Source organism: Suncus etruscus, chromosome 5 (assembly GCF_024139225.1).
Source record: "Suncus etruscus isolate mSunEtr1 chromosome 5, mSunEtr1.pri.cur, whole genome shotgun sequence".
In the NCBI taxonomy this organism is placed as follows: domain Eukaryota; kingdom Metazoa; phylum Chordata; class Mammalia; order Eulipotyphla; family Soricidae; genus Suncus; species Suncus etruscus.
Genome location: NC_064852.1, coordinates 3369455 through 3441543, shown reverse-complemented (window position 1 = coordinate 3441543; position 72089 = coordinate 3369455).

Sequence of the window (72089 nt, the reverse complement as noted above, 5' to 3'; positions counted from 1 at the left end):
AAACCAACCCTTAGTCCCAGAGGTCAATTCAAATACAAAAGCAACAATCCAGTGAGTTTTTACATCTCAAAGGAAGAGGTTAGGGAAAAAGGAAGTTGGGGAAAAAAAGCCTTTTGTTTAGCTTTTACCTAAATTCATCTACAGTTATTACTAAAGATTATCATTTTGGTTTTTTCAGTGTTTTGGCTCCTTGTCTCAGCCAGTTTTGTTTTATTGCTTCATTAGTACAGTTGTCACTTTACCTATATTCCAACTCCTTCATCACACTTGCTTGGCAAAAATCACAACCTTAGCATAATATGGCTTCTTCATTCACACTTACACCCACACAATTAAATATGGCATGAGAAAAACATGCCACCAGTCAATGATACTTTCTCACTTTAAATTCATGGCTATTAACCTTAAGTACACTTTGGACCACTGGGCATTCCCAGTACATTTTTCTAATAGAATTACTACTCCACTTTTCAGATACATTTATTTCACGAATTTGCTTATTATCAAAACACTAACACATTTCCTTTTCCCAGTTTCAGGTCACATCCTATTTCAGTGAGAAACAGTAAGAGGATATTCTACTTTCTTCATGAACTTTTCTCCTAATTTTTGCACCTAAGCATAATGTCTATGCTCCTTCTTTCTACCAGGGATTAACTTCTTTCTGCCCCACATAAAACATGGACTCCTCTAGACTCTAAAGTTCTCAAGGATGTCACTTTACCAAGGGTCCACATTTTCTTTCCCGCATTATTAAGTTATCCAACTTTTCTGTATTTTTCCATTAAAATATTAGCATGGCATAGCTTTTCTTTTAGGCTTTCTATATCCAACATTTCAGTAAAATAGTTCTTCTTAAGGTGAGTAATGATTTCTATGTTGTTATACCCAATGTCAATGCTCAAAACTTGTATTGCTTAAACAATTTTTCTCCACCTCATGATTACTTTTATTTCAACTTTTTTTTAAAAAAAACTTTATTAATTGATTGGTTGGGGGTCACACTCAGCTGTGGCTCAGGGTTATACTCCTGACTCTGCACTCAGAAAGTCACCCCGCAGGCTGGGGGAACCATATAGGATGCTGGGAATCAAAATGGGTCCCTCCCAGTTGGCACATGCAAGGGCAAATGCCATACCACTCTACTATCTCTCTAGTCCCTATGTCAACTTTTTATATATTAAATTTATAAATCATTTGATGTTTTTGAACCAAAGTGTACCCAGATTATTCTGGATGTTGTCTGAGAAATTTTCTGCTAGGGATGGAATCAGTAGACGAGTGATGTTTATATGTCAACTTGATGTTTTGAAGCATAGTGTACCCAAGTATTCTAGATATGTCTAAGAGAATTTTTCTGCTGAAACTGAATCAGTGGACTGAGTAAAAATTATATTCTCTAATGTAAGTGGGCTGCCATCTAAGAAGTTGAATAAATGAGCAAAGAGGCCAACTAAAGGAAAACTTCTTCAGCTTGACGACCATTCATCTGGACCATCGGTTTTGTTTCCCTGCTTACCAAATGCATGCTTAAATACTGAATCTTGTGCTTGCTTCAGAAGCACAGATATTAAATACTGGTTCTTCATGTGTCACAACTCTGCTTGGCCTTTGGTTAGAATTTAACACAGTGCTCATTATGAGACTCTGACTGGAAAACTATAGAACCTGAAACTTGTAAGCATCTGAAGCTATATAAAACAATTTATTAAAAAAAGATTTATTTCTCCAGATTTATACATCCTATTCATCTCTGTTTAGCAATCCCTTTAGCAATGATAATAAATAATTAATTAATTTCTCTTTTAGCAATATCCCTTGTTGAAATCAAGAAAACTATTACAATTAGTCTTAAGTAGTATTTTAATCTTATTTTATAACACTTTGGGGGTCCACCCTTGTTACTATTCAGAGATTACTAATAGCTCTACACTCAGGAATTACTCCCAGCAAGGGACCATATAGGATGCTGGGAATCAAGCCTGGGTTGGTGGTCTTTCAGGCAAGTACCATGCCTACTGTATTCTCTCTCTAGTCTCTCCTCTCAATTTCTTTTATCAAATATTTTACCCTCTTGACTTCTTAACCTTAGATAATTCCAGTATTCCCCAGATCTGTTTAACATTCTGATTTTCCACAGGGCTCTCATCAAGATACATGACTACATGACTATCTTTATCACTATTGATGTGGTATATGTACACACAATGGAATACTACACAGCTTCAAGAAATGATGAGATCATGCAATGGAACTGAAATATATCATGTTAAATGAAGTAAGCTAGAAGAAGAATAAACATGGGATCTCACTTATATGTGGCAAAGAGAATAAATGGGATGAGGGGAAAGCAATAGTTTTTAAAAGGGTTTTGTAGATCATCCTTGGCCCCAAAGTACAGAAAGAAAAAGAAAATAAATAGAATAAAAAAGAAGGGGGATAAGGTGGTAGAAGAGATGCAATGGGGATGGGGGTTTAAGGACAAGGATCAAGGGGATTCAGTTACATTGTAGTGTTAAGGAATGATACAACTAAATACCCAAATCATAGAGTTTCCAACACTGAAATCACGAGAACCCAACTTTAACAACCAAGCCTAAAAAGGTACATATCACCTTGGCAGGCTGTAGTGAGGGGAGAATTTTAATGTGATGGAACCTGGAAACATTTGGTGGAAGGAAGTTGACACTTGTAGAAGGATTAGAACTGTGACATTGTATATCTAAAACTCCAAATATGACTAACTTTTAATCATTGTGGCTTTAATTTAAAAAATTATCCAGTAAGTTCATGGTTGGCTGGGTAACTTGTATGAATGGAGCCTCTGTCTATATAGTTTTTCACTCTTTAACCAGGTTACTTGGTGTATGTTCTAATGATCAAGTAGGTAAATAAACATGTAAGGGACCATCATGCAACTTAGGCTCAGAACAGGCAGACAATTTTACTCCTTTTCTTTCTTCTTGGTCAAAACAAGACCAGATTCAAAGGTCAGAGAAACTAATTTCACCTATTGATAGACCAGCCTTTAAAGTCTGGGATACAGAAAGGGGAAAAAAAAAAACACTTTAAAAATAACCTATAACAGATCTTCAAATCAATAGAATACACTTGAATATCCTGAGACTGAACCCCAGGTATATGATCAATTAATCTTTGATAAAGGGGCAAGAAATACAAAGCAAAATAAGTAAATCCTCTCCAACAAATGGTTTTGAGAAAACTGGTCAACTATATGCAAATACAGTGAACTCAGAATTCTCTTTAACACCATGCACAAAAATCAAAATCAAAATGTATAAAAGACCTTGATCCTTGATTATAGGCCTGAAACCATAAGGTACACAGAGGAAAACATAGGTAGACCTCTTCATGACATTGAAGCTAAAGGTATCTTCAAGGACAACACACCACTGACCAAAACAAGTGGAAGCAAAGATAAACAAATGAAAACTACATTAAACTAAAAAACTTCTCCACCTCAAAGAAAATGGAGACTATTCCCATGGAATAGAGAAATTATTCACCCCATACTCATAAGTGGTTAACATTAAAGATAAATATGGCACTGCTAGATATTAAAAATGAAAAAAATAAATCTAACCCCAATAAAAATCGGAAGAAGAGATAGATGAACAGAAACTTCCTTAAAGAATAAATACAGAAGACCAAACGACAAATGAATAATGTTCCACATTTTAATCATCAGGCAGATGCAAATCAAAACAATAATGAGATATAATGTGACACCACAGAGAATGGAACATATTAAAAAGAAAAAACAAAAAAGAACAATCAGAGATGGTGTGAATGCAAAAACAGGATACTCTCATTCACTACTGGTAGGAATGTTGACTGGTTCAGCTTTTTTGGAAAACAACATAGATATTCTTCTAAAACCTAGAAATTGAGCTTTCAAATAGTAGCAATTCCAATTTCATCAATACCAGTCCTAGGAATATATCCTAGGCACACAAAACCAAAATCCAGAAAAAGCCTTTGTTCTCCCACTTTCATTGCAGCACAATCATGATAGCCAGAGACTTGTAAATAATCCAGAATGCCCAAGAACAGATTGAGTGAAAACAATGGTACATCTACACAATGGAATACTAGATATGTTAGAAAAAAAATGTAAGTCATGAAATTTGCTTAAATAGAGATGGGATATGGAGAGTAGTAAGCTGAATAAAATGAGTCGAGAGCAGGAAAGACGTGGAACAAGATCTCAGTGCTAAAAAGAGATAAAGTGATGCATAATATCCCATTCAGTAACAATATTGCCAACCTAGGTGACTAAAAGAAAAAAGGAAGAGAGAAAGAGGGAGGGGGAGGGAGGGAAGAAGAGAGGGAAGGAAAGATATTTGATCTTATAATTTTTTTTTCTGTGTGTGTGTGTGTGGTTTTTGGGTCACACCCAGCAGTGTTCAGGGGTTATTCCTGGCTCCCAGGCTCAGAAATTGGCTCCTGGCAGGCACGAGGACCATATGGGATTCGAACCGATGACCTCCTGCATGAAAGGCAAACGCCTTACCTCCATGCTATCTCAGTTCGTGGCCCCTGATCTTATAATATTTTTACTTTTGATTGAAGGATGGGGTAAACCTATGGCTATTTAAATTATTTATCATATGAAGAATTTAACGTCTAGATTTCAAGAGTTGAATTTCAAGATTGCTCCACTCACTTAAGCATCTCAAGAAGAAGCTAGTCTGAACTTGGAAAGGAGGAGAGCTGAACAACTGTTGAGAGAGAGAGAGAGAGAGAGAGAGAGAGAGAGAGAGAGAGAGAGAGAGAGAGAGAGAATTGTCTGCCACAGAGGCAGGCATGGAAGAGGGATAGGGGAGGGTAGGCTGGAAACTGGGGACATTGGTGGCAGTAAATGTGCACTGGTGAAGAGTATTTACATTGTTTTACTAAGACTCAATTATGAACAACTTATAATAGTACATGTCATGGTGATTCAATTAAAGAATATATAAAAATAAAATAAAACATCAAAGGGAAAAGTATGTCTATAACTCTTTGCAGAAACCACTGTTTACAATAAGTCACTGAAAATAGCCTCCTTTTCAGAAAGTAAATTAGACAATATAGATAACTTTTAATTAGAACTTTATATGGTTGATCTTCATTAGCAAAAACATGTTGTCCCCATGGCAAATAACTTCTTTCATTTGGAGGAACTTATTTTAAAACAAAATGACCATATTCCCATTTTAAGCTCTTACTCCTCCCAGAGGAAAAGCTCATCTGTGAGTTTGGAAGTCATGACTGGTGAGTCAGAGTTGACGAACTGACCTGTGGAAACTGTGTGCCCAATCTGTCTTTCCATTGAAGACAAACATGCCTATAAAAAGTCTTTTATTGGAAATTTTTTTAGTCACAAAAAAATGTTATAATATAATATAAACCGTCTCATATCATAAAATCTTATTGGACCACTGAAAGAGAAAGAAAAAGAAAGAAAGGAAGAAAGGAAGAAGGAAGGAAGGAAGGAAGGAAGGAAGGAAGGAAGGAAGGAAGGAAGGAAGGAAGGAAGGAAGGAAGGAAGGAAGGAAGGAAGGAAGGAAGGAAGGAAGGAAGAAGGAAGGAAGGAAGGAAGAAGAAAGAGAAAGAAAGAAAGAAAGAAAGAAAGAAAGAAAGAAAGAAAGAAAGAAAAGAAAGAAAGAAAGAAAGAAAGAAAGAAAGAAAAAAGAAAGAAAGAAAGAAAGAAAGAAAAGAAAGAAAGAAAGGAAAGAAAGAAAGAAAAGAAAGAAGAGGAAAGAAAAGAAAGAAAGAAAGAAAGAAAGAAAGAAAGAAAGAAAGAAAGAAAGAAAGAAAGAAAGAAAGAAAGAAAGAAAGAAAGAAAGAAAGAAAGAAAGAAAGAAAGAAAGAAAGAAAGATTGATTGAACCCCGTCTGCATTTCTCAGAAGCTATTTATCTTTTATTCTTTGAAACCACAGAGGGCCACAGATCTTAATAGAAATTCAGTTTGGATCTTCCCTACCTGTACGAACCCTTAGCACACCCATGCTACAAGTCTCCATCTTATCTTGTATAAAATGGCACCAATACTACAAGTCTCATTGGAAAGGATATACAGTCCTCAAGGTAAAGATTGTGAGATGGAGCAAGTGAAATCACCTTATAAAGGATAGACTAATATTCCCGAGAGATTTTCTTTTTCAGGCCATATAAGATAAATGTCTACCACAAATGTAGGAAAAACAAATTAGGAAATAGCCATAGATTTAATAAATCTTTTGCAAATGTGTCTGTCTCAAAGAAAACATAAGGTCTAGCTTCATTTCAGCTGACTTTCTAGTCTAACGACCTAGAATTTACTGCTATGCTTTTATTCTCCTCCCAATATGTGACAGCCCACATGAAAATGTCTGATAAAATGGGAGCTTCTTTTGATGCATAAAAAAGAAAATGTTTTCTATGTCTTTTCTGAATATTTTTATTTATATTCTTCTGGGAGATTGATCTTATATGAGTTTGCTTTTTATTGAAGGATGGGGGGTAAACCTATGGGCTATTTCAATTATTTATCATAGAAGACATTTAAGGACTAGTTTTGAAGTTGAGTTCAAGATTTCTCCACTCACTTAAGCATCTCTAGAAGCTAGTCTGACCTTGTAGAGGGAGAGCTCAACTAAGGTTGAAAAATATGTATGAGTGACACATAGGACTTCAGACTTTCTGACCCAAGTCTCTGCCTCTAAGCTCAGAGCAAAGCTTCAGTGTGATAGAAGAAGCTACAGGAAAAGTCTTGCAACCACTTGATTCTTGTTTCCATTTTTCTACCTCTACTATTTTTCTACTATAAAAGATGAATTTGTACCAAGATTTTTAAAACATTAGACTTGTATTCAATTCAATGGATACTATGGATAGTACTTTGCCATGTATGGTGGTGTGAGCTCAAGAATGAAAGTCATTTTCCAGGGGAAAGGCATTCAAGAGTGATCAGGACAGAGAGCACATGGATTCAAATCTGAGTTTCAACACTTATTGAATGTCACTTAATGGTCATATTTTTCACATGTCTGAGCCTGGATATTTTCACCTGTAAAATGTCGGTGGTAAGAGCACCAAAAATAATATTACCAATATTAGTCACACAACTTTTTTAATTTACATGCAGCACAAAACACAGAACCTGGCCATCATATCCATTAATGTGATGAGGCTGAGAATGGTGTTTGAGATTCAAGTAATCAAAATAAATGTAGTTATATCTTCATCCTTTACTAATGTGGGGAGACAATATTAGAATAGTTACAACAAGCTACAGGAAATCATATAAAATGTGAAAGTTTCTCTGTCACATCTACCCCAATGTTTCCCAAATTTAGTTTACCTACCATCCCTTCTTCAAAAAAAAAATTACTTCACATGGCAATCTGGAGATCTAGAGTTGGTAGCTTTTAGGGGTATTGGAGCAAAGAGATAATGCACTGAGACTTCTAGTACTCCTTGGGGGCAATATCTTTATCTTTGAGAAACACTAATTATCCCAAACTTCTCACATGATATAATCCTGTGCAATCAGGTGCTTAGAGAACTTATACCAACTATTCATTTTAACACATTCTAAATAGTTCAATGCAACCTGTGTGCTTCGCATTCTAGTATCATTATCCTTGACACAGAAGTGGTCATGTGACCTAAATCAATGTGATCAAAGAAAAGCCTAGGACTTTTATCATACGAAAGTGAACCTCTCAGTCTGCCATTTTGTAGAACAGGGAACATGATTGCCCCAATAGCAGTTAGAAGCCATGTTTTAGTCAGTAAAGAACCAAGACTTAGAAGGATAGCAATAAAATATTGGAGGAGGGCAGATATCTTATAAATAAAATAAGATTTTGAAATATTGAACCATTGACTCTAGCTCACCCAAAGTCCATGATATATTTTAAGTTTGTTTGAATATTTTACAGTTTCAGACAAATAATCTTCAATAGTAAAAAAAGAAAAATAGCTAATTTATTAAGGATCTAAAAAGACTTTTTTTTTCAAAGAGCTCAGATATATAACAAATTACTATTAAGAACAAGAAATGATGCTCAGTATCATTAGTCATCAGGGAAACGCAAATCAAAGCCACAGTGATCTGTCACTCCATGCCCACTCAGAAAAGTAGAAACAAAGCCATGTAATTGCAACTGTTGGTGAGGACTTAGAGAAATCACAACCCTTACACACTGTTGGTGGGAATGTAAAGCAGTAGTTACTTTATGAAGAGTCTGGCTGTTTTTCAGTTGTTTAAATATAGAGTTCCCATATGTCCTCACAAGTGTATGCTCTGATATATGCCCAAGAGAAATAAAATATCTGTCCCATGACTTGTATGTGAATGTTTAGAGTAGCATTATTCATAATATTCCAGAGATGGAAACAGGACCTTCTATTTGCTGCTCTACCACTCCAGATGAGGCTTAATTTCAGCTGATATCACTTGTCAAATCTGGAACAGTGGCAGAGCATCTCTCGCCTGGATAAGTCCTAGTAGTTTCCACATCTGACTTGAGCCACATAAACTAACCTATATCACAGATCCTGCAGACAGATCTACTCAACAAATTACATGAGACTCAGCTATTCTTTCTGTCACTTGGTGAAGGTGGGCAGAGAAAAAAGTGAACAACTCCAACATAATATCTCTGCATCCTCCAGAAGATCTAATTACAAATACTTATTTCCAGCACAGCAAGAACACGACAAAAAATCTATGAAGAAAACCACACAGAAGCCTACCAAGCTTCTTGAAGGAAAAGACCAAATACATAAACAACCCAACTTTCTTTTTTTTTTTTTTTTTGGTTTTTGGGCCACACCCGGTAACGCTCAGGGGTTACTCCTGGCTATGTGCTCAGAAGTCGCTCCTGGCTTGGGGGACCATATGGGACACCGGGGGATCGAACCGCGGTCCGTCCAAGGCTAGCGCAGGCAAGGCAGGCACCTTACCTCTTGCGCCACCGCCCGGCCCCACAACCCAACTTTCTTTAGTAGTGACACAATGACAAGGTTGTTCAGATGGTTCAGAGAAATGATAGCACAGGCAGTCATCAAAGCACAAGAGCATAAAAGTTGAAACAGAAAACTTACTACAGTCAGAAATGACAGAAATTAAGAACATGGTAGGTGCTATAAAAAACATAATAGAAGTTTTGAACAGCATAATAACAAGCTGACTAAAAGGCCAATGATCTGGAAGATAAGGAAGAGGAAAATAATATGACAAGCAAAAGGTGGAAATAATATAAAAAGAAATTAACAACATACCAGAGAATTATGGGATGAATTCGAGAGAAACAATAGAAGATTCACTGGAGTCCCAAAGTATAGGAAGAAAAATGTAATAAAGAAGCAATAGTTTCTTCACTAATAAGAATTTTCTCAGAGTTAAAGATTACAGGCATCAATATCCAAAGGATCCAAAGAGTTCCAATGAAAATAGACTCAACTAGGAAAACTCCAAAATACATTGTGCAAAATGACAAAAGTCCAGACAAAGAGACAGAATACTGAAAGCAAATCAGTAAAAATAATTTATGTACAAAGGAAATCTCATAAGATGTGTAGCAGACCTATCAAAAGAAACTTTATGAGCCAGACGAGTATGAATAGAAACAGTACAAAATAAACACTTTGCCAAGAACACTCTCCCCATGAGGCCGGAGCAGTCCTGCAGCAGTAGAGTGTTTGCCTTGCACGTGACTGCCCTAGAATGGACTGCGGTTCGATCCCCTGGCGTCCCATATGGTCCCCCAAGCCAGGAGCGATTTTTGAGCACAGAGCCATGAGGAACTCTTGAGCATCAACAGGTGTGCCCCCCAAAAAAGAATACTCATTTAGATTATCTTTCATATTTGAAGGAGTGATACAGAGCTTCATGGACAGGCATCTGCTTAGGGAGTTCATAGCTTTGAACCAGTTTTGCAAGACAAATTAAAAGAGAATCCCCCCTGATTTTATGTAAATATGTACCTAAAATGTTATTGTCAACAATATGTAAGACACTATGATCAAAATAAAAATTATATTAAAAAAAAGGAGAAAAGAAAAAAAAGAGCTACTCTAAAGTATATAGTAAACTTCTCAACATGTGGCATTGAGTATGAACTCATAAATGGTGCATATGGTTGGCCTCTACTAGATTAAGAAAGGTATGTTTACTCCTAGTTTGTTAAGGGATTTTCTACAGTTTCAATAATGAATTAAAGTTATATGTATTGGTCAAATCACTTAGCAACCAATCATTGCAAATTAACTTCTGTTGATTTATTTTCTGATAATTCCATTTGCCATTCCTTTGTTTTATTAGAGCAAATAATATGAAATTAATTTCTAGGCAGAAGACTAGGAGTTGAAAGAAAACCTGGAGACATTAGTGGAAGGAAAGGGATACTGGTTATGGTATTAAATGATAGTACATGCCTGAGCAACTCTGTAAATCAGTGTCTTAATAAAACAAAAATAAATAAAATAAATGAATAAAAGTACAAGGCAAAGCAAATGCTCACCAAGTAGAGAAAGAGAATAGAAACACCTCAATCATCCATCAATTGCTGCATAGATAAACAAAAGGTGATTTATTGTACAATGGAATATTATTCAACCATAAAACAAATGGCAAACTTCAAAAACATTAGACTCAGGAAAAGAAGTAAATCACAAAAGGCAACATAGGATATGATTCTATTCATATGAAGTTTCCAGACAAGAAACTCTGAGGAGAAAAAAAGAGAAAATTATAATTTATTTAGGACAGAGAGAGGAGAGAGGGCAGTGCCTAGGAGTCTGCAAGGTGGCCTGATGAATGCTTGGTTTCACAGATTACAGTGACGCTGGACTTCATTGTATTAGTAAATATCTTCTTTTTCTTAGATTTATTAGTACAAAGCTTATTTTCCTTCTTTCCCTTCCACCAAGCTCTAAATCCCCAAGAACAACTTCCAAGTCTAACATGTTCACCATGTGCTCAACAAAGGTCAAGAGGGTGGAATATCTACACACCCAGTAACTCCCCCAAGTCTGGATCCTCATTTACACCTATCCTGCTTTTATTTCTGCCATAGCAAGGGAAACTCTTTACATTTCCAGTGAAAACAGACAAGATCAAGGCAGCAGACCACCTCCTTCCAGACACCCTCTTCTGCCTTGGGACTTTTACAATGGCTTCATTCATTTAATCTGTAGTTAATTCAGTGGTATCCAAGCCAGGCTCAGATGTATCAAATGATCAAGATAAATGGCAAGAGTATTTTTATGGGCAAAATCTCTCCAGATTTCAGTACATAAATCATTTGTTGCAAAACTGCTCGTTGTCTTTAGGCAAGGCTCTCACATGAGGGAAAATTCTATTTATGAATCAAAAGTCAGGGGATTAGGAACAGATTGAAGGAAAGAGACCACAATATAAAAATAAGATTTATCTCTTAATATCCTTTTTACATATATCCCTCCACCCTTTTCCTTTGCTTATTTTTCAGTATGGAATAGGAATTCAATTAGGTATTTGTTCCAGGGAACCTCAAGAGGAAGTCCCAATTCTTAAAAGGCAGGATTTAGACAATACTCTAAACTCCATAACAATTCAATTGATTCTTTTGGGGGAGTCTCAGCTTAAAAATCTTTTCCTCAGAGAAGTCTTTCTTGATGATATAAGCTAAATTAGATCTTTCCCATTAGTTAGTCTTATAGGAGCCAGTATTATTAATTTTAGTGTTTGGACCACAGTTTTAATCACATATTTATTTGCTTGCCTAATGTCTATGCCCCCAGTAGACTGTAAATTAGTATAGATAGGTATTATGGTCTTATTGGCTTTTGTATCTCCCATGCCGACCAAGGTGTGCCTGGCATAAAGCAGCACCGAACATCTGTTTTAAATAAATACATAGTGAAAATCTCTCCTCCCTGGCTCTTTTGAATCTACGAAGTCTGCCCCAGAAAATAAAGAATTCTTTAAGTGAGTGTTTTAAATTTTATTGGCTAAAAATAAAATCATAATTTTTATGAAGTAAATGTTTACTCTATGCAAACCGCTGCATATGTTTTATCATTTAATAGTCTCCATAAAGTAGGATTTGGTAAAATGGGTGTTATTTCCCATTCTAGGACAAGCAGTTTGTAGCTTGGGAAGTCACAATGAGTTGCCAAATGTGTGCCAATTAATGATGGTGAAGGCAGGATTGGATCTCCAGTACTCACACTCCTAAGATTTTGCTATTCTTGCTCACCTGAAAATCACAAAAATACAGAAGGCTTCTAAAGGGAACATTTTTCTCTCTTCTGGCTCTCCAACACTGGAAGGAACAAAGAAGGGAGAGAAGCTGAAGACAAAAGAGAGGATTATGTTTTCGATTTTTCTGTAAAACTTGCAGAAAATAAGCAGACATCGCTTGGACTTGGCCAAAGTTTTGTTAATCTGTGTTGGCATCTGCCTGCAAAAGGGTTTTTCAAAAATCCTTGCAGAAAAATCTCTTGGGACTAGAGTCTGCTCTATGTGAGATTCACTTCTGGTACCTGGATCCAAAATGCAAGGCTTCCCTGCCAGCAAACACTGATAACGGCACAGAAACATGTCCATACCTACACACACACACACATACATAGACCTTTGAATCTTAAAAACAATGCTCTCAAATTCCTAAATGTACGCATTCATATGCTTATATGCTTTCATAAACACACATACACTCTCTACCTCTCTTCCTCTCTCTTCGTGTGTGTGTGTGTGTGTGTGTGTGTTATACAGACACATACACAAGGCCCTCTCTGGGCCCTTTCACCATGTGCAAGTACTAAATCAGATGAATGCACTAATTCACACATGTCTACACACAAATATGTCTTCATAATAAGTTAATAACAAATCTATATGAAGACACTGATTTATATCATACTTACTACTTCCTGCCCGTTTTCCCACTTGACTTCCATAATAATTATGTAAATCTCAATCAAAAAGACATGCTAACTCTTGAGTCTATCAATTATATCAATCTGTAGTCTATCAATTATGTGAATCTCAATCAAAAAAAACATGCTAATTTTGTAGCATATCAGAGACTTACTACAGTGCTTGCCTTGTACACAGCCAACCTGGGTTGAGTCTCATCATACCATATACTCCCTCAAGCCCTGCCAAGAGTCATCCCACAGCACAGACTCAGTATTAAGTCTGAGCACTGCTGGGTGTGACCCCCAAACAAAAACATGCTAACCAATGGTTTAAAAAGAATCTTTAAATGAGTTGTATAGAATCTGCCTGCCCTAGAAAGAGATGTTATCTATATTTCTTCCCTAGATGTTAGGATCCACCAATTTTATACCTAAACTCCTTTTTCGACAAAGCAATTTGGGACCACAAAGTTGTGGGAATGATCTCACTAATCTAAAACTAAAAATAACAGTCAGTATCAAGAATACCAAGTGACTTTTCTTCCACTTCCTCACTTATTCTGCAACCCTGCGGAATTAGCCTTGCAAATAATGACTTTTTGATAGATGATGACACAGAACACAGACATCTCGAAGCTCGGATCCCTAACACCCACTCATTTTTTCCTATCTGCCACTCACCTGAGAAAGAACAGATAGAGAAAGTGACATCTGAGCCCATTCCCTTTTGATAAAGAATTCCACACATCTGAGCTTACAGACAATCTATTCCTGTGAAACTCTACTTAAGCAAAAAAAAAAAAGGTGACCATTGTGATCAAAATGTTAGTTCCTGGATCCACACCAAATCAAAATAATATAGAGAGCAGACAGAGAATAAATATTCCCTAAGAGATCATTTGGCCCATCTTTAACTGTTCTATAAACAGATATATGGCTCATGAACTCATTTCCTTCAGAACTCTTTCAAGTGGCATATTATGATTGATATTATAATATCTCCCCTGAACACACAATAAAATACAAACCACCATATTTCCACGTATACCATAATGATCTAGCACTTGTTTGTTTGTTTTTTTGTCTATTTAATGCTCACCATTCTCCAATATCATAGATATTTATTCAGGTCAGTGTTTATTTCTCCTTCGTGGGAAAGAATGCAAACTCCATTGGTGGGAACTCTCTCCATTAAATTCATAATCTCAAAACCTAGAAATAAACATCAAAAAATAGCATCACTAGTAGAATCTTAGCAGAAGAACTATTAAGGTATCCGTAACGTTTCCAAAGAAGAAAAGTAACTTAACCAAGTCACACTAACATTAAATACCTTCAGGCTCAAGCCATATTCAAACTCCTGCACTGTACTTCTGCTCCATCATTTCTGCCACCCTAAAGTGTCTTTCATAACATCTCTTTTTTGGCTCACTTCCCAGAGGCAAGAGTGAGAACTCTACCTGTATTGGAAAATGTAAAAAAAAAAATCTCTAGTTCTTCAAATAGTAGGGAAATGTCTTGGCTAATGAGGGTGAGAAGTATAGTTATGGCAGCCACTTGGGTTGGTTGCAATGGAGCTCAGCATAGTTATGCCAAATATAACTGTGGTCCAATTCTGAACTTCATTCTGTGATGTTGACCTTATTTCCAAGCTGGATGTCAATCAAGAGGGCAAACACTAGATATGCTACACTTTAATAGAAAACTTTATTTACATAATCTTGTACTTACAGAATTATATATTTTATAAAATAGTGCAGAAATTCCTTTCCCACTTCTTCATTTTTCAAATGGGAAACTGAGTTTTTCGATGGTGTACTATTCTAAGCATTTATTTTTTTTAATTTGGATATTTATTTGTTTTTAAAAGTAGTCTACTGACATTGACACAGCCTACTAAAATTCTGATCTTCCGGTACCTTTGTGTGTACATGTGATGAATTCTAGACTTTATTATTTTACATAGTAGGGATTCCTCTTATATCCTCTTACTACTTTGTTAATTTCTTTTGCTTATAAGATGATATAAAACTGTGGTTTTAATCTTTCCTACTGATCAGTTAAGTTAAATACCTTTTTCATATCTGTCTCCATTAGTATGTACTCTTCAGAAAAAAATTCTATTCAGTTTCCCTGCTCATTTTTATATCAGATTTCTTCTTTTAATTGTAGTCTTTACAGTTATTTATGTTCTTTAAGTCTTAATCTCTGATCATATATACAGTTACAAGCATATTCTCTTTTTCTTTAGGTGATCTTTTCTTTTTTTTTTTTTTTTGTTTCTTTGACATGAAAAGAAAGTTGAGCTTGATTTAGCCCCATATATTCAATTTAACTATCAGAATGGAAACTTTACATTTAAAGTGACAACATAAAATGTTGGCAAGGATTCATAAAAACTGGACCACTAAAATGTGTGATCCAACATGTCTCAGAATAAATGAAAATATAGGCTCACATGAAAATTTTTCCATACTAGTCATAGTCATCCCCCAAAATTCATAATTACCAAAACCTGAAAACAATCTCAAAATTTCTTTTGACAGCTAAATAATAGAAGATCCTATGCTACACTCAAGAACATGATTCATAATGCCAAAGTTATTGAGGAAATTATTCTAAGGAATACCAATTGATGGGCTGGGAAATAGCACAGAAGTTAGGATACATGCCTACCATGCAGGTACCCCCTGCACTGCAGGGCCTGAGAAATACTAATCTAGACCCTTGAACTGAATTGTGGGTCCAGTTGGCCTGGATCTCCTGATCATGGCTTGGGAGCCCTTCCTAGACCAACCCATGAACATCCTGCACAAGGAAAGCCAATTCAAAATTGCTAGACACTGAATGATGCCATTTAGATGACATTTTATAATCAGAAATTAGAATATTTTATAAATTGAGAAGACAAGTTTGTTATCAGAGACAAGGGTTGTTGGAGTGCCATATTATGAAAATGTGTAATAGTTATCCTTAAAGTCTTAGAAACGGTCACTATCTTGACTGACATTTTAAGAAATACCCATTGCCTGCCATCAACCTAGTTGTTTATTCTAGTAATAATAACTGAGTGACCACTGGTTTCCAGGGTCTATATTGGACAAAGAAGAAAATGCCAGGCCCATGGGTTTGATATATGGCAACAACAACAACAACAAAATAAGATTAAACATTGTTTCAGTGTGATCAGCATCACAATATTAGCTAACGGGTGAATTTGACTTATCTGATGGAGACTGTCATTCCTGTTGGATGATTGAGAAGCCTTTCAACCTAGGGTGGTGACATTTAAATCCAGCTATAGTTGTTTTATTTTGTTTTGATTTGTATGTATGTATGTATGTATGTATGTGTATATGTATGTATGTATGTGTATATGTATGTATGTGTGCCGTTTTTGTTTGGGTCCACAGCCAGCTGTACTCAGGGGTCACTCCTAGTAGTATTTGGGACCCCATATACAGTATACCAAATATCCATCCAGGTTGACCACAAACAAAGCAAGCACCTAACTCCTGTACCATCTTTCTGGCCCAAAACCCAGCTACAGTTGACTAGACAAGGAGATGCAAGGAAAAGGTTCTGAAAATAGTGATTAACATTGGTGAATCCAAATAAAGACAAGCCTTAACAATTAAGAAATTTAAATTTAAGGAAGGTACTTAAATTCCTTAATAGACTAAAGGTTGAGAACAAGGATAATGGTGAAATGAACTAAAATAAATTTAATCCAAAAGGGACAACATGAGTCTTGACTAAGCACTAGACCAAACTTTCCATCTTCTTGTGTTTATACAGTTACTAGTTCTTGATTGTCAATCACTGTAAGGGCAAATAGAGCCCTTAAAATTCCAAGACTATGGCAAGTCACACTATAGGATCTGTCTTATTCTTTGATGAAACTTGTATCCTCACCAATCTTTGAGCTGAGAGACAGTGACATCCTTATCTCTTTCTCATACTGCTTCCCAAATTACTACCCACTTGTCCCTGATATAAACAGACCTTTTTTAACTCCTCCCTTGATTTATTTTATGATACCACACTCCTAATGAGAGCTGGTAAATGTCTAGTAGATAATTAAGTAATGAAATAGAAAACGACATCATCCAAATAACAGGCTCTGTTCGAGATAAACATCAAACATGTGTTCCCAAGGATCCAGTTTTTAGATATGTCACATCTGTAGCAGAAATGTTCAGTCCCAAGTCCTTTCCAGAAAGAGGACCTGAGCATTGAAAGTGGTCATAAGCAACAGTTAGAGACAAATACTCACCAACCAGTGATCTCAGTGGATACTAATCAGACATTAGGACATTAGACATTAGGCTATCTCACTGCTAAAGTTCATTCATGTCATTGGCACTTCCCAGATCAGGCCCCAAAGAAAATCCCCAGTTGTCACAAGGCCTCACCCCATTATCAGTTGTCAAACCAGCACTTCCCAACAGTGACAGCTGTTGGCAGTTGTGGACAGTCGGGTCCAGGATATGTTTTCCTTGCTCTGAATCTTCTTGTTATCCCCATCCCCCAATCTTCCTGTGTAACCTTACCTGATGGTAAGACCAGCCCATTTCTGGGAGGGTCCTAGGTAGGTAACAAAAGATTGCCTCAGGGGCAGAAAAAGGATGGATTCAAGAATTGAGAGAGATTCAGCAAGGGAGAAGGAGGAGTGCTGGCAGGATGGAGGGGGAAGAAACATGTTAAGACAACAGGGCAGCTGGAATAGGCTGCTTAAAGGGTTAGCCTAGGTGGCTAGGGCCTTGAATCTTTAAAGCTTCATGTCTCCTGAAACCTGACTGCCTGTAGATGATTTCCTCACAACTATCCTGAACCCTAAGACCTGCTGGCTGGAAGGAAGCCATCCATCTCACCATCATCCAGCCCCATCCAGGACTGTTTTTCTACATCTTGTCATTCCTAGCCCCAGTGGATCAGGGTCAGGTGAATGTCACCCACAGCTTATATCAATATGAAAATAGGTTCCAGGACTGTGAAAGAGATGAATAGAATAGATTTGCTTCCCGAGATTAATTCATAACCCATGCACTAGAAAGGTTTGCTACTATAAGCATTTACTTTTTAATGCATAGTACAGATAAAAATAAAACTCACATGTTGATAGTGCTTATTGTTGGAATGTGGGTAAAATTAAGTCTTTAGGGCTGGTACAGGGTTTGGGTATATGCATTACATGTACCTGAGTGTGTTGTGTTTCTAGGACCATATGGCGTCCTGAGCATGACCAGGTACAACCCTGAAAGCCCTAGAATATTACTGAATGAGGTCCTGAGATTCCCCAAGGACCACTGAGGTAGCCCCTCTGGCCCCCAAGACTTAGTGCCTACTTAATAACATCAAATCTTCAGTCCCTAGCACTGAGCCACCAATCCAGTTGACTGTTTCACCATAGTGGTCCTCAGCCCCTTAAACACCCTATGGCAGTATAGATCTCATAATACCAAAAGTGAACCTTTGTGAATTAGAAGGTACAGATTTGATGTAAATACTAACATTGACTTTGTGACTAGTCACTCTTTGCTCTCTGACCTTTACTTCTGTTTATACCAGGCCAAGGAGGAAGAAAGGAATAGTGTCCCTGGTCACTCTGCTTTAATAGTTAAGGGTTTTCCATTGCAGACTCAACAGAAAGCACTGACTTTGGTTCCAGTGCTTGATGTTATTGATTCCTACTTTACAGGAATACATCATCTACCATTCCCAGTATTCTTTCTTTTCATTTGGGTGTTGGGTTTTGAGCTACACCCAGCAGTGCTCAGGATTTATTCCTGTTCTGTACTTAGGGGTCACTCCATGCAGTGCTACAGGGACTATAGCTACATGAGACTATAGGGACTATATACAGGTACCAGGGATCAAACTTGAATTAGCCCTTAGCCATATTCTTATATTTCTGACTATAATATTTCAGGAAACGTGAAAGACAATGATGATAATTGGGGTAGGGGGGCATAGAGTAATTTTTCTGAATTCATGTAGATATAAAACGACACACTGGGGGCTGGAGCAGTGGCACAAGCGTTAAGGACTCTGCCTTGCATGTGCTAGCGTAGGACAGACCATGGTTCGATCCCCCATCATCCCATATGGTCCCCCAAGCCAGGAGCGATTTCTGAGTACAGAGTCAGGAGTAACCCCTGAGCGTCACCGGGTGTGACCCAAAAACCAAATAAATAAATAAAGGTAACACTGGTATTAAAACTGGTTGACTTGACTTCTGCAGCCTTGATCTTAAAAATATCTCCATGTTCATAGGAAAATATACCTGCCTTTATCAAAATCCATAACTTTCCCTTGCGTTTATCATTTGCAGAGAAAAAAAAGGAATTAAACTACAAACTTAGAGATTGAAATTTGGAGTGAAGAGGATGACTAGAAAGTATTTAGATACCAAAACAGAAACAGAAATGCTTCATTTTTTAAAGACATATATGACCATTAACTTGGGATATTTAATTGTGTCTCACCTAAACTAAACACCCAACAGAGATTTAAAGATTTGGCAGTCTCTTTTCATATCTGAAAAAGTAAGGCTTGGAAGTGAAACTCACAGAATGAGAATCAGAATGACTCATAATGGTCTTGGTTGGTTTTTTTTAAGAATTTCTAGATAAATGAGAAAAAACACTATGCTTTCATTTTAGATAGCATGCTTTAAGAAGCTATTTTATTACTCTGATTCACATAATTTTCCAAAAAATCACTTCTATTAGATTGAAATATTATTAAACATTTATATGAAAGAAACTCAGGCCAAGCAAGGAGAAATGAAATAGACAATTTTCTCCGGATTCCTAATTTACATTCTCTCAGACATGGCAGAGATTGCCAGCCAGTTGACGACTGCCCAAAAGTCATGTTCTCTTTTATCTTAGTTACAGAGTCTAATTTTATTTGAAGCAACAAGACAACAAGCAAGAAGATTGCATTTCCACATCTCTTGTCAATGAGAGTTGGCCATGTCACAAGACTTGGACAGATAATGAGTAGTATTGGGGAGAACAATTCCAAGAACAATTGAGGAAACTGAATTGATGAGAGAAAATCCTGCATGCTGCTCCCCATTTTTCTTTCCCAATCCCAGTCATTAAAAGGGGCAAAATCAAAAGTTGGGCATTAGAATAAAAAATCTAAAATGATGGGAGGTGGTTAATATCTCAAATTCTGATACGACCTTTTCTGTAGTCCTTATCTGTGATAAAGAAAGAAATTATTTTTGTAAGATACTATCATTTGGGGGTTTCCATTATATGTAGTTAATCCTATTGCAACAAGGCATCTTAATTAGAGCAGTGATATAGGAAAGGGACTTTCCACGGGAAGACTGGTTTCCTTTGCAAGGTTCCTAAAGATCACAAGAAGTTAAAAAATAATGGGCATTGTAAAATTCATCAAATTCCATATTTCATCAATTGCATGACATACTATCATTTTAGTGTCACCCACAAAGAATAAATGTTGCAAATAAAACTATAGCATCTTGTTGAATATAAGCTGAAAAATTATTTTAGAAATGTTAAAATGTGAGAGAAAAATGCATAAAATGTGGCATACTGGTAACTTAGGGATACACAGCTTATACCTCAACTCTTCCTTCTTCTATTTTAAAGAAAACTGAAGAGCTAGAGAATATAGAAAGTAAATTCCTGTACCTTGCATGCAGTTGACCCCAGTTCAATCTCAGACAACACATATAGTATCCAGAGCACTTCTGAGGTCCTTCCTGAGCAGAGAACTAGGAGTAGCCCTTAATGTCCACCAGTATGACCCAATCAATACCCAGATTTCACAAGGGAAGCAAGATTAAAATCTTGATTGCAAATCAAGAGCTCTTTAGTAGGTTCCAACAGGTAGAATATTTTTTTCTTGTGTTACATTGACCACTAGTATCTACCTATTTCTTTTTTTTTCTGTACATGTGACACTGAATAGACAGAAACAAATACTTTTATTCAGTTCATACACAGTTGGACTTAGAAATCCTGGGGAAAGATGGGTGAAGTTTCAAAGTAAAAGCATGCTCACACTATGGAGCTATGGATCCATGTCCATGAAAGAGTTAACAAATACTGCTGGTACCAAGAAATATATAGGAAGTTGGACATTGAGGTTGCATAGCAACAGATACTGGAAGAGAACCAATGGGAGCTCAGTTTGAATATCTGCTCTCCCTCCGACACAGCAAAGTGATGTTCTGCTGAATGGTGTCCACTAGATATACCAACAAGGTAAACTCAGAGGTTATCAGAGATAGAAAAGGCCTGTTGCATCCCGTATCACACTAGTCTGTACAAAGTTAAAGATAGTTCTCACCAATTACATTTTTTACTCAGACTGCAAAGACCACATTGGTGCCAGGTAGTTGATTCGAGATCCAAAATCTATAAGACAGAGACAACTTCAACTCTCCAGACAAAGGCTACCAGGGTCCTGAACTAACAGACTGAAATTGGAAATGATAGAAGAATTGATTGAAGCAAATGTCAATGAAGCTTTTAAAACATCAAGGTCTTAAAAAGTTTTTCCTATTTTTGGTACCATGCCATCACCTGTGTCCTCCTCACTCTCGACAACCCTTGCAGAAATCCATCCTTCTTTAAGACTATGCATAAATACGGTATGAATGACTGATAACAGATAGTTGATGACAGATACATTTTTAGAAGAAATCCAGATAGAGCTAAGTGGTACAGTCATACTGGCAAAGTTGTGAGCATCAACTTAAGGATGAAGAGATACCTCAGCTGTGCGGTTTCCCAATAAAAAGTACTTTTCTCAGTCTTTCCTGCACTGAATTTATGCATATAAAAATAAGCATCCATTTTTATCATTTTATAGCAAAATTCACTAAATCAATACATGTGTATTTGTTTAGATGTAGGAAAATAAAACAGTAAAAACTTTGCACAATGAAGCAATGTAAAGACCTATCCAATAATGTGGATTGAATTCATATAGAAAATAACAGAAATGCATAGAGAGGAATGCCTTCGTGAAAACATAAGATGGTTTTGTAGTTCGCAGAAACCTTAACAGTGTGTCTCTCTTTGGTACTAAGATCAAATAAAATCAGAATAAGGTCTTAAAGATGAAAACACATTACAGATATATTTTAACACTGCATAATTATTTAAAATGGATTTGTTCTTCGAGTGTCCTGATTATTTGCAATCGAGCTCTTCCAAAAATTGGAGCTAGAATTAGCTTTAGAATAAGAAAAAAATAGCAAAAAGTAACTAACCCAAAGCAGCACCCAACTAATACTGTAGTTATCTCCCAAGGCAGATAATGTGGAGGGGAGGGTTGATAAACATTATATTCCAAAACTCAAATTCAGGGCTGAAAATTTAGAACAGCAGGTAAGGCATTTGCCTTGCACAGAGCTGTTATGGGTGTGATCCCTGCCTCTATATGTGATCCCTCAAGAACTGCCAGAAGTGATCTTTATGCATGGAGCCTAACATAACCTTGAACACTACTATGTATAAGCCCTTCAAACAAACAAACAAAAAACACCATTTTTGTCATTGACTCAAAGGAAAGATATATAGAAGTTTCAATTGTCCAGGGAATGTTTTAAGCATTATCTCGTAAGATTGCCCAAAGTAAATGAAAAAAATTTTATATTTCACTATGCTGATGAAAATAGTAAGCTCCAAAGAGGCAAGGAATCTAGTCCAGAAGATACCTGGACCAGATCTCAGGTACAAATATGATAAACACAAAGAACAGACTTTCCAATTCAATTTTCCATTCCTATAGTCATGAATTTGGTTTGTTTGGAATAATAAGGCCTCCTAGTTCCACTGGTAGATGCAGACCTAAGGTGGCTTTAATTTGGATGAGTATTGCCTCTCCAGAATTCAGTTATGCAGTCAGCAAATGGTCTCATCTCTCTAAACCTGCATTTCACCATATGAATAGATAATGGGGAGTTTGAAACATTAAAACAGTATTTTCTCTACAAATTCTGGACCTTTAGAAAAATCAGAACTTACCTTGCTTGACAAAAGGAGTTCTGGTAAGCATTCATTTCAAAGCATAAAGAAAAAAATAAGAGAAATGGTCCCCTGGGAAGAGTAGGGATGCGAAAGTATTAGTCTGCTTGAGTCAAGAATGGGTTGAGATCACACACAATTGGAATAAAGTTTAATAATTTAATCTATCTGCCAACAAGACCTCACACTAGCCAGCCAGGGCCACCTCCCAAAGGAGGTCACGAGGAAGATTACATAGGGAAAGGATATAGGGAGGTTCCAACTTTCTGATGATCTTTTAAATGATTGACTGTTGTCTAGGGGTACCTTTCTACTGCTCCCTTGTCCTTCCCTGATCAGCTATCTGGTATGGCCAGGTAGATTGGGGCAGTGATATGAAAATAGGCTTGTGAAGACCTACACCATGTGGTTCTTAAGAAAATGAGTTTATCCAAGCTCAGAACATGAGAGGAAATAGGTTTGTAAAGACCTAGCATGTGGTTTACACCATGTGGTTCTTAATTTAGAACAAAATATGGTCATTTTAATAATTGTATACATACACAGTATTAAAAATAAGTTATGGGCCTTAAAAAAATGGCATCTCTTCCTGCTCAGAACCTGAGAAGAAGTCTGCCATGTGGCGTTTACAAATTGGCGTCCTCCTTGTTCAGAACTCAGGTCCCAACAAGTCAAAAGGAAAAAAAAAAAATAAGGTCAAGAAGGTCAGAGAGGGGCCGGAGAGATAGCATGGAGGTAAGGCGTTTGCCTTTCATGCAGGAGGTCATCGGTTCGAATCCCGGCGCCCCATATGGTCCCCTGTGCCTGCCAGGAGCAATTTCTGAGCCTGGAGCCAGGAATAACCCCTGAGCACTGCCAGGTGTGACCCAAAAACCAAAAAAAAAAAAAAAAAAAAAAAAAAAAGAAGGTCAGAGAGATAGTCTAGCAGGTCCAGTGCATGTCTTGCAGTTGGTGACCTGAATTCAGTTCCTGGCTCCCCAACTGGCTTCTCAAGCACTGTCAGGAGTGCTAAGCCTTAGCTTAGAGTCAGAAGTAAGCCCTGAGCACCCTTGGGTGTGTTTTCCCCCCACCTGCCTGCCCACTCCCAACAGAGAAAAGATATATAAGTTCAAAAGGTGAGAACAAAGGAGATGAGGGTGGAAGATGAAGATGGAGGCAGGAAGAGGAGCAAGTCCTGTGGTGAGCATTAGGTACAAGATGCCTGGGAAATGCAGGGATTGGTTTAGATCCCAACAGAGCAGCTGATCCTAAGCTTCTAGACAAGGAACTGGAGTTAGCACTTCTCTTTGGCAGAAAGGCAGCTGGAAGATGAAGATAAAAGAGCGACCACTAGCTTTCCCCCCACTCCCAGCTCCCATCACATGATGCACTTTGAAAGCCTCCCAAAGTAGAGGAGGGAAAGGATGCCAAACCGAAAACAGGGGTGGGCTGGAAAGAGGAAGCGAGCCTCCTGAAAGCTGATCAAAAACACTTTCAAGTTAAGATTAAACTCTGCAGATTGCAGGAGGCCAATTTAATGGGAAATGTTCCCTGTTCTCCCTGTCCCCTTCTCTGGCTTCCCATGGGAAGGGGACCAGGCTGTGATGTTTCTCATCAGAGAAACCCCTGGGTCTCAGATCTTATCCAAATGATCAATGAGCAGCTGTGAAAGACTAAAATGATAAACCGGGGTTGGGGGTTCGGGGAAGAGGGGAGCAGTTTACAGTGTTGAAAGGTGAATGATGGGAAAGGAAGATTTGAATGATCTTGTATCCTTCCTGTGGAGGAGCAGGACACACAGAAACTGTAATGAAAGGCCATAAGAAAGAACTGAAAGACAAAAACTGGTGGAGAGACGCATGCACACTGGGTAGGAAAACGGGATTTCTGGGTTCCAACTCTAGCCCTACTCATTTCTTCAGGCCTCAGTTTCCCCATATGGAAAGTGGAAAAGGCTGGGTGCTGCTGAGAGAGTGCTTTTCTGAGCCAGCATGAGTAGAAAAATCTCACTATTCTATCCCCTCACCCTGGGAATTATTTTCAATGGGACCAAGCTTTAGGAATGTGAGATGAAGGGGTTCTGGAGATCTGCTGTACATGTTCTCCCAAACATCTACTAGGGAGGTGGTTCTTATATGGAGGAATCTTCCCACAACATTAAATCTCCAAGTTGACTCACTTCCTTCCTCTCCATCTGTAAACTGTGTGATACTGCAAAGGCTGGATAAATAATACAGTGGGTAGGTTATTTGTCTTTCTCACTTCCACCCTAGATTGGGTTTCCAACACTTCATATATCCCCGGAGACTTTCCAGGAGTAAGCTCTAAGAATAGCCCAGTGTGGCCCCCAAATCATAAAAGCAATGAACAAGCAAACAAACAAAACCCAAATGCTATTAGTTCACTGAACCTCTGTATCCCTTCTATGAAACCGCAGAGGTCCATTCCTCCCTGGGAGGATTATGGTGAGGCATAAGTGAGTTATGTGTGAAATGCATAAAGTTTAGGTGACCCAGAGCATCCATGAAAAATATAAGATACTCTATGACTACATGGTTCAGAGCTGTCCTTCTCAAAAGGAGCAGAGAAGCCATTCCTAAAGTTATGAATTTGAGATAAAACCCTGAAAATCACTTAAGTTTCTCTCCTTGTCTTAGCTTTTTCATCTAAAGAAGGCATGTAGATATAAACTAAGGAGTGTGACTACCAAATATTGTGCAAACATAAGGTCAAAAGCTGAGGTTTTTACCTAGGGTCAGCGTAAATGAAAAATTGTGTGTGTGTGGGGGGGGGTGTCTATGTGTTTGTGGTAGGAGTACTCTCAAGCAGTGGACAGGCGATCCTAAGGCACTTCCTGATGATACTTATCTTTTCAGTAGTTCAGTAGTGGAGTCTGAAGGTGCTGTACTATTCAGGCCTATGATCTAGAGTTGACCAAGCCAACCCAGCAGTGTTCAGGATCCACTAGGGCCATGTCCAATGATGCTCAGGAAGTCATGGTGCAAGCAGTTGATATAAACCCTATTCACTATTCTATCCCCTAGCCCTGGGAATTATTTTCAATGGGAGATTAAGCTTTGGGAATGTAAGGTGAAGGAGTTCTGGAGATTTGCTGTAAATATGTTCTCCCAGACATGGGGAAGTAATTCTTATGTTGAGGAGTCTTCCCCCAAATAATAAAACCAACCAACATGCACAAAGACAACTTTGGAAAGATGCATATGGCTGTGCTGATCATAGTTTTTATGTAGCCAAAGCCACTTTATAGTCCCTGTTACAAATATGCACACTGGGTTCTATGAACTAGATCTCAATATCATTGCTTTAAGAAGCTATTATTCGAATTTAATTTTATGTTACAAATGAACAATGATTTAGAGGAAAAACGTCACAAGTCCCATCCCTCTTTCATGAGCCCAACTTGGGTTTTGTGGGGCACTCAAGAATATGGCACTGCATTTAAATGAATTGTTAGGGGGATTTTTAGATCCTGAGACCCTAAACCTATAGCCAGCCACAATAAGCATGTAGAAGCTTGTAATGTGAGAATAATCAGTTGTCAAATTCTCTTTTTGAAAAAGGGGCTAGCACAGGATGTTCTCACCAAGAAGGATCCAAGATGTGGACTAGTGCCCCTCAGGAACACCGAGGGAAGAATGTTCCCACCATATGACTAGAAATGGCAAAAATAATTAAATAATAAGAGGTTAAGGTCATGGTGTAGGTTCCGAAAAAACTACAAAGTGTGCTTAGAATAGATACCAGGTGGCTGCTTGAAATGTTAAGTGAATGTTATGATTGTAACCATATATATACTGCTAGAATATTTTATTTAGGGTCTATGTCAAAGGTCTACTGCTTTGGACAGGCATGGATCCCATTTAGCTGGAAATTAAACCTCCCTTTTGCTTTTACATTATCAAGGCTGGTTTCTGAGTTCCACACCGTGGAGGAAGCTTGATTCTGAACTTAACAGAATGGCTGAATATGCATTTATTTACAAGCATATAAAATAAACAAAACAGTACATAGATAAACAGATAGTAAACAGATAAATAAAAGTAAATAGATAAATAGAACTTCTATTCTCTCTAGAAGACCTCCTACACTCTTCACCTTTTAGGGTTCTGTGTATACATACTGCTAATCAATCAACAAGGTCCTCTGTGTGATTCTCTGCCACTCCATAGTGTACCTTGGAGGAGGGTAGAAAAGCTCCAGCTAAAAAGTCATGAACTTGGAGAAAGAAGCAGAATTGCTGATTAGATGATCTCTAGAGCCTCGGCGGCAGGCAATATCCACCTGCCAGGAAGTCTAAGCACCGTTGAGGGTCCCAAATGCCAGGGAGTTCTTAGGCTCTCTTCTTCCTTCCAGGGGGTAGGACACATGTCTGAAGTTGGAGAATGATTTTCAACTATTCTAAACCATTAGCTGCATTTCCAAAGAGGTTTTGTCCATCAATTTTTTCTTCTAAACTGCAGACATCCATGGCCCTTCTCAGCTTAAGAAGAACAAATCCCCTTACTCTGATTCATACGCATCACTCACTATATGTAAAAAAATAGAACATATGGAGGAAAGACAAGGAATGGTAATTTTCTGTCTCCAACTCTGACACTTTTCCTCATTTCTGAGAGACTTTTTTTCCCGTAAGGAATTGGAAATAATGATTTCTAAATTATTTGAAATATGGACTGTTCTATGTCTATAGTTTCAGCCCAATAGAATAAAATGCAAACCACATATATGATTTCTGATTATGTAATAGCAGTTAAAGAGTGAAAAGACAGAACTGATTCTAGTAACATTTGATTTAATCAATTGTTAAGTAAAAAATATTATTGCAAATTATGGTACCAGCTACATTTCAAGTGTTCTGGAGTTTCATGGGCAGGTGACTATGTAGGTAATACAAGGTTCCATGGGCACATGCCCAGATTTAACTGGTCCCTAGATGAGATGTTTTCAAAAAATTAAGTATCTGATCTTATTTAATTAAGTATCAAAAAATTAAGTATCTGGATAGGCCAGCCACATTTTTTTCGATAGGCAATTTGAATTCAGAAATTTAAAGACTACCAGCTTGTTTTAGGAGTTGCAACTAAAAGGTGAGGTGGGAAACTTTATAGTCCACGAAGTTTTAGTGGAAATTTCTATATGGAATATAGAGTTTAGAAAAAGGCTGAGAAAAGTCAATGAAATTATGAAAAGTCATAATAATATAGCAATTAAAATGTAGATCTCTAAAAGCTGATTAAGAGCAGGTTATATTTGGGGCTAGAAGAAGACAACAGGTAGGGTACTTGCTTTGCAAGAGACCCAGGTTTCATCCTCAGCATCCCATAGGGTCCCTCAAGTACTGCCAGGCATAATTTCTGAGTATAGCAACTCATACGGCTAATCAATAAGGTTCAGTGGAGCCACACAGTAACCTCTATGCTGGGTGGGTTCCCCAAACAAAACAAGCTTCTATTACAGCCAGTTATCTCTGAGAATCTAGCTGAGAGAAACCCCTAAACACTGTTGGGTGTGGCACACCCACTAAAAGAGACTGCTGTTGGAACCAAGAAGGGGTCCTTCTTTCATTCATTCACATTATGGAGAATTCCCCATATAGAAAACTCTATGCCAGGCAGCATAGGGAACAACACATAGCAAAAGATCCACAGTCCTTGCCACTGAGGAATTGATCATCTAATTGGAAATGGCATATTAAGAACAAATAGTCACACTAGTAAATACGTATTTACACTATAAGGATGCTTATGAGCTATTTAAACTGTGTATATGCTGGGGCAGCAATTCAATACCATGCTGACTGATAGCCTCAACTCCTAAAAAACTAGCAGGGGTTTCCCTGACCAAAGGAGATGAGTTTCTAGGCAGCAGGAAGGAAATCAGGCAAGAGAGAGCCGGGTACACTGGGGTGCAACAGGAACTGGGGAACGAGGCAGGAGCAAAGTCTAATTAGGGACTGCATAAAAAGAATCTGGAGAAACAGGCAATGGGGGAATTTGGGGTCCAAGTGTATGAACTTCGAAGTTCACACAAGGGGAGCTCCCAACCCCAGCATAAGCTTTGAGAAATCTCTTTCTATCCAGAACCACCACCTCACTCAAGACTCTTGCTATTTGGCCTCAATTCATGAGTCCTGGTTCTTTGAGAATTTCTGGGATATGCTCATTTAACTTCAGGTCTAATTTAACTCCAGGTCTAATGATTCTTTCAATAATTTTCCTTCTCTCCCTCTTTCCCTTTATAATTAAGTTCATTTCTATCTCTTGTCAGCAAATAATGTCATAATAACGGAAAGTAATATCCACTTAGTGCCTGGCCTTATGTATTATTGTATTTTGCAATAATGATTAATTTAGTAGGTACAATCGGGATGGTGCTAATGTTGGAACCTGGATTCTGAACAAGGAGGGATGCCATTTTGTAAAGGCCGCATGGTGAAGGTCTCCATTTCCATAGACACAGCCCCAAGCTACCTGGCCATACCAGGCAGTCTATCAGGGGAGGACAAGAGAGCAATAAGAAGGTTCCACTAGACAATTGCCATTCGTTTTAAAAATCATTAGAAAACTGGGGTTCTTCCTTATCCCCTCCCTATATAATCTTCCTTGTGATCTTGAGCGGGGTTCATCTTCTGGAGATGTTCCTGGCTGGGCAGATAAATTAAAGTATTAAACTTTAGTGGTCTTATGGAATGCATGCTGGAACGGGGAGGAGGGAGGACAGCTTTGGTGGTGGGAATTCCCCTGATTCAATATCAATATGGACCTAATATTACTGTGAAAGATTTATAATCCACTTTGGTCAAAACAAAAATTATTATTCTAATAAAATAAAAAAGAAAATTAAAAAAAACTTCAGTGGTCTTGTCCTTCAAGTCTAGACTCTAGCAGCTGATATGGAGTCCTTTATAGTATCTGGGGGCCTCGGCACATCATTCAACCCACCTCTGCTCTATACATTCAGGCTAACCCTTCAGAAAAAGACTTGATCACCTCTGCTCTCAGGAGAGTGATGGAGCTGAGCATCCCTCAGCCAACAGTAAGATCTGTCCTTGAGGAACTGGTGAGTTTCTTGGGAAAGAGGGGTGTTGCTGGTTGATTTCACAGTCCTGGACTCCTGTATGGCTGAGTAGGAAGGAGAAAATAAATCACTATTAACAGGGGGATACCCCCTGTTCTGAATGCTTCACCAACATCAGCTCATATGATTTTTTTCACTGCACACAGGGAATAAGGAATGGATACATATTTTATAGAATAGGAAACTAGAGAATGAGGAGGTAAAACATGCACCCAACCCATGGCTGATTCTCAGTGCCACATGATTTCCCCAAGCACTGGCAGGCTCAGTTCTGCCACATTAACCCAACTCAGGTTAATCTGCAAACACAGGGCCTGAGTAGCACAGGATTCCTTTGTCCTCCAGGTCCAGTAGAATAAGAGTTGCTGGTGGGACCACAAGTTCTTGAGCATCATATTGGGAAGCAACTCTCCCCCAAGCAATAAACTGGGTTTATTGTAAAAAATGAGTAAAAAAAATGCAGGTCTACATTGGTCTTCCAATAAAGACATGGGTATGAGACCCAAGTTGAGTTTATTTACAAAACGCCATCTTCTTTTCAGATTTTCAGGTTGAGACAATTAAAGAAAAGACCAACTCTGTTTCTTGTGTTCTGTGAGGTATCTTGAGAAACACCCCCAACCAACATAATGGTGTCTGGGAAATCCTAAAAGTTGAGCCCCCTCAGTCACACAGTACAGGTATTTTATGAAGCAGTTGCTCAATAAAAATAAATAATTAAAATGGCACAGTAGTTATAGCTGTCCACATGTAATTTCTCTCCTGGCTTCTTTCCCCCGAGTCTTAAAAAATTCTCAGATTGACTCAGGGTTCAAGTCAAGCCCAAAGATACTCTATCCATTTAATGTGAACTGGGTATTTTAGGGTGCCAGTATATTTCTACCTCTTCTTGGCCCTTGAGAAAGGGTAAATAACTCGATGTCACAGGCAGAACTTTGTTAAGGACTAATTGGTACAGAAAGAAATGGGAATAATTCTTCAGCTAACTTCTCCTAATTAGCCTGATGGTCACATGAGACAGAGTTTGGTCACGGCTGGAAAAAAATAAAAAGTTTTCAGTACAAGAAAAGGGAAGTTAAAAAAAAGGGAAGTTAATTTAAATAAATATAAATAAATACAAGCTCCTGTTGGTGTGTGTGTGTGTGTGTGTGTATGTGTGTGTGTGTGCGTGTATGTGTATATATGTATGTTTGGTCTCAGTTCTTGACACTGAGGACCTGATACTAATGTGGCTATTAATGCATCAGTGTTAAAATAAATGAATGGGTAGATAAATTGATGAAAAAGTGAATGAATGATGATTTTGGAGAGAAGCATAGGACCAGAGATGCATCCCAGCTCTGTCAAAGTAGAAACTTTTTCTCTGATCTTAAGAGAAAAATCAATCCTTCTTGACTCCAGATCCAGTCAGAGAGCTGAGAATGCCCTAGGACAGATTTGCAGGCACCCAGTAAACTTACTATGCAATGACTAACAAACCAGTGCATTCCTTTTCCTCAATAATACAGCAAGAAATACTAAAATGCCGACCTCAGACAAGCCTAAGACCTTATTTCAATCCAATGATAAAATTACATAACAGTCCTCCTTGTCCTGACCTAAATACTTAGGTTAGGTATTCTTAACAATACCTACATTAGTATTCATGGACAATGCAAACGGGGGCCTTTTGTCAGCAAACTGCAGAACTAGCAAATCTTCCATAGTTATTCTGGAGTTCCTATCCAATCAGTATACAAGCATACATACACATATACAAGCAAACACACAGAAATAAATGCTCGTGATGGAGCACAATGAAATTCTTTGGGGCCTGTCGCCACACAACCCAGGTCTAGGTCATTCTTGCTCTCTTTCTTCTGAAAAGTATTTACTGAGTGTCAATTAGGCATCAGACACAGTCAGAAGCAGTGGCAAAATATGATTATCTAAAGAAACTCGCTCTCTGTTGTCTCTCTCTTTCTAAATAAGGACTACTCACTGTGGCTCTGCGGCTGAGTATATAGTCCCAGAATTAAATATATAGCCTTACACATGACGGGCATATACGGTAGCTCTTGAACTATCTTCCAGTTCCTAGCCTCTGTTCTCCTAAGGTCAAAGCTTCTTGGAGGGTTCAGACAAAATCAGAGAGATGTTCCCACAGGAGAGATGCAATATATAGCAGGTGAAGAGAAGGAAGGTCATCCAGTGACCCTCATTTAACTGGAGTGAGAAAATGCAGAGCCTCTGTCTTCCTGTTCTACATATTCTAAATACTGCTTTTCCTCACTTAGAAGAGACAACTGTCCTAAGCACTTATTCCAATTTCTTCTGTCAATTTTTCTAAGTCTTCATCACACTTTATCAAAATGTGTATCAGCGTGAGAAAGTGCCCGTCTGCCACCCCTCCCCGCAGGCAACAGCAAAAGTGAAATCATGGGAAGACAACAGCTGTGAGATGAGACTAACTAACAGCCCTAAACAAAGGTGTTCCCCCAACTTCCTTTTTCCCTAACCTCTTCTTTTGGTATGGAAAAGCCCATTTGGATGACAGGACCTTCCCCCACCCTGGTGAATTTGGTTCTGGCTAATAAAGAGAGGACAGTTCTGGCTTTTGGCAGAGGGGAGCAAATGGCAGAAAGGCCATGTAGCAAAAAGCAAGCTGACTTCAATGAAAATCTTTTCTGACTGGCTTGGTATTATTTCTCTGCCACTACCCTGCTTCTTCAGACCCATCTGCCTAAGGGGATAGAAACATGACATGTGGTACAGTCTTGCCACTCTTGGATTTTTATTTTACAAGCAGCATGTTTCCTAATTTAATTATTTGCGTACTTTCCATGCTTGTTCTCTGGTGTTTTTGATGATTCTGAGCATTCCTTCCAAAAAGTCCCCCCAGTTCCTCTTTGGATAGAAAATACTCATCTCAAAAAAAAGAAAGAAGAAATAAAGAAAGAAAGAAAAGAAAGAAAGAAAGAAAGAAAGAAAGAAAGAAAGAAAGAAAGAAAGAAAGAAAGAAAGGAAGGAAGGAAGGAAGGAAGGAAGGAAGGAAGGAAGGAAGGAAGGAAGGAAGGAAGGAAGGAAGGAAGAAAGAAAGGAAGAAAGAAAGAAAGAAAGAAAGAAAGAAAGAAAGAAAGAAAGAAAGAAAGAAAGAAAGAAAGAAAGAAAGAAAGAAAGAAAGAAAGAAAGAAAGAAAGAAAGAAAGAAAGAAAGCAAGAAAGCAAGAAAGCAAGAAAGCAAGCAAGAAAGCAAGAAAGCAAGAAAGCAAGAAAGAAAGAAAGAAAGAAAGAAAGAAAGAAAGAAAGAAAGAAAGAAAGAAAGAAAGAAAGAAAGAAAGAAAGAAAGAAAGAAAGAAAGAAAGAAAGAAAGAAAGAAAGAAAGAGAAAGAAAGAAAGAAAAAGAAAATACTCATCTCTATCATTGGAACAAAGTTATTGGAGTGTATCAAGATATCAGATACAGAAACTATGAGAAAGAGTTTGCACTCTGAAAAATTCATGGTAAAAGCAGGGTGAACAAAAAAACTAGTTCCAATTTAGGACTATTGTACAGTACAATGAATATAGCAAAGAGTTTGGACTCAGGTTGGACTAGTCACTTAGCTGGTGACCTCAAGTCTGCCATGTTTTTTCTGTGGCAGAGCCTGTCCCTACTGCTTTGCAAGGCTTTTCTCAGACAGCACCTCAAACAGTTATTGCATAGGACCTGCTATTACCCTATTTTTAATTTTTGTGGAAAAATGCTTTGCCCAGAGGCTCTAGGGCTCAGAGGCAGAGATGGCTGTAAGCCTTGGCCATTTGTCCTCAGGTTCCCCACTTTTATGACATTCAACCTTCTGAGTACAGTAAAATGTGATTCATCTGTGAACTATTGGAAGCCATGTGGTATAGCAGAACTAATCCTCTGCCTAATTCTTTGGTGACAGAGCTAGGGTTTGAACTGAGGTGATCTGGGGGCAAAGTCCTGTTCTCTTCCTACCTATGAGGCTATATTTGAAGAAGAGTCTGGCCTGGGTCCCCATCAGTGGCCATTGTCTCTGGGATTAATGAGGGATAAAACAAGTAAGATCGATGTCTTCCCCAGAATGAAGAAGACAATTGTCAAGCGAACAAAAATCTGGCAGTTTGTTGCACTTATGCTGTTAAATCCAGCTAACTGGCCTGGTCCCAGAATGGGGTCCAGGGACTGAAGATCCCTCGATTCAGGGAGGAGTCCCAGGGGTCGGGGATGGCCAGGGATCCCAGGAAGAAAACACCGGCCACTGAATGAGGAGCCACAAACCTTGAGGATGCAATCACATGCAGGTTTATTTTATTTCCAAAATTCTGGGGTATCACAGCAAGCCAGAAATTCGGTCTGCCGTGAGACCCCGAGCATCCAAATTTACGAAATTTGAGGGAATTCATATGATAATGAGCATACAGTGCAAAGTATTTCACAGGTTTATACAGTTTGAATCATCCAATATTTTTTTACAGAAAAGGTTCATTTTCCGTCTTTTCAGTCCCTTCATGACATCATTTACCCCCAACTCCTAGACTGATGTATGCAGTTGAACCCTTCAGGTGGTCCCCTAATCTACAGGTGGAGAACCCGTCTGGTTCTGGAATGTATGATGATCTCACAAGATCCTAGAAAATCAAAAGTTACATGCCAAAATCCAAAGTTAAAAGGTTACACCCCAAAATCAAAGTTCACCTCTTTTCCAGACTCAACAGAGAGAACAAAACTCTGACAGTTTATTGCAGTTAGGCACTAAAGGACAAGAAAGGCTCTGAGAATTGAAAGGAGCCATAATGATAGAGGAACTTGTTCAGAGTGTGGTTTCAAGTAGGACCTCAGCAGATACAAAACCCCTATAGAAAGTCTTCTCCTAGCCACTGTTAAAACGCCTTCAAGAGGCCAACCATATGATATGGTATTGGGGGACTTATCTTGCATGCTGCCATCCTTGGTTCAATCCTGGAAACAGATGATTCCTTGAGTATCTCCAAGCATGACCCCTGAGCAAAGAGCCAGGAATATAAGAACCACCAGGCATGGTCCACCATAAAAAACAATGTAAAGAGTGTAAAGACCAATCTCTACTCACTGAGAGTAGTCCCTATCTTTAAAAAAACAATGTTTTTAAGGACAAGGAAATTACTACTTAAAATAAGGAATGAATATATTCTAAGTCCATGAAAACGCTGAGGTTGGAAAAGGATTTGCGTTTATTAACCTCTAAAAAATGGAAGGAAATTACCTTCCCATCAGAGTTTTTATGAGGGTTAATTAAGTTAGTCCACAAAAGCTTTTCCTGAAATGCTTAACCCATTGTGGGCGATTGATAAAAAGTTAGTTATTACAATTGAATTTATTGTTATGTGTTGCCTAAAGAGAAAACTTCTAGGGAAAACTAGTTTGAGTTTCAACCACACTGTCATTTATCAGCTGTATGACCAAGAATAAATTCTTGACTTCAGTTTCTCTGTTAGCAAAATGCATCTAATGATAATGACTATCTCAGAAATGAAAGGTTTTGCACCCAATCTTCTCAGCTGTGTGCCTGACCCTTTACCTGTGCTCAACTAAGAGAGGTTATTATTATTATTATTATTATTATTATTTTTGTTTTTGGGCCACACCCGGTAACGCTCAGGGGTTACTCCTGGTATGCGCTCAGAAGTTGCTCCTGACTTGGGGGACCCTATGGGACACCGGGGAATCGAACCGCGGTGCGTCCAAGGCTAGCGCAGGCAAGGCAGGCACCTTACCTTTAGCGCCACCGCCCGGCCCCCGAGGTTATTATTATTTAGGGAAAAAAGCGGCTAGAGTGGTCTATGGTGGAGGAAGTAGATGAGCTAAGCCTCCACTCATCCTAAGAGAGAGGGATTAGAGGTACCAAATGGAAAGCTAATTTTTTTTTGAATTACAAGTCTTCCAAAGTTGTATTTCAGGTGCATAGTGACAGTGAATTAGGTCCATTCCCACCACCAGTGTTGACCTCCCTCTGGCCCTGTTCCAAACATGCATTCCATACCGCACCTTTTGCCCCCTGAACAACTAGTGTAATAGGTCCCCTTTGTATATAACTTGTTGTAAATTTTGATTCTATTGCTGTTGCCTTTGGGTTTGGTATTTAGGCCTGATCATTATTTCCACTCAATGTTCATGTGACTGTTTGTTTCTGGTACCATCCATTTTTCCCCCCTCGATTTATGAAGCAGAACAAGATGATTCAAGTTCTGTGTTTCTGTTGGGGGTAAAAAGGCTGTGAAGAGTCCATCTAGGAGCTATCAATATCAATTTAAAATAAGGAAGGGAGGAAAATAGAAAAAAAATGAACAAGCAGAAATGACAAAATACACAACAGCTAAAATAAACAAGTAAACACAACAAAGAAAAGAAAAGAGAGAAGGAGGACTGGTGTGGTGAGATTTTGTGGGGTTTTTTTGTTTTGTTTTGTTTTGTTTTTGTTTTTGCATAGGCACAGTATGTATTGGGGAAATTTAAAAGGGAATTTCCTTGGCCTAAGAGATACATGGTTTCTCTGCTCTTGAAGCATACTGTCATGGAAACAACTACAAGGCTTCGAACATGCTCTTTATCGAACCCCAAGGTCTTTATAAGGTGCCAGAAAACATTCTGCTCAGTTGTGGCTGACAAAACCAGTCCTCAGTTATTAGAGATCTTGGTATTTGTGCAGGTTATAGGACAAAGTCTAGGATAGAATCTTTCTTATGGTTCTAGAATTTCTGCTCAGGTACGGTTGTTGTAGTCAGTCTTCTGTAATTAGTGATCTTGATTTTTGCACATATTTTAGGATGAAGGCTAAGATATAGTCTTGGAAAGCTAATATTCTGGGGGCTTGGCAAGAAGCCATTACTTTCTACCACCAGTCTACCCAGCTTCTTTTGTTATAACATCCAACTCCTTGGAAGAAAGGAGTCATTTTTATGGACAGCTAGAACCTGCCACAGGGGGAACTGGTGGTCCTAGGAGGAAGGAGAGCATTTTATCAAGGAAGTATTCAAGCTAAAACACCTGAATAGAGAGAGATGTCCCAGAAAGTTTGGTATGTTTGAAACAGTTTGGCTTTGTTCCTCAGAGTCCTCTCCTTCTGTGGGATTTCTAGACATGCCCTTCAAATGATGGATCACGTACTTCTCTATTATCTCAGATTTTATGGGAAAATATATTCTTTATGTGTTAGGGCCTCCATAGATAAACAGACCTAACTAAGAACACTGAATCTCCATTTGCTTTCCTGATGATCCAAAATGAAAAACATCCAGAGCCTTACAATGCAATAGACTTGTCTGATGATAGGAAAACTAGTAATTTGGGGGGAATGATAGAACAAGAGTTACGGTTCATGTCTGCACTAGTCATACTCTGGTATGGCTAATAACATGTCCATTAAGATGAGCTAAGACAGACTGTGAAGTTCAAATAGCTGCTAATAATATGGAGAAAACATACAAGAAAGCAGGAAAGCAGAGCAGGAGGAACTGAAGACACTTCTCAGTCAGGTTTCAGGAGAAACACGGGGATCTGGCAAGCATGTGTTAGAGAGAGAACACCAAAGCAATAGATGAACCTGAATGGGGACTAGGGACACCTCATGGGACCAGGAATATATCATTAGGGCCCATTAAAGCCAAATACCTTCCTGCCAATTCCATGTCGATAAAAACCTGAATCATTGGAAGTGAATTCACCCCTTCCATTGGGAAAAACTAAGAAGAAAAGAGGAGAAATTTCTTCTCATTGAAATCTCAAATTGATCACATTTGAATCTGAAAATAGTAAGTTATTTTTAAAAAAAACGATTAAATTTTTGGTCCAAAGCAGACAGTGAGTCTCATGAGTTAAAGACAGTTGCAAAGAAATAATGAATGTTTCATCTAAGCTTGGTTTATAGGTGATTATGAGTATAAACTTTAAGCCTCCTATTTAATATGTGAATGCTTCTGTCAAATTGTAATCAGTTTTTTTTTTGTTTTGTTTTGTTTTGCAGGTATCCTTATTGCTTTTCATCAGAGGATCAATTACATTGCTAATGGAAGCTTTTTAAAGGTTGTGTCAAAACCTTATGCTAAGGAGGGAAGCACCTCCTTGCTCGAGACTCAAGCACTGACCCTGCTGGCTCCCTTGACTTCTCTCCTCTTCCTTAAACTTGCACAAACACTATCAACTACTTTCTTTGCTTTAACTAATGTGAAGGGAGTCTCGTTGTCTAGCCTTCTCCAGGGGAAGTTTTAACTTGTGACTCTCTGCATTGATGAGGCTGCCTTTCCATTTTGCTCTGTGTATCTGGGAGGGATTGAGAGGAGGGGGATGAGACCAGATTGGAGCCAGACTGTCCTCATTTGACTTAGCAGTATTTGGAAGGCATGTACATTTTTCTCTTTTCTCTTGGACTGAGAGTAAAATCTAAAATTTCTAGCTGTCTCTAAATTCCAACTGACTAAGCTTAAAGATTCCCAAAATAAACAGCTTAGTATTCTGGAAAGTTCCCAGAGACCCAAAGGTTTAAGTAAATTCAGGATATACCTCTTGACCTCCTCACTGGATGTTTGTTTGCACAAGCAGCTATTGCATTGGAAGCAACTACCTTTTTATTTTGAAAAAAGTCAACAATAATGATTTTCTAACACTTTTACTTGAGATGCAAGAGCCTCAAAATGGCATGTTATGTTGACAATATGGAATTTGGGTTCAGCTAGGTTAGACTGTTCTCTCCATTTTACATGTTCTTCTAGTCTCCCTAAAGGACGGAATAAAATGTTATACTTTATACATATAATCACCCTCTTCTAACACATTAGCCTATATTTATTCACATTATCCTATCCTATTCATCCTGTTCTTCAGCAACATTAGTTCCAGAATTTCCTAACACATAGCATAGATACCATCAATTCATTTCCTGCCCTCTGCAGACATTACTAATTGATCATAACACATCCACCAAGTAATTGACTATAGTACATGCAACCTCATATGGCATCTCAGTGCTTTAGGCAGCCAGTACTGATCAATGAGAACTGGCACAGATAGTGAAACAGCTTTGTAGTACACCAGTTAGATTCTATTTTGAATCTTGGGGAATAGAGAATAAAGATAAGTGTATTAATAACTCATTTATTGGGAAAGTACTGAGCCAAATGCTTTTCAAATATCTCATTTATTCCTTTCACATTATTACAAATTAAGTAGCCTGCTTTTCCACTTTACATATAAAAAACTGGGGTTCCGAGAGGCCAATTAACTTCCACAAGTAATGGAAATGAAGTGATAGAAGTTTTTTAGTATATGTTGAGGTCCATCAGGGCTTCAATTCCTTCATGAATCTACTCTGCCTTATAGCACTTTTCCTTCCTTATATTTATTTCATACAATTTCAGACTCAGATGGTCAGATTCACCCTTTTCTTCAGGAAACTCCTCGTCCCTTCCTGTTGGTAGAAACTTCCTCTTCATAGATTCAGGAATTGCATCCTCAAAAAAGGCCTTCCTGATCCAGATATTAGAAGCCCCTTCTATCTTTGTTTGTACCCCACCCCTATGTTGTAACACTTTACTCCATTCTGACCTTTCAAGCTCCCTTTGGGAAGGAGAGAGTAAGTACTACTGATTCTTCTGTATTGACAGAGTATTGCTATAGTATTGACTCAACAAAGGAAGAAAGGAATGCATTCAAATCCAAGGCCTGAATCCCTCCCGGGGATTGTCTGTTTAGTACCCTATTGTGTAAATGGAGTTTGCTAAGCTCTCAGAAAATTGTTTTCCCATCCTCCAACACAGGAGGATCCAGAGATCAGTTCAAACACAAAAATGAGCCCAGCTCATTCAAGCACCCTCAGGACCTGAGGTCAGCAGGGCTGTAGTCTTATTGGGGAAACACTGTGTCAAGTGACAGATCCAAGAAAAGATCAGAGAAGACACTAATGGAAAGGGAGGGGTCTTCTCTCGGGGTTCCATCTCCATCCACCTGCATCTCACTTTCCCTCTAAACTGGGCTTATATCTTTCTCCCATTGCCAACCCCAAATACACACACACACACACACACACACACACACACACACACACACACACACACACACATTTATGGATCTCCAATAATCCTAATGAAATTGTCCAAATGTGGTACAGAATTTACTCTTATCAAAGACCTATTGTTCCCTCTGAATTTTCCTTCTATCTCTCACCAATCTACCTTGGACATTTCAGTGACATAGATATCTTAAATCTTTCTAGTAGTCTTTGATATCTTATTCCCAAGCTTTTACTCATGTGATTCTCTCTTCCTGAAATGCATCCCTTCTCTCCTTCCATATTAGATGACTCCTTATTCTCTGTTACCCACCCAATCATTGCCTTCCCCTGTTCCCCAACCAACTCTAGGGTCTCCCCATGTGCCCACGATACCTCTCTCAACCACAAAGGTGCACCCATTCAGTACACCTGTGAGACTCGTCCCCAGCACTATGACTGGGGTGTGACTGTCCAGGTATATGGGTGAACAAGAGATTAGAAGGTAGAAACACTTTTACAACAAAAAATATTTTAGTTGTCTCTTTCTCTGTCTATGGGTTTCTCATCCCCACTTCCCTCTAAATATCTGATACTCTAATTTGAATTTTGTGTGTGTGTGTGTGTGTGTGTGTGTGTGTGTGTGTGTGTGTTTTGAGTGAATGCATAGCAACATCCAGTTATTCTCAGGGCTACTATAGAAATGACTGAGGAAACACATGTGATGCCAGGAATTAAACCAAAGTCAGCTGCAAAAAAGGGGGGGGGCTATTTTTTAACCCCTATCCTTTCTCTCTGGCTCATGAACTGTTCCAAATTGAGACACTTAGTTTCTCTACTCTGATACTCTTGGATGATTATTTTGAAACTTGCCAAAACCTTTCTTCCTTATTTTTATTTCCTTTTCTGCTATCATGCTTGATTTAATTTGCTGGTCTATATCTACCTCTTTCTAACTTCTAGAACTCAACCATTTCTCTTCTATTTTGACACTATGACAAATAGATAAGAACCAAAATCAATAATTATGACATTATGGAGCAATTCTAGTGAGGGAGGCTCCTATTTGTTTGGTTGGTTTTTGTTTATTTAGGGAGGGAAATTGGGCCGCATTTGGTAATGTTCCACTCTTAATCCTGGCTCTTAAAGGAACACTCATGGCAGACTCTGGGGACCATATTTCCAGTCAGGAATTGAACCTGATTTAACCACATGCAAGACCAATGTCTTATCCACTACATTCTCACTCTACCCCAGCTCCTCCTTTATGTGCTTAGCTATATTTGATCCTTAGAACATTTTTCTGATGCTCAGAGATTCAAAGACAAGATTCTGTTATCACACAGCACATAGATTTAATTACCAATTTATCAACCTGGTTTTCTCTGGCTCCGAAAGTCTCTGAAATTCCTCCTTTTACTCTCCAAAAATCTTCCTCTTCAGAGGGGAGCGTCTCTCCCTCTCCCTGCCATTCAGAAGGAACTTGCAGTAGACAAAGAAAAGCCAGCTCTAATAGGTTCTCTCTAGCCTGCTCTTTTCTCCCTTTCTCAATAAATCCATTTAAGAGTAAAGTGTTTGATGGACAGTTTAATAGAGCTCTCCTTAAACCAGGCCACATTAATGATTTCTGGCTGGCTAAATGTCAACTTCCCAGCTCAATCGCTATTCTCCTTCCTTAACAATCAGTGTTGCACTCGGGGTTCTTTATTTGGTGGCCAGCATCCAGCACTGAAGGGGTCAGCCCTGGGTCCGTGGACCTGAGATTGAAACTGGACTCAAAGCGTGACCTTGAGCAAGTCATTTAACTCGGCTGGAGATCGGAGTTGTGCTAAAGCAAGACTCCTGATGGGCAGGTCCTGTTAGACGCCTGGACTAGCAGTCCTATTGCATACTGGTCACTTGTATTAAAAAGTCCCGGATGGGGCCGGAGAGATAGCATGGAGGTAAGGCGTTTGCCTTTCGTGCAGAAGGACGATGGTTTGAATCCCGGCATCCCATATGGTCCCCTGAGCTTGCCAGGAGTGATTTCTGAGCGTGGAGCCAGGAGTAACCCCTGAGCACTGCCAGGTGTGACCCAAAAACCAAAAAAGCAAACACACACAATAAATAAATAAATAAATAAATACATAAATAAATAAATACATAAATAAATAAATAAATAAATAAATAAATAAATAAAATAAAAAGTCCTGGATGGTTGTGGATGAAGATGAGATGGATGGAGGGTGAAGTCTTTCTCTGCTGGCCCAGGCTATTCGTCTGCAACCCCCTCCTTCCAGCCGGTGGGTCTTAGAGTGGCAGCGAGGAAAAGAATCACAGCAATGAGGTTTCAGGAGCATCAGCTTTATTCAAGGCCCTAGCCACCTGGGCTAACCTTTTAAGCAAACTCCGTAAGTAGCCATGCAGTTAAACTTGTCTCATAACTCTCCATCGTGCCAGCACTCCTCCTGCTGCTTCTTCCTTCATCTCTCTTGCTGAATCCTTGAATCAATCTCTTCTTGCCTCTGAGGCAATCCTTTTTTTTTTTTTACCTACCAAGGACCCGTCCCAGAAATGGGCAAGTCTTACCATCAGGTAAGGTATGCAGAAGATGGGGGTGCGGGGACAGTCACTATGTCTATAATGTTCTTTAAGCTCCTTGGAAAAGAAATCACGGGGCCTAAATAAAGGTGCAGGCCCATGGGGCTCTGATTTTTGAGATCTAAAAGTGAACCTTTTTTATTCTTGATAAATTATGTGCTACCTTAGTGCCACTGGGATAAAAAAAAAAGTAGATGAATCCTTGCCCACTAAACATGTAATCATCTAGAATTTTCTTAGAAACTTTGTTTATCTTTGGAGAGCATTTTATCTCTAATTTAGAGCAAATGTAGTTTGAACTTATCTTCCAGAGAAAACTTCATCAAAATAAAATGACAGTCACTGGGTCCTGATTTTCTTTATCTGTTATATACCCCACACTCTCAACAACACATTACCAATGGGAAATGAGCCTCAGAGATACAAAGGAACTTGCCCAAGGTCACAGATCAAGCAAGCCATGAGCTCAGGACTATATTTCTAACCAGTAAGCAGAACTGCCTCCTCATGGAAAGGGTGATGACCCAGACAAAAGAAAAAATCCAGAGCAGGGAGTTTATGAGCTGCAGGGAAGTTTTTATTCTCTGGGTGCTGAGTGAGTTGAGGTGTGTGAAGCCTAGGCATTGACGTGAAAACCCACAAGCAACAATCACTTTTATTTGCTCAAATCTGTTCTTACTTTCTGATTCCTTGAATCTGGCCCACTTCCACAGCCTGCGGTTCTATGTTTATATAATAAAAGTGGCCATCCCAAGTTCCATGTGTGGGAAATGGCTGCAGCACCTCAGCCCCAGTTCCTTCAGGGGAAGAGACAGAGCCAAGCACAGGCCTGAGGAAGGAGTCAGTTTATTAAATCAAACTGCAAGGCGGCCCGTGTATCTTTTGATTTGTAACTCCTCACTCCTGGGAGAAATAGACCAACTAACAGCTTCATCTGTTTGGAATCTGATCTGGACCATGTGTCACCAGAATCTTTATTGATGCAAGACCAGGAGATCAGTCCATCATCTTTTCATTGGGGAATCAAAAGCTCAGAGAGCCTGAGTGAGTTGCTTAAGGCCTCACAGCCCTGTGTGACAGCAGATGGAACCTGAGGTTTTAATAGGTGCAAATTCTTAATCACTAGTTAGAGCAAAACAGGGACAGTCACCAGGCCTCCCAACCCAAGGGCATAATTAATTAGCAGCATTCTTTTACTCTAGGGCAAGCACCACCTACCTTCCCTTACATGGAGTTTATTTACAATTTACTAACACAATTTGACCAGCATTACCAGGGGGCTGCAGAAAAGATTGCCAGCAGGAGAGGGCACTTTAAGAAGTGGGTCCAGAGAAACCAGGACAGTGCATGAGTCTGTCTGGGACTTTGTCTGCAGATTCACAGCTCTGAGGTAGTCCACTGAGCACCCAAATGTTTGACCAAGTGCTCTTTGCTGAAGATGCTTTGGGCTACTGAGGAGATAAAGAAATAGAAAAAATTGACCTTAGAGTGGAGGAAATGTAAGAACTCCTAAAAGAGAGAGAGATGAATAAACAGCCATGAAATGAGATAGACTATAACTATTTGGAAAGAAAGAAAGGGACAAAACATCTCCTGCTAGTCAAGGAATATCTTGGTGAACAAAGACACCTCACAGTGCTCCTAGGGGCAAGGTAGGGCAGCTTCTTATGAAAATGTTGAGGTTGGGCTAGAGCCACAGAACAGCAAGTACTTGCCTGTAACCAACCGGGGTTCAATCTCCAGCATCCAGTTTGGTTTCCAAGCCCCAGCAAGAGTGCTCTCTGATCACAGTGCCAGGAGTAAGTATCAGTAGATGTAACCACACACCCCCGGCAAAATAAATAAATAAATAAATAAATAAATAAATAAATAAATAAATAAATAAAATAAAAATCTTAAATTAAAAAAATAATGTCCAGTAATAGTCATGGCTTTCAGTTTAACTGTACAGGAGCAACAAAAGTAGTGGTGGGCTGTTTTGCTGAGTATTAAGTGCTTAAAAGCTAAGTTATGTGGGCAGCCCATCCCACTACCATGCCTCTCCCTGGTGCTGCAGTCAAGGTTTATAGCCCAATAGCTCACAGCTCCTGGGAAAGGGGCTGGTCTTCAATAATAGTTCTGGCTTGTTCTCTTACAGAAGCCAATTTATTTTATCCTTGTGAAATAAAATCTGGTTGTCTCTGATGCTCTTCTGAATCACATCTAATTTGATTCTTTATTAGAGTTGGACTCTTTTCTTTCTTTTCTTTTCTTTTTTTTTTTTTGTTTGATGTTTTAGGAATGGCCCAAAAGGAATAGAGAAATTAAATAATGGCATAGGTGGAATTTAGGAAACCAGATGTAAATCCATTGGCTCTTTGAGAGTAGGGGATCCTATTCTACACCTCAATAGTAGAAACAGGAACCCAGGACTACTAACATTTCTTGATCTCACCCATGAACCCATCTCCAGCCTCTATCCTGTTATGTTCCCCTTTTAAACATCTCAGCCTTTGTGGCACTTTGTTTTTATTCCTTTAGTGCCCTGTGACATCTTTTACTCTTACTTCCTCATATCCTTTCTCTTTGACTGACAAAAACCCTATCCTAACCCCTCCTTTTCCTATCCTCCAGCCCTCAATTATACTTATAATTCTTCATAACTTTCTTTTTTTTAATTATTTATTGAGAACAATGTGAATTACAAGTCTTTCACAGCTGTCTTTCAGGCACATAGTGACAGTGAATTAGGGTCATTCCCACTACCAGTGTTGACCTTCCTCGGCCATATTTCCCAACACACCTACTTACCTCCACCCTTAGACCCCTGGACTGCTAGTGTCACAGGTCCCTTCTGTGTCTAGCTTGTTGTAGTTTGAGTCTCTTGTTGTTGACTTTGGCTTGGGTATTTAGGTCTGAAAATTTATTTCTTCATAACTTTTTACTATTGCATCACTGTCTCCAAAAACCCTTTCCTAGTGTTATAAGTCTGGGTAAAGTGTCTCTTGTAATTTTCTTTCCACAGCCATAGTTCTCATCCACTGAGATGCCTACTCCCAATCCATTCTACATCATTAAAGTCCTGAGGTCAGGAATGGAGGCTGCCTCATTGGTCTACACTCTACCATTTATCCCTTTGTGACCTTGAGAAAGTCTCTTCACCTCATTGCCTCTATTTCCCTATACGTAAACTTCAGGCATTTTCATGAATGCAATATTAATAGTACAAAGAGCTTAGGACTGAGTGCAGTAGAACTGTTCACTGCTATAATTATCTTTCTCCTTCTGACTAATTTCACCTAGACTGATCTCCATTTCTACCCATGTGTTAGCCAAATGCAAAATTTCATTTTTACTATAAATTGCCTTGTGTTCCACTATGCATAAAGAGCATATCTCATTTGTCCATTCAACTGAATAGAGATAAGGTTATTTTTGAATCTTTTTAAAAATATTATCTTTATTTAAGCACCATGATTACAAACATGTTTATAGTTGGGTTTCAGTTATAAAAAAGGGACACTCTTCTTCCCCTTGTAACATTCCCACCACCAATGCCCCCATCGCCCACTTCCCCACCCTCTTCTTCTATTCAAGATAGACATTCCATTTCTTTCACTTACCACCATTGTCATGCTAGTTGTAAGTGTATGTTATTTCTCTAACAGCACTCACACTGTATATGGTAAGCTTCATATTGTGGACCAGTCCTTCCAGCCCTCATCTTTTTGTTGAGTCCTGTACAAAGGATAAAGTGAAACGCAGAAGGAGTGGTGACAAACATCAGTCATCAGTATTTAGGAAAAGAGTTAAATGGAAGATTGCTGCTAGTCATTGTGTAAGCTTCACTTGTTGCTCAACTTCTTGGATGTGTGGGTCAATTGATTTGTATTTGTCCAAGAAGGAGAAAGACACACTTTCATCTGTGAGATGAATAAAAGAGAAAATCAGGACCAGAGTAATACAGCAGCTAGGGTACTTGCCTTGTACATGGTCAAACTGGATTCAAAAGCCAGCAGCCTATATAATCCCCTGAGCACCGCCAGGAGTAATTTCTTAGTGCAAAGCCAAGAGTAACCCCCAAGCATCACAATGTATGTCCCCAAAACAACACAAACTAAGAGAAAACCCAGATTTTAAGCAACTACAAAAACCACTAAGTTGGACTGGGCATGCCCCTTATTCTGAGGGTTTTTCTACCCTCCTCACCATCTTCCTAACACTCTTGTGAAGTGTACACTTTGAATTTTCCAACTGAAAGCTGGCTGGTGGATCTGGGCCTAAGCTCAATTGCTTCTTGCAGGCATCTCTTCAAAATTATTTTCCAGAACTTCAAAATTCTAGGCGCTTTGCTTTCCTTGATTTTAGACTTTCTAATTTAAATATCATAAGTCTCTGATCTAAGCCTTTTGCTCTTTCACCTTTATGTTTGACCCAAAACATGATCATCCCCACTTCAATTCTTCGACTGATGCACTCTTGAGAAGGAAAAAGAACCACCAAACAAACCGCACAGAAAGCTCATACTTGAAGACACATCAGAACCTCCAGGGAGATGGTGTGTGTGTGTGTGTGTGTGTGTGTGTGTGTGTGTGTGTGTGTGTGTGTGTGTGTGTGTGTGTGTGTGTGTGTGTGTGTGTGTGCGCATGTTGGAAGGAAGTTAAAATTCAGATGCAAGCATTCCACCTCTGGCCTCCGCTGTATCCGAATGTGCTAAGGTTAGAAAATCCAAACATCTCTATTTGAAGAGAAAATATCACCTATGTTTCTAAAGAGCAGCAAGAATTCTAATCCAAGGAGCAAGATTTGGTCTTCAGAGTCAGGTATCCCCGGACCAATAAGATTACTCCTTTTGATCTTGGAAAATGCACAATCTCTGAATGACCATTCCCCAGCCCATAAGAGAGGAAGAAAATGTGGAACTTGCAAACATGTGAGAGGACTCCAATGGAGTCAGACAATGGAACACATAACATTTATTTATTTAATAGGCTCTTCCCACTCTTACATGTATTGCTTCAATAAATGCTGCTTGATTTGGGGCCAAGAAATTAAAGAAATCTGGGTAGGTGCTTGGAAATAACAGGTGGAAATGAGGGTTTTATAAAGGTGTGACTCTTAATATCTCTGCTCTCATGGACAACTATGCTTTTGTTTCCTGAGCTGTAAGGACTGATTTTTTTATACCCTTGTAAATAGCAAGGAGACTGCATACAGAAAATTTATCACTTTATCCATGTACCCTTCAGTCATATTTGTTTCTCATTTCTTTAAAAGGTAGAAAAGCTTATTAGAAAGAAGAAACTCCCCATGTGGGGAGAAACTTAGCATAGGACTAAGTTCTCATATCTGTTTCTATGATGCACATCTTACATTTTTTACGAAAAATAAATCCATCAATATCCCCATTGACACAAAGCACAAGTATTCGGGGATGGGACCAGAATTTCAAGAGCTTTCAGCTTTCCAGGTGCCAACTTAGCAGATTTTTGTTGTAAAACTATAAAGACTTAGAACTTAATCCATGGGAAATGTAGTTGGCATAACATCCTAAAAAAAAAAGCATCACTTAACTCAATTTCTGCCTAGGCCTTTATTCACTGATGCAAAATTAACTTAACAGTCATCTCTAGCTGGGTCATCTCCAAAAACCTGGGTGGTTAGTTCCAAATCAGGAGAGAGAGGGAGCAAGCACTTTGGACAAAGGCATCAAGATCTACAAGACCTAAGAGATGACCCAAATTTACAGGGGTAGAATTTAACATGCAGATGAATAATAGTTGCTGATTTATGAAGACTGAAGCCTGTATCTGGGTTTTGAGTAAAAGACACACGGATGATGTTTTTATTTTTCTCTAATGAGGATCAGGCCTGCATACTACACTCACTGAGTAGATATTTGGTAGAGATTTGCCTCTTTAAAGGTCTCTTGTTTTTCCATAGGAAATATATATAGAGGGCCTGAAAAACACAGCAGGTGTCAGGGATACATGTCTTCCATACATAAGTAAGGCCCTGAATAATTTCCTCTACACACACCCCACCTAGAACCACCATGTCTGCCTCTTGGGGACCCCTGAGCTTCTGGATCCTGGCACCATATTGCAAAGCCCTATCATTGAGCCAGCTAGTTACTTGGCCAACTATTACCAGGAGTGGTTTCCAGCCCTGAGCACTTCTGGGAGATACACACAAAGGAAATTGTGATACGATCATGTCGCTTTTAGTAGATGACACAGTGTGTTAAACCCAGGCACCACCTTTTTTTTCTTTTTGTTTTTGGTTTTGGTTTTGGGGCCACACACGGTGATGCTCAGGGGTTACTCCTGGCTATGCACTCAGAAATCGCTCCTGGCAAGTTCAGGGGACCATATGGCACACCGGGGGATCAAACCATGGTCCATCCTAGGCTAGCGGGGGCAAGGCAGACACCTTACTGCTTGTGCCACCACTCCAGCCCCTTTTTCCTTTTTTTTAATTTTTTTTCTAAACATCATAGTTACAGGTTGTTGACAATATAGATTTTTTTTGTTCTTTTTAAATAAATTTATTTAAAGAAAATGCATTACATATTTGACATAACTGATCATACATTTGTTTTATGAAGACCCAAAAAAAAGTTATTATTAAAAAAATAGAAAATAGAAAGAAAAACTAAAAAAATGAAGAGAAAGAAGAAAAAGGTCAGTAGCAAGTATATTTGTGAAAATTATTGTATCACCAATGAACTCATAAAAGCAATAGCAGAAGGTGTAGTAATCTCTTCTTTGGGTGGTGTTCTTTCCATTACTGAAACCCAAACTACACAATTATGTATGTAATCAAGGTGTTTAAATAAAAAATATATATTTAAAAATTTACTTCAATAGACAAAAAAAAGAAATATAGTAAAAAAAATAAAGAGAGAATTGTTTGTAGAGGCCCAGAAAATATGGGAGAAATAGAAAAAACCTTGGCCTAAATACAAGGAGACTTTACCCCTGAACTATTCTGGCATAGATCAACTCTGGGCTCCAGGCATACTAGGTTCTCCTACCCCTGAGTCATCCATCCTCTGTGATCTCAGTAAAATTTTTTCACACAATCACTGTTGGTTGGTGTCAGGTTTCTGTAGTTAGAGATCCTGGTTCCAATGCATATCCTACATCAAAGTCAGGAAGATAGAGTGTCCACTAGTTTCACTTCACCATTAGAGGTCAATGCGGAGAGCCCTGCCCTGAAAGCAGGTTGATGTTGTTGCTAAGTTGTCTGGATGTTAAAAGAACCCTCTTTGGAGTAAGTCGGTGCCAGGGCAGCGGTAGGGTCTTCCCTGGTAGAGGTTTGCTTCCTGGTGATGTTATAGACTACCGTGGTTGTTTCCATAGATGATATCCATGGTTCAGGGGTGAATGGACAATGCCCGTTCTTCTGAGGCCTAAGCCAAGTCATTATGATAATGTTCAGGGTGTAAGGCCCCATTGCATTACAAAATTTGTGTGTTCCTATCTCTATTAGATAAGAAATTATTTGCATATGTAATATTTTTCCATTTTAATGACACCACTAATGATTATAGGTACAGCTTAGTCAGTAAGCTGTTAGCTATAGATGACACACTAAAAATCAAAAAGTGACAACTGCAACCTATGCACCAAGTCCAATGTCCTTTTAGCTTTTATAAATAAAACTTCATTAGAAGATAGCTAACTTATTCACACATATTGTTTATGACTTTTTGTGCTACCACAATGAAGTTGCATCCTTGCAGCAAAGACTCTATCATCCATAGTGCACTCTGTGGCCATTGAGAGGTAATTCTGACCTTCCAGTTATCAGAAAAATGGGAACAAGCTTAGCTGATGAGAAACAGGAGAGTTTCTGAGCCCCTCGCTGGTTCTATTAAGTCCTTTAAACACATAAACATGCATATCCCCCACTCCCCAGTTCAGAATACTTTGGCTACCGACTCAGAGTCATAAATAATTGTTTGAAGGTCTCAAACTTGGGTCTAATGTCTGCACCACAAGTTTTTATTGTTCAGAAAAACTAGTGCAATTAGAGAGAATATAAGTTAGGTAGGTATTAATGGATGAATAAGAGTCTTCTAAGCAGGGCCTGGAGCAGTGGCGCAAGCGGTAAGGTGTTTTCCTTGCTCAAGCTAGCCTAGGACGGACCTGGGTTTGATCCCTGGTGTCTCTATGGTCCCCCAAGCCAGGAGCGATTTTGAGTGCATAGCTGGGAGTAACCCCTGAGCATCACCGGGTGTGGCCCCAAAACCTAAAAAGGAAAGAAAAAAGAGTCTTCTAAGCAGAAATGATATTCTAAGAAAGAAACCAAAGATAGATGAAAGACATTATTAGTGGAATTCAAGTTGACTGTTGTATGCCTATAGTTCATATCAATAACTTTGATAATCACAGTCCTTTAAATTAAAAAAAAAAAAACTTCTTTTTTAAAATTTTATTGAATACAGAGCCAGAGAGATAACACAGCGGCAGGGTGATTGCCTTGCACGCAGCCTATCCAGAATGGACAATGGTTCGAATCCTGACATCCCATATGGTCCCAGGTGACTGCCAGGAGCAATTTGTGAGTGCAGAGCCAGGAATAACCCCTGAGCACCACTGGGTTTGACCCAGGAACCAAAAAACCATTTTTTTATTGAAACAATTGTGAATTACAAGTTTTTCACAGTTGTATTTTTAGGCATATAGTGACAGTGAGTTAGGGCCATTCCCACCAACAGTGTTGACCTCCCTCCACCAGAGTTCCCAGCATGCATCCCTTCCACCTTTAGCCCCCTGGACTACTAGAGTAGCAGGTCCATTTTGTGTTTAGCTTGTTATAGTCTAGGTCTCTTGATTCTATTGTTGTTGACTTCGGCTTTAACCTTTTTTTTTTTTTTTGCACTGTGCTTCTGAGACCATTTGGCCCCTGGGTCCCATCAACTATTTAAAAAAAAAAAAACTTTTAAGAAGATAGATGAAGAGTTGGAAAAAGAGAAATAAACATATGTAAAAATATTAATAACAGATTATGAAGAGATTACAGAATAAGACAATGAATGCAGAGAAGTGGGGAAAATATTTAAGAAGGAGGAGACCAAGGGTGGGTATTGATAGCAGGAATGCTAAGAACTTGGAGTTCACCATCCACAAAGTCTGAGAAAGAGCATACTAGCCACACTGGATTCCAAAAGCTAGAGACAAAGTCTAGATACTACATTGCACAGATCCAAAATTAAGCTCCTGTTCCTCCACAAAGGGAGAAGACTTGCCCAAGGCCACAGTGCAGGTGAGAGAAGGCAGGATCTCAAACACTAGACCAGAGGTTACTGTCAGAACCATGGATTGGATCAAGTCACCCAAGTCACCATCGGCAGGGATCAAGCCTACAGGCAACACTTCCAACTGGGAGGATCCTCCCCAATCTACAGTACTTTGGTGAATGAAGTCTGACCATTCCCTAGGACTCTTTGGGTTCAATCGCATTATCCATCTTGTGTGACAGCATCCCAGACCCATTTCTGCAGGATCTTAAGGATAAGTGATGCCATCTGGAGGACCGCCACGGCACCTGTCTTATTTTGATAGCTTCACTTATTGCCAACTTCTCACATTAAATATACAAATTCCAAGCAGGGCAAAGTTTAACTCTCTCCAATCAACTGTAAAATGAACCAGGGATTTGCTGTTCCCCGCTGAAGACCCACGACTGCATCGCAGACATCATTAATGGCCGTGGAGCTCTCTGCTTCCCGAGATTGGTTATTAATGAGAGCTGGAATTACGGATTTCAATTAAGTGCTTATGCCGGCCCTGCAAAGCAGTGGGATCCACTCTGGGGAAATATAAATGCTGAGATGAAATGCAATCCTCCTTCCCCACCCTTCAGGCTTCCCCAGGTTCAGGTCCCAGCCTCTCATGCCCCCACCATCTCTGTTTTTGAATCAGCAGAGTGAGTTGAGCAAAGAATCTGGGCCTTGGGTAAAAGCCCCCCCCCCCTTTTTTTTTGCAATCCTCCCTTAGAGTCAGGGCTTCCCCCACTCAACCTTGCATTTATGAAGAGTTCCATATAGACCAGAGGCTTGGGAATAAATGCAAACAAACATGTTTCCATCAGCTTCCCCTAAGTGTCTACGAGCTCTCATGTGCTCCAACGTCTTAATAAGCATTGATTAAGAGACTACTATGTGCAAGATAAAGTTCTGACACTGTGAACCAAGAAGGCCCTTTGGAAAAATGCTTTTAAATCTAAACTGAATTGAGTTAAAATCTAGGCTCTACCCTTTTCAAACCATAGGGTTTAGGACAAATTATTTAGCCTCTCTCAAATTCAGGGTGTTTTTCTCTTAGATAGTGAAGAATAATAGCATCTACATCCCAGAATTTTAAAGATTAAATCTGATGGCACAGATGAATATTTTGCTCTTGTGAATCATGATAGAGCTGTTTTCAACAAAAAAAAAAAAGGCACTTTTCTGTCTTTCCCTTGCCATTCTTCCTCTTTGGAACATTTCACTTCATTTTTCCTGCTTTATCACAGATATATATTTACAGACAATTCAGCATTCAGATCATATGTGGTGTGTTCTAGCCTAATTATTTAAAACTGGATTCCTCCCCCAGCATATCCTTCTACTTTTACAATCACATCTGCTTCTGGTGATAGCCCTGTGTGATGAAAAAATGTGCATGATTCTCAACACTCCCTCCCATTTTATAGGTAAAAAATATATATAAATCCAAAAGGTCAAATGAATGAAAACAGTCACTCCACTGTGCTGGAAGCAGAGTCAATTTCCTGACCCATAATTGCATAAAATTCTTCTTTTTTTAACCATTGCATTTAGTTTTATTTTTTCCCGAAGGACAATGTCTATCTTTTTTATTTAGTTTTTGAGGTAGCATGTGTTTAGACTGCTGTGTTTGTACACAACAAAGCAATGACACCTCACCCACCACCAAATTGCCAATATTATCCAGAGGATTCTTCTCAACCAAACACCCCACCTTTAGTAACCCGATTTTGGTAAGAATCTAAAGATTTGGGCCGACGCGATGGCGCAGCGGTAGGGCATTTGCCTTGCATGTGGTTAACCCAGGACAGACCTCAGTTCAATCTCCCGGTGTCCCGTATGGTCCCCCCAAACCAGGAGTGATTTCTGAGCTCATAGTCAAGAGTAATCCCTGAGCATCTCCAAGTGTGGCCCAAAAACCAAAAATATAAAAAGAATCTAAAGATTTGCAAAAATCAGACATTGTTTCTCTACATCCCACATAGAAGTAAAATCATTTCGCAAATATGTCTTTCTCATTTTAACTTGTTACACTTAGTATGACCTCTTCTAGTTCCATCCATGTCGTAGCAAAAAGATTTCACTTTTTTTTTTAAGTATTTGCTACATCTTCTTTATCCACTGATCACGCATTGGACATCAGGGGATGTTTCTAGATCTTGGCTATTGTGGAAAAATAAAGTGCTGCAATGAACAATTATTCAACTATTCAATTATTGTTTCAGATTCATGTTTTTATGCTTTTAGGTAGATTACTTTAATTTTTTGAGAAATCTCCTTACTTTTTTTCCATAGAGGCTGTATCAATTTGCACGCCCACCAACTGTAAAGAAGCATTTTTTGCACATCACTACCAGCATTTGTTTCTGGATTATACACACACACACACACACACACACACACACACACACACACACACACACACACACATCATTTTCATGGGTGAAGCAATATCTCCTTATCATCTTGATTTGCATTTCCTTCATTAGTGATGATGAGTGTTTTTTACATGCACTCTGTGACCATATTATATCTTCTTTGGAGAAGTATCTGCTCAAGAGCAGAACTCCTTTTTTAGCTTTTAAAAAAGTGGTTTAATTGAATCACCTCCATTGAAAGTCTTATTTTTAGGTCCAGCTAAGTGCTCTGGGAAACTGTAGCATTGCAGGTGACACAGAGCTCTGCTCTTTAGCACCTTCCTTCCAAGGTCATTTTAGCAATAGGAACGAAACAACTTGGGACTAATTCTGGAATCAATTCCTCATGTAGTTCCTCGTTCAGAGAAGTGGTTCTCTAAAGCAGGTTGGAGAATTCAACTTGGAGAATCTCTCTTCTCCTAAAACTCTGACCCCTTATGATTTGATTCGTTCCCTAGAAAACTGTTATCCATACATCTTACATCCTGACTCCATCCATGCCTACTACCTCACAGGCTCTGTGGATTGTGGTCACAGCTAGACTAAATCTTAAAAAAAAAAAACCTCAATTTTGTGGACATAGAGGAAAAGCATAGGGGCTTAGCGCACCTGCCTTACAACCTTGCAGGATTGTCATGAGTTCAAACCCCAGGTGTTCCAAGAGCCAAGGTGAAGAAAGAAAACACATACCCTAAGATGGGTGCAGGTGATTCCAAAATGGAATGAATGCTCTGAATCTAGAGTTCTGCTGCCTGTGATCCCTTGGTGTCACAAACAAGAAATAAAAAGAAAGAAAACTTCAATAATAATCAAAAACAGGAATTCTAAATCTAATTTCCAAAGGTCCAATTATAAGTCATATGCCATAAATGTTAAGGGTAGAGTGATTACACAATTTATCATTATCCACTTTATAGCATTTGAGGGGGGAACATTCTAGAATGATTACATGAGAACCACCAGAGTTATCAGGTCTGTCCTGGAAAATACAAGCTACATGATCATCTTGTTTATAACAGTGTGTGAATGGCTGCCAGGGTCTGTAAACACACTAATTTAATATAGGTTTCCTATGCCAACTGTCTAGCGTGGATAAGAATAAGCAGGGTCATTGCGTAAATTGTCACCAAAGTCATCCAAACTTTAAATCAAAGTCTCCTCTTCATCTTCGGATAGTCACCACAGTTCCATGTTGATACAAGATTTCTCTATGATGGATGACCATACAGCTTAACTTTCTTAATCCCTTTCAGTCTTTTTTAATGAAGTCCCCAAATATGAGAGCGTGAAAGGCAATAGTCTGTGGCATAGGCTGCTCCAAATCTTTGATACCCAACTTCTCCTTTCACAGAAATAAAATTTGACTTCCAGAACTTGGTCTCCATTCACAAGTCCCCCTAGCAGAGATTACTGTCCATTCTAGCTTGTGGGTGTGAGCACAGATGTTCAATGGAAAGTTCAGGAGAATCTGAAGGCCTCATCTTTGCTTTTGCTTCCTTTCCTTCTACCATATATCTAGAACACTGATCAGAGTTTCTCCTTGAACCTTGAGATCAAAGGGCATCTACTAGAGAAGGTTGAAGGGTGATTTGAAAGGAACTTAGGTCTTAGAGAATTTTGTGTGGAACAGAATTCTGTAGCAGACCTGGATTTTAATATAAAAAAAGAGTTCCTTATTATTTTAACTTATTCTATTAAGACTAACTATCATAAGACCAAATTCCCATATTTTTGGTATTCACTGTGTACCTTGGGAGGAAGAGAAAGAGCAGTTGTTGAGGGGAGTGGAATCCAAAACGGAATTTTCTAATTATATCATTAAAACACAGCCAACTTCCTAAAGCAAACTTGTAACTTCTATTATATTCATTCTTCTGTTCAATAAGCTTTTCCTGAACAAAACAATGTATCAGGCAATAAGCATCTGCTGAGTAAACAGAATTGAGTAAATAGTGGTTGCTCTTGTCAGGAGCTCACAATTGAGAGAACAAATAAAATTACAGACTAAATCTGTGTGTGTGTGTGTGTGTGTGTGTGTGTGTGTGTGTGTGTGTGTGTGTGTGTGTGTGTGTGTGTGTGTGTGTGTATGAGAAATCAGCTATCTGGGCTCAAGAAATCCCCCACAATGGAGGCACCATTCAAACTGGATCCTGAAGAAAGAAAATGGAAGCTTGCTAGTTGTACAAGTGGGGAAGTTCACGTAAGACAAAAGGAAAATCTCAGGTAAATTTGTGAAGGTGAAGAAGAGGACTTGGAGCATGTGATGGGCACCGCATCGCCTCCAGCATGGCCCTTGTCCCAATCCCCAGACCTTGGAAGCAAAGATGGGTTTGTAGTCAGTGGGAGGCATGGGACACCAGTGAATGGGGATATAGAGCCCCAGACATAAGAGAGACTATTGATGCCCACCTTCTTTAGTTCATCTCATTATCACCAGGGGAAGTATGACTAGGATTCCCAAACAATCTGCAGGGCATGGACATTAGAGTCCCACCTGTATTGTTCAAAGTGCACCCATGTTCCAATTGATCTCTGGAGCTCATAGACACTGACCCCCCATGACTCCAGTTTTCAGGAACTGTGGCCTCAGGCAGGGTGTAGACTATTCTCTGCATGAAAAGAAAAATCTGTCCTGACCTTCACTCAGCTTTCCTAGATTTGTCACCTCTCTATCCTCGTGAAAACAGATTTCAAAAGACTATGAGAAGTGATCAGAGACCTTAGAAGTGAGGGGAGTCAGAGAGGCGAAGCATAAGGAAAACTCAAGCCACTGCCCTCCTTAGTTTCAAGAAGACCATGAGATAAGGAATGCAGGCAACAGCTTAAAACTAACAAAGGCCAAGACAAAAACAAAAATAAATACACACAAACTATAGACAGACCCTCTGGAAAAATAAGGCAACCCTGCTGACACTTTGATTTCAGGCAGTGCAGTGAGACCCATTTCAGATTCTGACCTTCCAAACCAGAAGCAGCAATTTGTCTTATAAATCTGTGTTTTTTAGCTACCAAAATTCATGGCTATTTGTGACAGTCGTGATAGGAAACTAATAGAGATGAAAGCACGTTGTGGCTGTAATGCTGGGTCCGTGATTAGAAGGGAGGTTGCAGGCTTAGGTGGTCCACAGAGTCTGAAATTCCAGGCTAAAGGCTTTGAAAAGCTTGTTTGAAAGACAATGGGAAGTCACCAAAGGAAGAGATCCAATTCATTCTATTTCCATGACAAAGGCTTCCCGTTGGGTTCCGAAGAGCTGCAAAGAAGGAGACTAAGGCGGGGGATCCTAGGGATGGAGCAAGATCTGTGGCTGAACTGAGACCATAAGGTGCACGCACAGACACCTGGGCTAGGTGTGGGGACAGTTACTGGAACCCCTGAGTTGATCAATGACAGCTGTACTCTGCGGATAATGCCGCTTCCTTACTTGTGATCTTCCCAAAGCAGCGCAGTAGAAAGTTCTAGGCCACCAGACTTTGGAACTTGACTTTCTCAATTGTTTGCCAACTCTGGAAGTTGGATCACTGCATTTTACCTTTTTATGTAGAAATCTAGTAGCCGGGACTAGATTCCCTTTATTGTCTGGCATGGAAGATGATTCTGCTACTGGATTTCTTGGAGGGAACTGTGGAATGTGATCTAGATCTCTTTGAGGGAAAGAAAAATAAAAAAAAAATAAATCCTAGAAAGAAAAGTTACTCAAGTTTGTCTTCTACACACACACACACACACACACACACACACACACACACACACACACACAATCAGGAGGAAATAAAGAGTAGAGTAAAACAGGAAGAAAGCAGAGAGAGACAGAGAGAGAAATAACATTCAAAAGGGCAAGGACTTTTCTTAAAGGACAGAAAGCTGAGAGTTGGAGGTATAGGTCACCCCCCAGAAGAGGAAGTTGCTCAGCTTTGCCTTTGTAGAGGTAGTGAAAGAGGGAGCCTCGGTTTCCCCTTGCCAGCAGTTTCCATCTGTTCCCATTGACCCAAACACACACCCATCCCCAAAGACTTATACTTGAGACATTCCAGCTGGACCATAGAATTCTGCCCCATTAAGTAGGGTAAGATTTATGGACAATGCCTAAGACAAATGGCCAAACTCAAAGGACTCAACCAGCCAGGTCACTTTGTAGTTCCTCTTCCTTCTCCCATTTTCCAAATATCTTTTCCACACTCTGAACTCTGAGTCTGAGCATCACCGCTACTCAATATTTTGATTCTTAAAAATATCGAAGAACTGGGAACTTTGGATGACCAGAGACCCACCCTCACCTCCCTTGAGCCAGTAATTTTCTAGGTTTTTCTCCAAAACGTCCCCCATGTGGGACTCTTCTACATAGCTAAGCACCCTGGCTAGGATGTTGTCTAGGGGAATAACATGAAACTTGGTGTTTCACTTCCCTGTCCTTTATTCTTGCTGGAGTTTCTCTTCTCTCTGAAGAAGGTTGGGTAGGGGAAATGCTGGAGCCAGTGAGTCAGACCTCAGCTCCTACATCTATAAAGTGGGTCTATAATGCTGTTTGTTCCTTTAGGTCTAGTGACAAAGTGACTTCTTTTTTTTTTTTTTTTTTTTTTTTTTTTGGTTTTTGGGCCACACCCTGTGACGCTCAGGGGATACTCCTGGCTATGCGCTCAGAAGTTGCTCCTGGCTTCTTGGGGGACCATATGGGACGCCGGGGGATCGAACCGCGGTCCGTCCTAGGCTAGCGCAGGCAAGGCAGGCACCTTACCTCCAGCGCCACCGCCCGGCCCCTCAAAGTGACTTCTTTAAATCCCATTTTGATTTAATTACTTCCCACTAACTCATTGCCTCTTCATTGCCCCCCCCCCCCACACACACACACATCCTCAAAACGTCTATCCTTTAGCTGTCTGCTTCACTTATTTCATTCCCTGAGTTCCCTTTCAACCATTATACCCAAATTGTGGTGCTGCTGCCTTGATTTCTTCAAGAACCTAAGAAGCTCACAGGGACCCCTGAAACCTTCTGGAGCAAATGGTGCAGTTTCAAGGGAAAGGTGCCAGGGGAACTGCTCAGAGCGCCGAGCGCCATCTAGAGAGCATCAGAAGTAATGCCTGCCAGGAGCAATTTCTGAGCATGGAGCCAGGAGTAACCCCTGAGCACTGCCGGGAGTGACCCAAAAACCACAAAAAAAAAAAAAAAAAAAGTAACACCGGGCAGATTAAGAAATGCACTTGGGCCAAAAAATCAAAATAAAATAACATAATAAACACTCACGAAAAATGCAGACATGCAACAAAGTCAGCTTCAGGTGCTGTCCATGAGTTGTACGTTTTAAAAACTGTAAGAGAGCATAGAACATCAAGCACTGGAGTTAGCATAGCCTTTGAATTCTTGGAATCATGCTCGGGTAAAAATTCAGCTCCACTTCCCTCTTCAGTGATCCATCTTCTTGTGCACTAGTATGCAAACCCTCCTCGTTTGTGCAAGTTCTTGAAGGTGACTTCTGAGTCTCTGCCACAGACTGAGAATGCCTCACAGCCTAGGATGGTGACTTCAGCACATTCCTGCATTCAGACAAGATTCCCAGTAGGTCTGAAAGCAGCAAGACGCTGAGACCTCCTGCAGAAACTTAGGTCCAAAGCCTAACTACCACTGGTCAGCTGTATCTCTAAGCAATTATTTCACTTCCCAGAACCATATGTTCCTCATCTGTGAAATAAGGAACAAATGGGAGGCTACGGTGAGCATAAAGTAAAACCAGCAACAGAAAAATACTACAAAGAATTTCTGGGCTGTGATAAGAGCTTGATAATGCCCATGATGGTTATTCATCATTATCAGCTTAAATCTGTAGAGAGAAAGTAGAGAAGATGCTTCTTTTCCAATAGACTAACCCAGGTTTGATCCCTGGTATCCTAAATGGTCCCTGAGCCCCAACAGAAGTAATCCCTGAGCACAGAGTCAGGAGTAAGTCCTGAACACCACCAAGAGTCTTCCCACCTCCAAAAAATAAAAATAAAAGTCTGGTTTAAGCTGCACAGGCTAAGTGGCAGCAAGGTCCCTGTTGAAATATTCTGAAGAAGTGAGGGAGCTCACAGGGAAGAGAGCCCTCAGGGATGGAGCCATGACTGAAACATACACCAGGGGCTTTGCATCCAGCTAATTACCATATTTTTCTCTCTATAAGATGCACCTGACCATAAGATACACCTAGTTTTTAGGCGAGAAAAACGAGAAAAAATATATACTGAAGTAAATGGTGTGCTAAAATATTTAATAAACTATCAGAGAATAATATTTCAAGCATATTAACTAAACAATTAACCATTAACAAATGGAGAGAGTTTAAGTTTCTAGAACTCTTCTACCTTTCTGGGATTCCCTGCACTCAGACTTCAGCTTCAGGCAACATTCTCTCTATAACACACACAGACATTTCCCCCCATCTTTTGGGGGGAAGAAAAGTACATCTTATGGTACAAAAAATACGGTAACTCCCTAAGACAAGGCCTAGGTAGCTGCCTGTTACCTCTGTGCCACACCCTCTCCAGTGAGCATGCTCAGGCTCTACCTCTTTTCTCCCCGAACATCCTTCCAAGCCCTGGCAATGAGAAGCCCATTTTTACCTCTCTATTACACGACGGTATTACATGAATGTCCAGTGATGAGCTAAGGCAGAGACAAATCAAGAGCAGGTCTGGTTTAGAAAAGTCTTGGCTGGCTGGAACTCTACTCTGAGACGTCATACTCCAGTCCTGACTGTATTGACAAGCTCTCACTGAGATTAATGAAGTTTGCACCGAGGGGAGTAGGAGAAGGTGACAATATCCACCACCGAAGTGGGTCTTGTGTTTACCACATTCTCATGTACCAGTGGGGAGAATAATAATAAGGGTTGGCCACCTACCAGGAAGCAAATGTGTTAATTGTGTGTGTTAATCATATTTTAATAACAATTCCAGGAGAAGAGTGTGACTGGCCTCATTGGATAGAGGAATTGGGGGCCTGAAAAAATGCTGACAATCTGGAGGTTGGAGTGGTGTTGTTGGAACATTGTGAACTGAAAACTATTATTGTATTATTGTATAGTATTGTAAGGCACAGTACCAAAAAACCCATACATTTGTCTTTACAGGATAATTTTAAACACCTTTTGCTCAAAGGGATGGGGGTGCTAAGCATGATAGCTAGCTATTAGGAAGAACTATGAATGTAAAAACAGTATATATTTAAAATATCGATACATTTATTAATGTTATAATATAATGTGAATTAATATTTACTGTGATATTGATTATAATACTAATGTATTTATATTAATGGCTCTCAATCTTTTTGAGATTGGGCAACTCACTGGTAGTTGGAAACCACAAGCATTGTTGTCCACAGTTCTTTCTCACATTTGCTTAGAATAAGACAATTTTTTTTGAAAGGGAAAATAATCAGCATTAATGACAACAGGGAGGTAGAGACAAGGCACAGAGTGGGGTGAGTCACTACCACCAGAGTCTCTTCTGGCTTAACTTCTATAAAATAGATCAATGGATGTTGCAAGTCATCCCCTGAAGAGGTTGACTGATGGAGGGATGGAGGATGAGGTCTTTCCCCTCCAGCTCGAAGCAGGCGTCTGCCACCCTGTTCAGCGGACAGTTCTGAGGCGAAGCAGCGGGTAAACAGCTCGCAGACAGTCAGGCTTGTGGAAATATTAGCTTTATTCGGTGGACAAGACTGAAATCCAAAGACCCAGCATAAGTTCCAGCCAAACGCCCCTCGCCTTCCACAGACCCTTGTTATTATCCCCCAGAATCAGGTACACCTAATGGTGGGATCAGATACCAACCAATGGTGGAAGCAGAATGCCAGGTATCACCCTAGGGTGGGAGCAGAATGCCAGATCACACCCTAGGGTAGGGCACAATCACCGATCAGGGTAAGGTGAGTAACATAATAATCCCATAAAATGTTTACATACACAACAAAGGGAGTCATCTTATATAGGGTGCTGTGAGCCCCAGCTTCCTCTCCACCCCATCGTAGGGTAGGAGCTCACAAATCATTCAGTATCTTGAGCTAAGACTGTTTTGAGCCATTTTGGGGAGGGGTGATGTTATATAGCAAATCCAAGGCCTACATGGACCATCCACGTGCTCTACCACTGAGTTACATTCATATCCCTCACCCCTCAAACTTTACGTTTTGAAAAATTATAAACAACTACAGTAGCAATATTCCAAGAGTACATTCCAACACTGTAAGTATTCAGCAAAACCTAAAATGATTTCCTAATGGATCCCCAATAGAGGTTTACCAACATCTGTCTCAGGCAACTGGACACAGTCAGGGGTAGGCTGCAGCAAGGAAAAGCCTTCTCTTCTTCCTGGATTGAGAGGCCGATTCAAGAACAGAAGGAAGAAAGGGGGAACCCTGATACTGTTTTAGGGTGCAGTTGACTCTCACTAGAAGATTAGAGAGAAAGTTCAGAAACCCAAAACTCACACTAAACTGGTAAAGAGAAGGGCAGGGGGATCTCCAAGGCTACATTGCAGAGGCATCTGAGGAAACACAGGCCAAGGCAGGAGGCAGATGAAATGGACAGAACTGGCCTGGCAGATAACTGGGTTTCTGTGTCCCTCTTCCAATAGTGATCAGTGTGATATACCCAAGTCTCCTTTCTTTTCCAGCATCCCTCATCTCCATCCAAAGCGGAAACAGTCACAGAAGAAACTCACCACCATATGGGCAAACTCACTTCCAAAGAATAGTGCCAACAGTTCCAAGGCTGTTTGGGCTGCCATAATAGACAGAAATGACACTACTGGCACCAGACATTAGGTCACACACAGATAACAGGGAGGCCTTGCCCAATAGAGGACGTAGCGATACAAGTCCATTTGATTTTGGAATACCCACTGACCTGGTAGTAAAATATTCAGAACTTGGTGCCTTTCACACACACACACACACACTCACACACACACATACACACACATAGTTTGCAGGGTTTTAACACACTGACTTCTCCAGGGAAGTACCTACCCTGCAAATCAAGATTGTACTTTGTTTTGTTCATTCCCATGGTTTTCAACAATTATGACTCTGAAAACTATACTACTATTGGACGTGAGTGGCTAATTCCACACATTCATTTCAGTTTCCATCAAGCAATCATCTGACTGTTATTATGTCATTCAGTCTAATCATATCCTCTCATATGCCTACCAAGTAACTTACTATTTTGTTATAAATTACTTTGCTTTTTTATTTTTCATTTACTTTGCCATGCAGCATTATATAGACTTTTAAAATGAGGTGTCTAGGTAGGTTACATAATTTATGAATTCCTATTGCAGGATAATAAAAGGAACATCTCAGAATATTAGTCTGGGAACTACTGGATCATATGAGTCTCAGATTTCTTCCCCTAGACTAAGTAGGAATATTATGAAAAGAAAGACATTCCCAGATCAAATGCCACACATCACAGGAAGGATAAAAGACAAAGATCCTCCTGGCAGTGAATTCTGGCATGCATGGTAATATGTCCTCCTGAAAGCATCCTTCTATTCCCCAGGTGATAAAATTGCTTGGAATCAAACTTAACAGATATTTGTAACTGCTCAAAAATGCTGCCTCTTTACTAGGCTGCAACTAAGCACGTGCTGTTTTAAAATTTATAGTGTAATTGATTTTCTTTATAAGCCATTCATCCCTCATTATTTATTAATCCCCAGTCAAGGTTAATTTAAGCTACTTTTCAATAAGGTAGTTTGACAACACCTTTGTTTACAAGACTGACAGTCCTATTGAGCAAAGAGATGGCAAATTCCTCTCATCTTAACAAACACATCTGAGAAAAACTTCTAGCAGGATGGGGTTTTCCTCCATTCTTATTGGGAAATACAAAAAAAAATCTCAGATCATCCTTGGCAGTAAAGAAATAAAAAATGTTTCTCATCTGCCTCCAAACAGGTCCCATGCCCAAGGACTTGCCCTCGACCTGGTATGGCCAATGAGTCTCTGTACCCTTGATTTATTCTGAATATTTTTCTCCTCTGCATTTTTTTCATGATGATTTTAGGTCATAGTCATTTACCCCCAGTCTATGGCAACTGTTTTCTAATTGCATCCTTAATCCTACTTTTACATTTCTCCATCCATTTCTGCTGAATTTGATCATGTCACACACACTCAATGAAGTCCTTCAATGGTGCCTAGAGAGTCAAGTTCAAGGTCCTCCATGGACTAAAAAGATATCTCAGGTTGTAGAGCACATGCCTAGTATTGCAAGGCTCGACTTCAAGCCAGGCACTTTATGATTTCCCTAAACTCTACCACAATGACCCCTATTTAAAATAAAATAGCCAAGTCCTTCATGGTCACAGCACTGCATACCTTTCAAGCCTTCATCCTGCCTACCTCTGTTATCTTCCCTTTTCATTTCAGGCTTCATAAGAGTGTAAATGGGCTCTTCTTATTCCCTAATTATCATGAAAACTCAAGTAATAAATGCAGTAGATGTTCTTTACTACCCTGTATACTTCTCCCAAAAGATGGTTGATTTTTATGTCTGTGTTTTATGTCCTTTAGAACAATAGGCACTGAGTAATAAAATCTAAATAAAAATAGGTATATATTTACCTGAACCAGGGGTTAGATTTGGAACTAATTCCCAAGAACATGACAGAAAACAAGAGACCCAATACTTGTCCTTCCAAACCAGAACTCTTTAAAGCAAGTTGTTCTTAAATATTTCCCAGAAGGGAAATATTCAATAAATGGTTATTCAGTTATTCAATGAATGGTATGTTAGATTTTTGTTAAACCATGTTAATTTTGGGTGTAATTTTATATGCTACATGCTATATGTGACCTTAATGTGACAAGGTTTATATGTTCATATCCTTCTTAAAAAGGTAAGTTAACCGGAAGTAAACTGGCATGCATCTAGGAGAGAAAACAACTGCTAGTGTTTATTCAATCTGTCTGTACTAAGTGCAGCCTTCAAATTCAGGTAGACCTCCAGAGCCTCCCACCATTCCTACACTATATTTCTCCCTTTGACACAAAGTTCAATTGTGACTGCAAAAAGAATGGCTTTAATCACATTGAGTGGTAAGTCCTCATGGGGCCAATGGCATGCTTCAAGGTAAGACCCAGAGAGATCAAACAAGATCCAGTAAACTTTGGATCGTGTTCAATTCCTATCAGAGTATCTATCTTAAGTGCTGATGTATGGATGTTAAATAAGTAAACACATGAAGTTCTCTGAAAGACTCTGACACTAAAGTTGCAATTGACATTGAAAGAGATATTACTTTATCCTGACATTGCATGGAACTAGGACTATTGGACTGTCCAAGTCAACTGCCCTCATCTGCTCAAGTATCTTGAGTAACTTGGTCAAATGTTTCACAAAAGAAAGTTCTCAGAATCAACATGATTTCCAAGGATTGACATATAACAGGCAATCATGCCACTGGCCTACTTAGGCTTATTATCCCTTCTGCACACACTCGTTCAGTTCAGTGAGAGATATGAGCTGGAATGGGAGAACTCAAAGATGTAGGAAACTTGGGAAAGTCTGTTTAAGATACAAAAGAAAAGAGAATTTGCATTATGGCTCCATTTGCATTTATAAAAAGGAACTGTGGAATATATAAATAAGCCCAATTTAAAAATAAGAAACACATTTTAGATCATGTGGGCTTGAAATGCACTGCTCTATTTCACACTTCTCTCATCCAGGCCTCGAGGTGGGAGCAAAACATGTAAGTGGAGCAGTTATTTAACCAGCCCTCCTACCCCAGGCCCTGACTGCCTTTCTGGAGTTGGGCATAGCAACTGAGAGAGAAAGAGAAAGAGAGTGATAAAGAGAAAGAGAGAGGGAGAATAAGAGATGGGGAGAGATGAGGGATATGGGGTCATTCAAAGAGAGGGGAATGAAGTGTTAAGTAATTTTTGTGTAAGCTCAGAAAGAGAATGTTTGAGACTGGAGTGATAGCACAGAGCTATCCTACAAGATAGCTCCTTGCATGGAGTGAGCAAACTTGGGTTCAATTCTTGGTATACCAATATGGTTCTCTGAACCTGCCAGGAATAATTTCTGAGCACAGAGCCAGGAGTAACCCCTGAGAGCCACTGTGTGTGACCCAAAAATGAAACAAACAAACAAACAAGGAAAATGTTTGACAAGTCAATGAATCAGTGAGGGTAGGACATTTAGCATCAATCTGTAGGGATATAGGGAGTGGCCCTGTGTGGGTTCGGTGACCCTTTGCTTATCCACTAATGGGAGGATAAGTTGTTCATTTAATGATCAGGAACCGGAGCCAGAGAGATTGCACAGCGGTGTTTGCCTTGCAAGCAGCTGACCCAGGACCTAAGGTGGTTGGTTCGAATTCCAGCATCCCATATGGTCCCCCGTGCCTGCCAGGAGCTATTTCTGAGCAGACAGCTAGGAGTAACGCCTGAGTGCCGCCAGGTGTGGCCCAAAAACATTAAAAAAAAAAAAAGTTTAATGATCAAAAACCTAAGAGTATGGCTCATGCTTCATTAATGGCAGAGCTGGGGGACACCAAAGCAACCCAGATATTAAGCATCAGTGTTTAAGAGTCAGGAAGGATGGAGGTGAAGGGGAACTCTTACTAAAACCTCCATTATGAGATTTCCTTCCTTATCCAGTAGTTCAATTTTGCAAGTACTTTTCATTGAATACGAGATACCTCTGCACATTGCAGAAAGTCAAAACTTGGCTTCTTGTCAAATGATCTTTAAACAAAAGTGCCCTCGGAATCCCAGAAAGGAAGATAATACTTTCCAAATCCATGAAAGCTACCAGATATTAAATGGGCACTATATATAAAATCAGAATGGGTCTGAATTTTGCCAGTAGGATCCGGGTGACAATTAATGAAGAATTGAAGGTAAGCTCCAAATTTTCCTTTATGAAGGTAAAATATCAGCATTTTCCCAGTTGTGATAAGGATTAAAAACTCCTATTTTCTTTTTAAAAGTCAGAAGGAGGTCTTTGAAGGTTGGTTTGGAAGTGGTTTCTATTCAATGGTTTGTCTTCAAAAGTATTTTTGATTCAATTCAGAAAAGAGGCAATCACTGGGAGCTAGAAAGTTTAGATACCATCCCCAAGTTTTAACTAGAGAAAACAGAATAGAATGAACATATAAAAGAGAATTCAAGAAATGAAAACCCCTTCCCATGCTCACTTTGCCTATGTCTACATAGTTATCTTGACTTCCTTTATGAAGGACTCATTTTGATTTTCACTCCCTATACATTCCAGACATAGTGTTCTTTCCAACTCCAAATTAGATCTTTCCTCTTGTCCTTCAAATACTCTTCATAGAATGCCCATGTGACTTCTGCTATTCACACCCCAAATTTTAATTCAAATGTCTCTTTCATAGCACCTCGTGTATCCTGGTGGTAGAATGCTTAACTCCGACAGAACACTTCAAGATGCTTCAGATTTCTTGTTGGTTCAGGTTCGACAAGAACGTCATGTGTAAGCAAATATAAGACACTATTGATTACTACAGACTCAGTCTGGAGAGGTGAAGATATGATGCATCTATCATCCAAAATACAGTAATTTAACTTGAAAATGGTCATTTCTTAGTAATAGGGCTTGCATCTTCAGGTAGCAAAGAGGATAAAAATTACATCTTAAGTCGTGTTTGCTTGATCACATACCTAGGGGAAGAGAGTTCTGGAAGATCACAAGTTGGCAATTAAATGTTCCAGTTTGATCATGTTGCCAATTGCTTTCACTCACATCGATTTTTTTTTTTTTTACCAGAACTAGTCACGTAGTCTCAAGATCACACAGGGAACCAAAAGTGCAGACTTAAAATACTAGCAAATAGCATTTGTGGTTACCTGGTCCACAAAACAGATGTTTATCAATTTATGTAAAATATAAATAGTAGCCTCTATTGATCAAGCACTTAGCTGCAGGCACCAGAACTAATTGTTTTACTGAAATATAAATTTATTCTTGATCACACCGGCAGTCAAAACCAGACTATCACTTAACTTTACAAAAATTGAGTTTAGATTTAGTCATATATTTTGCAGAATTAAAATATAAAATATAAAGATCCACGTGTTGGGTGAGGCCGCCCCAGGCACCGTGTTTCTAACCCCTTAGGCTGACGGATCTAGGCTGATGGATCTGATGAAGGGTGGTAGCGGAGAAATAATTCACAAGCAGTCAGTTAAAGTTTCATCGGAGTCAGCTTGCTTTTATTCCAAGGCCTTTCTCTGACATGAGTCTCTCTGCCTAACTTATTTTTTTCTCTCATGAGCTCTCTGCTGCTTCTCCTCTCTGCCTCTTTCTGCTTTTCTCTCTCTCCTCCCCTCAGGCAGACTCTTTTATTCTTTATTAAAAAAACAGCCCGCCCCTCCCAGGTGTGGGTGGGTCTGATCAGCCAGGTGGGATTAACATCTCAAAAGAAGAGGTTAGGGAAACAGGAAGTTGAGGGAAGGGATACCTTACAATATTTCTCAATAAAATTAGCTGAAAGATCTGTCTATATCTTCTATTATCTTTTTTCATCTCCCCTCCTATCTTTATCACTCTATAATCAGATCACCCAAATCAGATGGCTCTGTCCAAAACAATGGTGAATTCTCTGCCCATTTTTTTCATTCTTCTACAAGAATTCAAGTAGTTGACCCATCAGTTTGTAATACTTTCTTAGGTACCTTACTCTTGTAGTTCTCCTTTCTTTGTGGTCATAACTTCTAGACCTTTTTACTGACTCTTCTGTTCTCTCAGATGTCCAGGTTCTAACATGCTATCCTACTCAGTCCTCTTCTTTAGTTTTCCTCTCTAGAAGGTCAAAACCATTTACATTGCTTAAACTTTTAGATCTAGACATATATGTACGTATATTAAACATACCTATATTATAACACAATGATGATATACAGTATACTTAATATATCCATTAAGATATATTAATGAGGGACTGGGGAGTTGCTAAAATAATGAGGCACATACTTTGAATTTCAGAAGCAGAGGCTTAATATTTGGTACAACATGCTTCAATGAGTGCCACCAGGAACACTCCCCAAGAACTGTGCTGTAAGCAGGTTCCAAGCTTCAGCAGTTGTGATCTAACTCATACTTTAAAATTCTTTATGATATCTCAAATATACATAATCCCCAGAAAATATACATCTGCTTCCTTTCTAGAATTATCCCTTACTTGTCTAATAGTATGTAAAGTGTAGATTCTCAAAGTAGAACTTCTGATTTTTCCATCTCACACCTTTCCAATATCAATGAAGAATAACACTTCAAACCCCCCCCCACAATTGCTTAAGTCCAAAGTTTAGAAGTAATCTTTGAGATCAGTGGAAATATTCTCTTACCTTATACAAAAAACCATGAGCCAATGAGATAGGGCAATTGCTTAATATGTGGCTGACCTGAGTTTAATCTCTTACCCATCAAATGGTCCCTCAAGTCCCACCAAGAGTAATTCCTGAGTACAGAGCAGAGTTACCTCTGAGCACAGTGAGGTGTGACCCAAAATTTAAAAAATATGTTTAATTTAAAAATAAAGCTAATCACTTGATATCTCTAACTCTTCCCAAAACCACAGCAAGTCCCTATCTAGACATCTACTAGTCTCCCAAGTTGCGGTGAAATTCCTGAATGTCTTTTTCATAGAATCTGAAATAAAATCTGTGTGGCCCTGTGAGGCAAGCTAGCTGCTACACCAACTACTTGGCATCTTCTCTGCTACCTCACCCTTCCAACTTATTTCTTGTGCCTTTCTTTATAACCACTCAGAACTTAATGTCCTTCTAGTTCCAACTCTTCCACTCTCTAATCTAATACAGGCTGAGCCTTCTGGACAAATCCCAGAAATTAGCATTGCCTTCCCCACCCTCTCTCCCCCACCCCAACCTCCATCCCTGCTTAGCTCCTTCTTATTATCTAGGGATCATGTTCAGTGTCATCTCTGAAGGAACTCCTCCTCTCCCCCACATCACTCACATGTTATTCAATTGGTTTCAGCACTGACTGATCAAAACTTGAAACTATTTGGCAAAGAATATTGGTTGTGATGTTTAATGTCCATCAACCTATGACAATAGGCCCACAAATCTCTCTTCAGAGCCTAGAATGGTGGGTGGTCCTTGGAGAACATTCAAGAAATATCTGTATGGAGCCAGAGCTATTACACAGTGGTAGGGCATTTGCATTGCATGAGGCTGACCCAGGACAGACCTAGGTTTGATACCCGGCATCCCATATGGTTTCCCAAGCCAGGAGCGATTTCTGAGCACATAGCCAGGAGTAAACCCTGAGCGTCACCAGGTGTGGCCCAAAAAAAAAAGAAAAAGAAAAAAAAGAAAAAAAGAAAAAAGAAAAAGAAAAAGAAAAGAAAAGAAAATTAAAATTAAGTAAAACTAATTGGGAGAAAATGTAAAAACAATTCTTTTAGGAATTCTTTTTTATGGTTTTTGGGTCACACCCAGCAGTGCTTAGGGGTCACTCCTGGCTCTATGCTCAGAAATCACTCCTGGCAAGCACGGGGACCATATGGGATGCTGGGATTTGAACCATGGTCCTTCTGCATGCAAGGCAAACACCTTACCTCCATGCCATCTCTCCTGCCCCTGTTTAAGGAAATTTTTGCTTTAATGTCACTATGTACCTAAAATACTACTGTGAATGATTTGTAATCCACTTTGGTCAAAATAAAAATTATTAATATAAAACAGTAGAATTTGTACATAAAATTTTGAAAATTCATAACTTTTAGTATAATTCTACACACATATCCTACAGCTTCTTTACTCACTCATCTGTTGTTGGACATTGGGTTATTTACATAACCTGGCTATTAAACTACATGCTACAGTAAAAATAGATGTGATGTATCTTTTTAAAATAATGTTCTTGGATTTTAGAGATAGAGGTCAAAAGTGGAATTGCTTGGGGCTGGAGCTATGGTGCAGCAGTAGGGCATTTGCCTTGCACTTGGCTGACCTAGGACGAATAGAGGTTCAATCCCCTGGTGTCCCAAGCAAGGAGCGATTTCTGAGTGCATAGCCAGGAGTAACCCTTGAGCATCACTGGGTGTGGCCCAACAACAAAGAAACAAACAAACCCTGTCGACTGACCAACTCTGAAGTAAGTATTCCTATCTTTGTTTTACAAAAAAGTAGATGTCCAGATTTTTCGCCAATGTTGCCCATCTAGAGGGTAATAGACCAAATATTGTGGGAAAGTTTTTGCTTTTTCTTTTCACTCATACTTGCACTGCCTTCTGCCAGAGTGGTGACTAAAAGCATTTTATTTTGCTTCTCTGCAGTTCTTTTCTGTATTAAAATTCCATTTTATGCTAAGTGTATCTTAGCAAAGGCCATTAAAAGGTCATCTAGCATCTAATCTTCTTTTTTTTAACTTTGGAGCTCAGAGAAGCCTCTGGTGCTTTCTTTACTGGCAGATGAAGATAATTCTTGCTCATGAGACTTTAAAAAGATGTCTGACAAAGTGTTTGGCACACAGTGGGGACTCGATTCATCTATGCTTTCTATTTTGCCTGAGATCATTCACTTTCACCACAAATATCTACAATATTCTGTTCCATATTAGGTATCACTGGGTTATTAGAATAAGAGTTTGCTCTCTAGAGACACATAGGATCTTAAGGGACAGAAAACATTTATTCCAACATCTAACATAAGAGGGACCTTCAATAAGCCTGCGATCTATGTCCAGTTCTCTATTCCCAGCTGTGGGATTCTAAGAAAGTTATTCAATCTCTCTTCAGTATATTTTCTTCTTCTGCCAAGTACCATATTGTTCGCTCTATAAGACTCACTTGAACA